Raw genomic sequence first — 72,089 nt, forward strand, 5'->3', positions numbered from 1 at the left:
TGCTTCTGAAATCCACCTCCGTCTACAATAACTGTCGGTAATCCTTTAAATGGTTATTAAATAACAGGATTAACCAACACTTTGCCTAGAAGGTAACCAAACAGTAGGCTCTGAGACAAACTTTGCCTACAGGGTAACCAAACAGTAGGCTTTGAGACACATATTGCCTAAAAGGTAACCAAACAGTAGGCTCTGATACACAGATTGCCTGAAGAGTAACCAAAACAGTAGGCTCTGAGACATACTTTGCACAAAAAGTAACCAAACAGTAGGCTCTGAGACACACTTTGCCTAAAAGGTAACCAAACAGTAGACTCTGAGACACACTTTGCCTAAAAGGTAACCAAACAGTAGGCTCTGAGATATACTTTGCCTAAAAAGTAACCAGACAGTAGGATCTGAGACACACTTTGCCTAAAAGGTAAACACACAGTAGGCTCTGAGACACAGATTGCCTGAAAGGTAACCAAAACAGTAGGCTCTGAGACATACTTTGCACAAAAAGTAACCAAACAGTAGGCTCTGAGACACACTTTGCCTAAAAGGTAACCACACAGTAGGCTCTGAGACACACTTTGCCTAAAAATAACCAAAAGGTAGGCTCTGAGACACACTGTGCCTAAAAGGTAACCAAACAGTAGGCTCTGATACATAATTAAGAGCATGGTCAGGAACCTGATGACAACTGACGTCCTGGAAGACAAGTATTTTAGCCAATCAATGGAATCAACAATTTTGCAAAACTGATCAAACTTTGCGTGAGCCAAGCATACTGGAGATGATACGATACCCAAATCTAATAAATTCAAACTCCTCAAGATGCAGACTTTTGACAGAAACACCAGGAGTATTACAAGTATATTGGCTAATAGAATTCATCGCCTGGACCGGGAAGAACCCACTAGAATATCTGCTAGAATCCCCGCACTTACTAGACCACCACTTTGTGGGAGAGATATTGCACAGAACGCTAGCGATGATGTTAATACAAGACACTGATTATCACTCCTTAACGATGCAGCTCGTGGTAAATAATTTTCGGCATCAGCATGACATAGTTCTAATAGTTTCGTTTCTTCAAATGTGACCTTTCATCTGATCTCGCAGCAAATATGTTTGCTTTTGATATTCAAATTTTATAATCAAAACCGAAACATACTAGTTCGGTATAAGGTTCATTTTGTTTTATTTTCAGGGAAATAATAAGTAACAGTTTTAAACAAAAAGAGTAAAAATAAATGAACAAGCATGCTTAGTTGTAATGCAGTTTTAGCACGCTGCTGTACCTTATTCATCCAGCTCAGTTTGGTGGCAAATTCAATTCTTTTTATATGCAATTGACTCTGACCCCACACCCCAACATAAATGTCCTAATATCACAGATGGGGTGGGAAGGGTAAGAGGAGAATCGGATTACTAAACCGTAAGGGGTATCCATAGTGCATTATACCTTCTGTAGGGTTAAAACCACCTTGCTTGCGAATCCGACATGTTGGCACCTTTGAGGTTCACTGCAGAAAGAATTAAAATCAAAATGTAACGTTCAGGTATTGATTCGGGTAAAATACCTTAGCATTTCCCATTCATTGCTCATCAAACAAAATAAGTCTAATTTGCATACTTGGAGCTGTCATTGCTAAAACACTCCATTGACCATGGAAGACACTGCTTTGAGAAGAATCACATCGCCGCTGAGCGCGGATGACAGGTAACCGCTGATTGCATGACGTTTATATGGGAAATTGATTGGGGTAAATTACGATTACTGTTTTCACCAGCTGACATCTGAACTCAGGTGACCATTACGACATAATTGACTATATATATATATATATATATATATATATATATATATATATATATATATATGCATTTAATTAACAAAAAGTAATAAGTAGCAAAATACCAACAAACTTGTTGAAGCAAACTTGTTGTTCAAATCTTTTTCCATATATCGTTGCTAAAAGTTCCATTCGATCCCCAAATCACGTCCATGCTTCTTTATTTACATTTTGGTTTATATTTATATGCAGCATTTTGTGTGTATTTTACTAACCTTGTTTAACAGTTCCAGTTTCCTAAATGGGTCTACAGTACGTAGGTACAATTTTCCATATTTGACAACTTTATATCCATTCAATTACGTTCGTACTTATTTAAAATGAAGCCACCCATATCATCAAAAACTAAGAAAATTTATTAATTTGGGACAACTGAAATATTATTGTTAAAATCACTAAAATATTATTTACATATTAGAACGCTAGCTACATGAACTTTATCTGCAAGGGAAAACAATCTCGAAGTCCTTGATTAAATTGGTTACATGTTTACGAATTCATAATAAGCCAAAATTATTCGAACACTGTCCAGCCGATATTTACGATACATTGTTTATGCTCTCGTGTATCTATAACATGATATTTTGCAGAAAGTGCCACAGTAGAAGAAAAGATACCACTTTAGCACGATGTCCCACAGCTTTCCAATAAGTAAAGACAGAGAAGCTAAACTCTATGAAACCATTTTTGAATACATTAACAGATTGGGAAAAGTTCCAGAAGGAGAAGACGTAACAGAAAAAGATGAATCAAAGTTTCAAATGAAACTGGGTATACTTGCAAAGTGTCCATATTTTAAAGAAGGAAGCAAGAATCATGATTATGTGACAGTTTTGCATAAAGCGATCACCATGTTTAAATTAAGCAAAGGGGAGCAGAATGACAATAACAGGTGTGCTCAGGAACGTGGCCATGAGCTTGCCCATGATTGGGCTCAGGGGTGTGCTCAGGAGCGAGTTCTTCACTATATAATAACAACATACCCCAAGTTACAACAGGGATAATTCTCCAAAATTTTGTGGCCAAACACCACTTCACATGGCCATTGTTAAGGAAAACAACGTGCTAGTGGAAATGTTACTCAAGGCTGCAAGTAATGACAAGCCAGATGCAGGCGGTGTCAAAGAACTATTTTCGCAAAACGCCACGGGTTTGTGTTTCAAGAACAATGTTATGATGGGTCAATTACCTTTGTCGATTGCAGTATTGACTGACAACAAGGATATAGTGAAATTATTACTGGAACAGAAGGAAACTGACGTTTACCAACAAAACAGTGTTGGTGACAATCTTTGTCATTCTCTTCTGAATTATGTTCGCATCTTTCCTGATCACGAAGACAATGTAATAGACATGATGAAATTCATCAACGAAGAGAAGAAAGACTGCTGCAAAAGGTTGCTATTGATGGTGAACGAAAATAAAGAAACACCGCTTATACTTGCTGCAAAATATGGACAGGTTGAACTTTTCAAGTATATTATCGAAGAGGTAAAAATAAAAATCCCAAATAGTCCAAGTAATTTTCTTTGTCACGGAATGGTGTAAATGTTGTTCATTAAAGACATGTACTCGAGTTTCGTTTTCTTTTTTTTTCCGCTGTACAACGATACCCGAGGGTGATTATATATATGGTCTATTGTATTTCGAAATCGTGAGTACGATTTGTCCTATGCCACACGTGCAAGGTGCTTTCGATACAGCAAAATGAAAATTCTAAAGGTATAAATACGTTACTGCATGTAAAGGGTCTTTACAATACTAATGGTTTTGTCAGCAAGCGGCCTGCTTAAAGGATTCGCACAACTCCAGCTGTAGGGGTAGGTAATTTTTTGGTCTTAAGTAATAACTCTTGTGTTACCATATTTACCTTTGCATGTTTGTTATATAGTTTTCTTTATACAGCATAATGCGTGCATTTTTTATTCTTGTTGCGACGTAGTACAGGATTTATATTGGTAATGTAAAGCTACATTTTTTTATAAAAGAATTCTTTACTATTGTCTTATCGAGCAGGGTTAGGTTTACTATTGAACCTCTGTTTTTGTAATTGCCATAATAATATAATCTTTATAACTTACCATGTATAACGTCCTTACGTTATGTCTGTATCAAGTTTAGTACACTGTATCGGGTATATTTTCAGCTGTTTTTAAGGGTAGGAATATCCGGGGTGTCCGGTGTTGTCTGAGGGTAGGAATATCCGGGGTGTCCGGTGTTGTCCGAGTGTAGAAACGTCCGTTTGTCCGGAGCGTTTAAGGTGCCGGAGTGTCTAATGTCAAGAGTGACTAAGGTGACCCAGCTGTAGAGCCGTCAAAGGACCAGGGTGTCCGGAGGGTCTAATATTTCAAGTGTCCAGAGGGTCTAATGTTCCGAGTGATCATAGTATTCCGAGGGTCCGGAGTCTATAGCAGTTGCGAAATTGATTCGTAGGAGCTGTGGAGCGGATATGGTGCACGGGTAACGGAGTGTATCTCCATACGTGTTTTTTATTAGCTATAGGCTAATTTTGGGTTAGTAAGACCCAGTGTATCATTCAGGACTCGAAGGATAGATGGTATATCCGTTGTGTTTAGTGACATAATTTCGCTACCTGAGCGAATACATTTTTTTTACTATGTGTAAAGACTTACATAGTTTACTATTTGAGTGAACTATATTCATCTTTCCATTATTGAATCATTTGTGAATCATTTATCCTGTGTTTTAGGGTTACTGAACTAATTTATTTGTATATTTTTTCCATCTTTGAAACTCTGCGTTTTTTATGTTAAATAGATCCAATATTTGGATTATAAATACGCACACATCTTCATATACTACTGCTCATACAAATCACCACATTAAACTATATATATATATGTGTCGTCAAAACGTGTTCTGTTGTCAATCCGAAATATCCCACCCGGTTATCTTGTTACATTCTTGTCATCTAAGTAACTTGATTTAAACACAAACAAGAAACTACTGAACAACACATTAGCTACAGGATCTATATATATGTCATAATATACAGCCTTTTGTAATTTTTGTAATATATTGTTTCCTATATGTAAAGAGTACAGTCAAGTATTTGTTTTTCTCTGCACGTGTTACTTATGTAATCATTCAACAACAACAACCAAAAAACAAAACCACTACAATTGCTTACCTTTGTATTTCTGCTACTACCACTTAAGAATAGTACTTAGTCATCAGAATAGATGGGGATTGTTGAATCTTATGTTTAAAATAAATCGGTGAACTTTTTGTGACGCAATATAAATTTGACAAACTGACAGAAATATGCAAATTAATGTGAAAATAATTATTTTAAATGTCACACACACACATACACACAAACATATATAAATCCGCTCACTCGTGCTATAATGAGTGATTCGACAGATTCACTCATGCTTTTCTCATCCCGACATTTCTGTCAACTTTGCTCTATACAACATTTATCTTCTTTTTCTACAGGGCTATTGCACTTCTGATGACTCGTCAGGGCTATTTGACGTGAAGCTTTATGACATGATGGATATAGATCATCAGCTGAAAGAATAAGAGAGGCAATAAGATGAAGAAGAAACTAATGAGCAGTCGAAAGACAGCGCCATAAAAGCATCCCCTACACAAAAGAACATTAGTGCCCCATCGGTTTTTGATTTGATTTTTCATCATTCATATAAAACATCACTGAGATTCATGCAGATACGACCAACACAGTGGACGATCAAGAAGAAATGGAGACTCGATCGTAAATTCCTCTACACTGGTTTGCTGATCCACTTTGCATTACTAACTTTCCTAACTGCTGCAGCTGTGGAGAGGGTGAAGAGTCAGGGAACGGTAACCATCAATCAAGGCATGGGTGCATGGTTCCCTGCTATATATGCCATCATCATGATAATAATTTCGCCTCTGTACATATGGGTAGGGTGCTTTAGGATTGTGCAGATTTGCAGGAGACAATTTGAATTTACTCTCAAACCATTTTTAAACCCATATGCAAATGCAATCTTTCACGCTCTTTTCTTTCTATTTGCACTTTGCATTATATCTGACTTTGGCGCAACATGGTCTACTCATTCTAACAATATGCTTTTGATTACTGCAGTGGTTATTGGCTGGTATCTGTTGCTTTTCTTTCTTCGAGCCAACAGCTTTTTCTGCTTTTTCACCTCCTTGATTCAAAGAATATTGTTACAAGATATGACACGCTTTGCACCTATCATAGCTCTCCAAATATTAGCCTTCTCGACAGCAATGTTTATGCTCCTTCATAACCCTAACAGTCAGAGTACTGATAGTTATAGCAGCTGGGAGGGAATGCTTATGCTGACCTTTAAAAGTTTTCTAGGCGTTGCTGATATTCCAATTTCTGATTCCAGTCAGCCTGTGTGGCTCTCAATAGTCTTTGTAGCTTTCATAATTATGACTACCATTCTCATGCTTAATGCACTAATCGCTATTCTTTCCTCCACGTGTACAGACCTTCTTCAAAACTTTACTCCTGACATGCACCTCCATCTACAACAACTAGCGGTCATCCTTTTCTTTGAGGGGTTTTTACGGAACAAGCGTACCCACCGGTATGCCAAAAGGGTAACCAGGGAGTTGAAGTTAATACATACGACAGGTTAAGAAAAAAGTATAGAATCATGACGAGGCATCTGATGAGAATACATGTCTTCGAAGATGTTGTAATAGATGTCGAGTCCGAAGTAACCATTTTAGAAAAACTGGGCAAATTTGTGTCTGACAAGTACAGTGTAAACGATAAGTTACCCCAACCTTCTTTCAATGGTCATCCCAATGGTACAAAGACATTTCAGTGCAGTATGAGAAGTAGTAAAAGTACCATGGCAAAGACGGTTGAACATCTAGATGGGAAGAGGCATCTTGACATATACCATCATCCTCATGTCGGACAATAGCAAACTATTTAAGAAGCCACAGCACCAACGGCCATTTTGCGATAAACAACGCCCATATTTCTTTCTACGAATTAGCGCCAATTAATAAAGTAACTTAGGATACAGGATAGTTTTATTTATCAACTTGTCATAGTTGCAATCGAGTATTTCTTTCAAATATGAACATCTTTATTTCACAGTAACCTGCCTGCAAGGATAAAATTTGAAAATGTTGTTCACAAGTTAAACATATTCGCAAATATCTTTCAGTTTATGCCACTAAAACACTTGTGTTCATTAGTACCTTCAAGACTGGACTATTGTAACTCAGTTCAGTCTGGTTCGTCTCAATATCTACTCCAGAAACTTCAAAAAGTTCAAAACACAGCTGCTCGGATCATACTTAGATTACCACAATCAGAGCACACCTCCCCGCTGCTCTGTACCCTACACTGGTTATCCATTCGACCAAGAATCAAACACAAAATTTGTTCTGTGCCACGTTGCACTGTCGGACTCTAGTCCAACATACCTATTCGATCTCACCCATGTGTATACACCAGCAAGATACTTACGCTCCTGTTCTGACAATCATATGTTCATTATCCCCACTATGAAAACAAAGTCATATGAACAGCATTCTTTTGCATACCAGGGCCCAGCAACGTGGAATGAATTGCCCACTGAACTTTGACACAGACAGTGATCACATTCAAGTGGGCTCTCAAAACTCACTTATTTCGACTACAAGAACAAACTTAAAGACCTAATAATGTTTCCTACCTGAAATATTCTCAGCATGTTTTTTATTTTTTAATGTTTTTCTAATTTCATGTGTTTGTTTTTGTAATAATATTGTTTTTTATCTTATAGGTGTTGTATAATGTTGTAAAGCGCTTAGAGCTTCTAAAGATTAGGCGCTATACAAAGTCATCATTATTATTATTATTGTTATATGTAATTCTGTTATCCATATTAAGTCAGCATAATGAGATCTTCATGGACCTGACATTTTGTACAGTTATTTTTGATAAAACATACAAAGATTAAGTTGAAAAAGTTGAAACAAATACAAAAAATGTAAACTTGATGGGCAATGTTATTGCTATCCTGCAAAAGTGTTCATATCACCTAATATTTGTGCTCCTATTTTGTTAGTGTTTTGTTTGACTTGGAACCTGATACAGAGTACAAAAATTGTGAATACAACTAGTTTCAACTGATTGCCTCAACACTTTGTACATGCTATGGAGAATCACTTTTCTCACAATGTGTCAGATTACTGCCTTTTGCGGCTGAATGTAGGTTAGGACAGGATCGTGCAAATTCATTTTGCCTTGTAGCTTTTAACTGACTGCTCTAAAATCTTGTGCACGATTCTCATACTGTGAAATGTATTTGGCCGATTGAATTTTCTGATATTGCCCTTTTGACCTTGATGCAAAGAATTCTGTGAATGCAGCTGCTATTATTGTAGTTTTTAGAAGATTGCTGTGAAATGTAGAACATTTTATGTCTGTCGTCATCAGTTATGCCTGCTGGCCAGTCATTCTGCTCACACTATCTCCAGAACTATTTTACATTCTTTTGTTTGTTTGTGTTTAATTAAAATTACAGATTTATCTCTAACATTGAGAAAATTGGTCATAATTCTTCTAGTTTCAATTTACTCATCATTCCTCTGGTTTCCAAATGCTCACCATTTCTCTAGTTTCCTTTATTCACCATTCCTCTAGTTTAAATGCTCACAATTTCTCTAGTTCATATTGCCCACCATTTATCTAGTTTACTTTACTCACTATTCCACTAATCTCCAATTGCTCACCATTCCTTTAATTTCTGGTCACAACTTGTACATTTTTATCGTGCATGCAGATGTCTGTGCTTAGTTGACATGGCAACATGGAATCACTTCACAGCTATTCTAATCTGCAAGCAGAATTTTATTAAAAGCAAATAGAAAAATTTGAGATTTTTGCCAAATAAATTCATTGAAACTCCTCAAAACATATTTAAAATAAAAAATGAAATGCAAATAAAAATTCTTTTAATAAATTAACTAAGACCTGACAATGCAAAATCATGCGTTTGAGTAATGTTTACTTTGAAGCACCACATTAACCACTTTGGGCTAGTCTTGATGGTAAGGATTGAAACCCTATGTAATTTGGTTGAGAATCCATCATGCTGAGCACAGAGCCACCACATCTAGCTTCTCCATTAGCTACCACTTTTGCCACTCAGAAATATAGAGACTGTTTCTGCTGATATGTATAGTATAGTAACCTATCACAGTTGCCTGTAATTATTTTCTTTTTACTCTCATTAAACACATATAATTTATTAATAAAGCATCACCTTGTTTTTGTAGTCTTTTTTATTTTGTCACATTCTATATAATTACAATTACCTGATCCTGCAAATGATGAAATATTGGCAGCATCGACAGAACCTTTCATGATGCTAATGAGTTGACAGTACACGTGCAGAAGAAAATTTTAAAAACATTAGCAATCATCAATATCCATGATCATCTTTGTTCAAATACTATTTGTAAAATAATAGTTTTATGTGAGAAATATACTTTCATGCCTATTAATTATTTCAACGTTCATCATAATTATACCATTGATATCATCACTGGTTCTAACCAATTCAAACATATGGTTATCTGAATGTGGTTTACCGATTATTTGTTAAAATATATCCATCAACATCCACAATAAATTCCACACAGCATTATTTGTATATTTTAGTGTAATTCAAAGTAATTGTATAATAAAATGTATAAATAAAATGTCTTCCTCCACTTTTCATACCCTTATTTCAAACACTTTAAAAATTACAAAGTCGTATTAACGTAGATAAGGTTCAGGTAAGCTGAAAGTTTTCATCTATTGGAAACCATGATCTGAACTTTCTGTTAATTTTTTTATAAACATTTCCAAGAATAGAGTCAAGTTTAATAATAACAGTGGCTGTATACATTATTTCTGCACTGATATTAACACTACCATCTAAACTTTATTTGAAAGAGGAAAGAAAAAATCCATTTATGTTTACAAATAAATGCATATTCATTCATTACAAATGAATACGATAAAAACTGAATTAACTTTTCTTGTAATAGTTATCTCAATAACAGACCAGACTTTTTTTAAATTAGGCATATAACAGATTTAGATGAGTAAAACATATTTAAACTGTGTTCCTCTTCTTGGGTCATCCAACATATTTTAAGAAAAACTCTTGCTATGAAAATTTAGGGCAATTTTAATAACTAAATATCTCTGGGAATAACAGCATACACTTTCAAATATCACATAGCTTCATGCTGAAATTGATAAACTCTTTCTGTAAATGTCAAAACTTGTGCCACAACAAATGGCATATTATATGTGATCTCTATAATCGTCTTTCTGCAAACATATCTCTGTTAATATATTTTACCAAACATTAAAAACAAATCTTACTGGGCAGTGGATAACCTGGGTTGTTTTCATGGAATACTCTAACTTTGATAGCTAACTTCTAAATAAATACAACATTAATCATAAAAATATAACCAGTACAGAAACTTTTCAGAAAGCCATGTTATTATAATAATGCAGGATCTCTCTCTCTCTCTCTCTTTGATCCTTATATTTGTCTTGACCTACTGTTTAACATGGAAGTACGATGTTGCATCAAATGAATGATCATCAGAACTGCATCACTGTCAATCTCATTCGTGTCAAAATCACGAAATTCCTGTTAAGAAACTGAAAGGATAAGAGTTGTTTAATTTTTTATTAACATGTCCAAAAATGCACATCATACATTTCTTATAAATATTAACAAATTATTTGTATGATCAGCTCTGATGAGGTTTACTGCACGATTGTAACTATATTAATTTCAATATGGTTTAATGCATAATTGTAAATGTATTGATTATGATATGGTTCATCATGCTGAGCAGTCATGACACCAGCACCTTGTATACAACATCATAGAGCTATGTGTAGGCAATGTTTGGTTTTGAGGATTATCAAAACACCAAAGATTCCAACTTTTGTTCATTCATTCCTTGACCATGACAATTTATGCAGCTGTAACATTCATACTGACTTACCAGATGATGCAATGATTAATACGATTTTATAAATAGCCATATTCACACAACCCATATAATTTTATACCATCACATACAATTCGTCTTAAATGTTGGTTGTTATATGAGATAGAATAACGTGGACAAATCAGATTCTATAATATACACAAGGAAACAAACTAACAACCTGAAAGAGGTAACATACTTTTTTAAAGTACAACTCCACTAACACCTGGCACTTAAGACTTAAAATTTCTATTCAGAAGAGTGTTTCCAATGAAAGAAGAAACCAATGAAATAAAGGCATAAATAACGAGTTAAAAATAAAAGTGAGAGAAATCCTGATAGCAGATTAATATATTATAATATTCCACTATGTTCTAGTCTCAATGGCCTAGTTTAGTTATGCCCATTTACTAGAGAACAGATGCAAGCAACGCTAGACAATACAGGTGTGCTATTATTATTGCCTACTGACTCTAATGGAGTTTAACCTAGTCATAATACCCGGTAGCCTATTTTTTGTTCAAGCTGTTGGAATAAACAGATTTTCAGACACAGGCATTCATAGAGGGTCCAGAGAAAGCAATGCTGTCTTAATTCTTCTTTGAGCTGATGTCTTCACAACCTATTCCCCATTGGCAACAGAATACCTTCATAGTCCTAATACCATATCAACACTTGTGTATTTTTTTTGTTCATATATCAATGTAAACAGTCTAAAGGTAATGCGTGTATACTTATGATTATTTCTGTGGCATACAATTCTAAATGAAGCATGAAGGAAAGAGAAATTCCATGCATCTGTAGCCCAACCAGTAAAGATATACAACATATTCTGTATTTTAGGCTTATTGCCAGTCCAAATAAACTACTGTGTCCCTAAATTCTTATATTGATTTCTTATAAAAGCATCCAGACACATTTAACAATTAATACCTCAACATGTCACACATTTTCAATACTTACCTATTTTTGATGTTGCTTTCTCTTGCATAAACAAATTCATAAACCAATTCTGCTAATTAATTAAGCTTAAACAAATCATAACAGCTTCATAAAGCTTAATTATGTGTTCTTTTATTCATCTCAAAGATTAAGGAAAACATTTTAGATGACACGTTTGAGCACTATAAATCCTGACCATTCTATACTCACCACTCCCTGCATTCCCACCAACATCTTATTTATCAGGGATAAAAAAGAGGTCACTTTAGCCTAAAATACACGTCTAGGAAGGACCTGGTACACAGATTAATGCATCACCCAGTAGCTGATTAGCAAAAAGCTTTAACACAAAACTTTGATGCTGACAATATCGCAGCCACCAATGGATAAAAAAAGCCTATTTCACTATTTCCAACATACATGCAGCTGTGGTACAGCCTGGCGATGTGTGAACACCATATGGAACATACCCATTGCACACAAATGTGCTTAATGACAGTGCAAATGATGTTACGGTATGTCTGAAAACTTTCTTTCATAAATTTTGTTTTTGTAATCATCGTTGTAAATGTTTCATATTATATCTAATATTGTAGATTACTTAGAATTCCTAAAGATTTGGTACTGTACTAAGTCCTATTATTATTATTATTATTATTGTTTTTATTATTATTATTATAATTGTTATTACTATTATTATTTAATGAAAAAATTTATATCTGATCCCAATGATGATATTCAAAGTGATAAAAATAATTATGGGAGCTAGATGTCAGATTGGCACCATTTTCATTTCGGACCAAGCAGATATTAGGAATCTTTTGATGTGTCAGTAGCAACAGATAGATTTTCAAGACATATTTTGGTAACCATACTGAATAAAGATTGGCACCATTTTCATGAAGGCTAACTAGGCATCAAAAGACATCTATTGGCAAAAACCTCTTGTTCATATAGCTGACATGACCATCCATGTAGAAAAAGTAAAGATAATATTTTCAAGATGGCTAATATAATGGCCATACTGAGGGTCACTTTTACTGTGGACCAACCAGACAAAACAAGAACTCTTCTGACAAAATACCCATCTCAAAATGACTTTCCATTTAAGAGGAGTAACAATAACAACGTTGTCCAGGTGACCACCTTGGTGGCCATCCTGTAGGACAGATAAACACCATTTTAATTCAGGACCAACAAGACATTCTAAGACATGTTTTGATGAAACCCATGTTGATAGGACTCTCAGTTTTAGACATGTAACAACATTTTCAAGATGGCTGCCTTGGTGGCCATATTCAAAATCAGATGAACACATAATTTCCAAATAAGACCAAAAACCATCATTAGATGTTGTCTGGTGAAACCCTAAGGTTGATGGTAGCAGCCATCAAGGAGAAGTAGCAGTAATTAGATTCTCAAGATGGCAATTGTTGTTGCCAATTTATAGATCAGATTGGCCCTATTGTCATTTACAACCAACAAGAGATCAGATTGGTCCAATTTTCATTTACAACCAACTGGAGATCAGATTGGTCCAATTTTCATTTACAACCAACAAGAGATCAGATTGGTCCAATTTTCATTTACAACCAACTGGAGATCAGATTAGCCCTATTTTCATTTACAACCAACAATAGATCAGATTGGTCCAATTTTCATTTACAACCAACTGGAGATCAGATTGGTCCAATTTTCATTTACAACCAACTGGAGATCAGATTAGCCCTATTTTCATTTACAACCAACAATAGATCAGATTGGTCCAATTTTCATTTACAACCAACTGGAGATTAGATTGGTCCTATTTTCATTTACAACAAACAAGAGATCAGATTGGTTTAGTTTTCATTTACAACCAATTAGAGATCAGATTGGTCCTATTTTCATTTACAAAAAACAAGAGATCATATAGGTATCATTTTCATTTACAACCAACAAGAGATCAGATTGATATCATTTTCATTTATGACCAATTAGAGATCAGATTGGTCCTCTTTTCATTTACAAAAAACAAGAGATCATATTGGTATCATTTTCATTTACAACCAACTAGACACCAAAGAAGCACTTCAGTGAAAACTCCATGTTGATCAAATCAGCACCCTTTCATTCAGGACTAATAACATTGATAAAAAGTCTGTTTGTTGGAACCAACATTGACATGATCAGTAGCAATAACATTTTTTTAATATTCAGTGACAAACACCTTTAATGTGTAAGCAGTTCCATTTCATGTATGACCAACTATCACATATGAGTAAACTTTCTTGGCAATCCTCCAAACAGTTGAAAAGGAGAAACAATAAAAAACTTGTGCTAATGGATGAGAAGAAAATGGAAGAAAACTCATTCCATAAGCTCTTCTGGTCTATGACAAGTAGACATTAAAATAATGGAATAAAACAACCTAGCTCTTTACTATATGTTGTATAAAAAAGGTCAATCTAAAGATAACAAAAGTGTCAGGGTTTAGATGTAGGATAATCTAAAGATAACAAAAGTGTCAGGGTTTGGATGAGAATAATCTAAAGAAAACAAAAGTGTCAGGGGTTGGATGTAGGATAATCTAAAGAAAACAAAAGTGTTAGGGTCTGGATGTAGGATAATCTAAAGATAACAAAAGTGTCAGGGGATGTATAACTTGAGATCAACCATTGTTGTACAACGTGAACTTGACTCCAGGGCCAAAAGGTTTAGCCAGTACACTGCAGCTTGAATTGTCTTCAGAATTATGCATCCCTAGCATGAAGAAAATACAACACTGGGTTTAGAAACTGCAAGTAAATGAAAAATTGAGCCAAGACCTTAATATAAATTTTCTGTGAATTTGAATCCTAAGTCAAAAGGGTTAGCTAATGTCATACAATGAAAGTTGCAAATTATGATCAGAATCTATCAAAGGGGTTAGGATATACCCTGCAAAGGGAAGGTAATCTTAGGGCTAATAAAAAGCAAGAGTTACTGCCCTTTGTCTACATCGAGAGGTTTAGTACATATTAGCAAATGAAAAAGGATGCAATGTCGTACCTCCCACAAATGAAAGAAGTTCATGTGGATAAATTTTATTGAAAGCATATTAGATTCACGATTATATAAACAAATGTGATATGAACCAAGTAATAATGCGTAATCCAAACTATTTTGTATTAATTATTTTCAATGATATCGGGATATATGCTGTCATTTTTTTAAATAGCACCAGATGAAAAATAAGTAGACAACTACAGAAAAATGCACGTGTACCTGAAAGTGATTGTCTGAACTCCAGATATACAGCTTTTATATAAATTTGAAAGGGTACAAACAAATAAAATTCTTTTTCAGAATAATTGCTAACAGGTAGCAATAGATACATACAATGGAATATTTCAAACATATCCAACTGAGGAGTTAAACATCATATTTTAACTTGTACAACTTTTATTGTCAGAAGAAAAAAAATTCTTAATAATTCTAATTAAAAAGGAAATAGTTCTTACAGGACTCACGGTACAAATTCAGTTCCAATAGTAAACCTATGCAAACACCATGATATTAAAAATTCAATAACTTAAAATTTTTGAGTGCTCATGATCAAACCTATATTTATCAGTATGGATGAAACCTGGATGTCAGCTTCTGTGTAGAGGAAAGGATATGAGCCGTGGCATTTTCTGGACCCGCATGTGTTTGGAACATGTGCTTTCAATTCCGCATCAGAGTCATGTGCTAATTTTAGTAATGAGTGTTTCAAACTCAAGACTGTTAAGGGACTGATTTTCCATCAATAAAACAATGTCTCTATTTTTGTTCACTTACAACTAGGATAAACTCTCAAAAGATTTTTTTTCCTAAAACACAACTTATATTATTAACCAATCCTGATCAGCCAAACCCATATATACTCAATTTTAGGTTCACCCATTTCCAGACTGGTTCCCATTTTTCCATACCATTAGTACCGTGTGTCCTAAAGTGTATGTCAATATCAATTTGCAAAGGGGAGATAATCCTCTCAAAGCCCAGTGCTATTAAAACAACTAGAACTATAAATCAAATTTTCATTCTGCGTACAAAATAGGCAGATGATACAGTATCTGCAGACTTCAGATCTAAAAGAAAAAATTCCAGAATGAAAGCTTAAAATTGTATGAAGAAATTATTACATGTTCTTCTTTGAAATCATGTCGAAATTACATATCTGAATGAAATGAATTATAGACAATTCTTTATTAGGAAGTTTAAAAAATCACCTGCAGTTATGTGGGAATTTTTTTTAAACAACACATAGTTCATGCACTAGCTGGAGAGAAGTATCATGAGCAATGAATTTCAAAATCATGTACTATATACATGCAAAATAACATTAATGCCAGTATCCATGACTATGATGTAGCAAAATAAAATTGTATTTCTTAAGGAAAACCATTTCACTCTTAGAATTTATATCAGCAAGAATATACAATGGCATTTCAAATGCACAGGAAGAAGATACAGTCACATGGTATTTAAGTATATGTGTCAACCTAAGGGCTTCACTGATTCAGCTGGTTATTCATCAGACGCAAAATTCCAAGAACAACCTCACGAAGGCTCTGTAAAAAAGGAGATACATTCAATAATGGAGACATTCCTATGTGGTTTTATTCAGCTACTGATGTGGTGAAGTCAGAAACTAGAAAAAATTTAACTTGACATAAACGTTCATATTTATTTTTAATTTTTGCCCCACCCACCCCTGACTAATTCTCAGGGTTTGAAATGTTACTCTTCCTCAGCAATGTAGATGAATTCAATTTACAAGGAAAACAGCAATAACATTATGAAAAGTAATTACACATCACATCTGAAAAAGTATAAAAACACAAGAAAGCTGGCTGATAAAAGTTAGAATGGATCCAGATTAGAAATATGAAACACCCATGTGTAAAATTCTTATCCTATCTTTATTGAAATTAAAACTCTGGCTTGTTTAATATTGTTATTGCCCAGGACATTCTGATCTCTGCTGTTTTTGTTTCATACACTTAATTTCTGAACATAAGTACTCCATCTGCAATTAAAAGACATTTCTAACTTTATACTTAAGTAATTCTGAGAAAACCTTTTATATGCACTTTTGAACAACCCAAAAATATTTAACTTTTTCCTTCCAATGCTGTAAATGTAACAAAGGGATGCAGCATATGTAAGTTCAGAAACATCAAAAACAAAACAGGAATTGCAACAAAATAGTCAGAAATTGTGTGATGTTATGAGACAGGAAAATCTCACCCTCAGGCTGCAAATTTGTGGGAAGGAACTTAGCCAAAAAACAATTGTTTCTGCAAAATTATGACCCCTCCGTTGGAAAAGCTGTGTATGGGAAAATCATTTCTAAATCAGTAAATATTTAAGACTGTATTAGTCAACAGGGTGATGGTTAATACATCTACTCATATATACCATATGTAAGATCTTATTAGTCAACAAGGTGATGGTTAATACACCTACTCATATATACCATATCATGTACACAAATGTATAACACTCACAAAACTCAACTTGCCATTTCCTGCTAACGCCAATGAAGTTACCATCAAATTACACTGTACATCACAGCGACATCCACGGGTTAAAGGCACATTAAGACCACTGTTGCACTGTGCTGTGGAGTGTTAGGCCAATTTACTAAATGATGAGTTACCAAGCTCTTCTGGGAAAGTGTCAAATACACTGCATAACAAATATTATTCATACATATGTATTAAAAATCCAATTTAACACAGTGCAATAGTGAGCCCAAAACATCCAGCACGTTTGTATCCCTTAAACTTTGGTCACAATCTGGTATCACCTAGCACCATGGCACAGTTTCCCTATGTTAATTACCTGTGGCTTGCAGTATTCCTCCAGTCAAATAAATACACAACCCTATGTTAATTACCTGTGGCTTTCAGAATTCCTCCAGTCAACTGAATACACAACCCTATGTTAATAACCTGTGGCTTGCAGTATTCCTGCAGCCAAATGAATACACAAAACTATGTTAATTACCTGTGGCTTGCAGTATTCCTCCAGCCAACTGAAAACACAGGCGGACAGCTCAGCAAAGTTGGCAACAGAAATAGTAGCATTGAAGGACTGGAATAGTGTATCCATAATCTGCTGAAACTAGAGAAACAAAAAAGTACAACAGGATTAGATCGTCATTCTGACACTATAAACTCTAAACATACTTGTCTCAAACAAAGTTCCTGGCAAATCTGAAAATAAATCATATAACAATTCAGTCTGCTGTGAAATAGCCTGGTAGCCAAGCAACAATTCTTTAGCACAGAGAAGGAATTTTAATATTAGACTCATGGCAACACATTTCCATATTTACATTGTATGAGCAATTATAAATTATTATCCTTTGTGAACTACTTTAATATTTTGTGGTTCAAGAAATGTAAACACCGCAAACATCATGCTGTAGAACACCTAGCAATCATAATTCAGCATAAATTCATAGCTCATACATATCATTACTGAAGTCATTGTGCTCAAGGCAGATATGTTTGATAATATAAATATTGTTAGAACATAAAATGGTAACCCATATTCCACTCTAGTATAATTTGGGCATACCATTAATTGGACCCTAAATAAACTGTTACAAAGTTTGTTTCTTAACAGCCTCATCGCAGTTGCTATGACAATATGGATACATTTACAGGGTTTATATTGAACTCTGAATGATAAATTCAAAGACTTTTCCCAAACTTTCAAAGACCACAAACATAGATTTCCAAGATCTATTTTCACTAACATTTTGTATACTGGTAATATGAGAAAACAGTGAGTTCAAAATACTACAATATTGTTTAATGATGAAATTCAAACTATAATTAATTTCCTAAAACTGCTTTATAATGATTTGGAAGATAGGTAAGCATTCATTATTATTTCAGAAATATGTAACTTATGCATCAGATTTAATACAAAATAAATTGTTCTCTTTAACATACACCAGCACGGCTTTAAATGCATTATTATAGTTGCTGTTTTTTCTCTTCAATCATTTTGGAAAGAGAAGCCATTGCTGTCATCTTTTCCACTGCTCTTCTTCTAAGAGCATTTGACTCTGTTACAAGCACAATAAGTCCTTTTAACTCTGCTTCTTCTGCCTTCTGAACAGAGGAAGCATGTAGGCTGGCAACGTCAACTTCAAGACACAGCATTCTGACTTTAAGTTATTTCACTTCATCCATGGCTAACTCCCGTTTCTTTCCTTTTCTGATTTTCTCCTCATGCTCCTCTTTCTTCTTATCCAGATAGGCAAGGTACATATGTCTTGCAGAGGAGGCATGTGTCATCATTTCATTGCTAGTGATGATTGCCAAAGGTCCACCTGCTTTTCTCATTGTGTCAATGATTAGCCTTTGAGCTCTGAGGCTTCCTTTGCTGAGGTTCTCAACAGATACCTGTTTGTTGACAGAAAATCCTCTCTCCCCTGTTGACTGCCCATTTGACAACATTTTATGGTCAACATTCCATAGTTCAACACAATCCTTTCTTTTGGAACGGACGGTATAAAACACTTCATCAAGGCTGTCATCTGTTCTACTGAAGCATTTCAAGGGAGGATTGTCCGATTGGATAACTTCATCCACTAATTTTCCATACTGAGTCAACGTTACATCACACCGGGACTCTACTTCTATTCCTGCCTCACACATATTTCATAACAGTGTAGTTACTGTGTACTAATTTGCATCTTACCTTTGGCATGACTTGTAATGGCTCCTTCTCCCATCGAAGCTAAGTTGATCGTCTTTTTACACAATGTATAAAACACCAATCTTTTAAATGTTTTATCCTTTTTCAGCCATTCCTTGTATTTCTCTTGTTCAAGCCAGATATCATTGAAAGAGCAAAGACCTGGTATTTTTAAACATGAGGTGAAGCAAAAGTGAAGACGCAAATCGACTGAACAAATTTTGGTTCCTCGCACGTTATTTTTGCACACTTTCTACATAGATAGAAAGCACTTGTTCAATGTAACCAAAATTCAATTGGTTGAACAGTCTTGTTAAAAACAAAAGTCAAGAATTAGTGTAATGAACATTTTGATTGGCCAAAGCTGATGAACTCGTCCAATCAAATTGAACGATTCATCAAAAGAAACAAGCCAGGAAAACCGACTACATCCGAATATAACAACCTTAGACAATTTTATTTGTGATTATAATAATAATAATAATAATAATGAGGACTTTGTATAGCGCCTAATCTTTAGAAGCTCTAAGCGCTTTACAACATTAGATAACACCCAAAAACATATATAATGATGTGATTACGAAAAACAAACACCATGAAATTTGACAAAAAAAGTGCTGAAAATAAATATGGTGCTGACTTCCTCTGATGAAGGGTGTAGCCAGCATGCTTTGATGAAGAGTGGATGTTGATTGAACTCGCCGCCAAGACCAACTTTGGATGGCCAAACAATTGCTAGTTTGTTATTGCGGCGGCAATGAAACTAAACGGGTCATCGAAAGCAAGAAACCAGGAAAACTTGACTATAGTCTGACTATACATCCCCATTCGTTTGTACCCTGCTACCAACATCAATAATGAAAATGTTAAATGTGATAAAAAGTACACAGAACTAAGTCAATTGAATCATTGATTTAATTTATAACCCGACTGTGACCAGAATGGCACTAATACTGGCATCCCCTGCACTTTTCATGCTTAACAGACTTTCCAAACTAACATGGCGCCATATTGCATACACTATAGGCTATTTTATTTCCATCAGACAACATAAAGAAGTAGTTCATCCTATTCAGTAACTGCCAGATAATTCTGTAAATTGCCATAATGTTGAGAGTTTGGAATTATTACCCTTTGCACACATGAACAAGAGAAATTAAACCGCTTGTTAAATCAGTGTGAAAGGCAAATTTGTTGTCATTCTTTTCCTTTGCTTGATTCAACATTGTAAATATCAGAAGCAGACGACATATGTATGTACATTTGTAGTTATGCACACACACCCTTTGCTGAAAATGGACTTGTCCAGGAACTGGATCTCAAGCATGTCCGTCTATTATATTGAAAACTTCCGTTAAGCATGAAACTCGCAGATTATGACGGTGTTAGGGCCACTCTACTCACAGTCAGGTTAGAAACTATAAATCAATGAATGAATTGACTAAGTTCCTTGCACTTTTTTATTGCATTAAAGGTTTCCATTATTGAAATCGGTAGGGGGGTTACAAACAAACAAGCTTGTATAGTCAGATTATACATCCGAATCTAACAACCTTGGACAACTTTGTTTGTGATGATGGAAAGAAATTAAAAATTTTGGGTTTATTTCAATTTTCAAAGCTTTTAAAGACCTCAGGGCAATGTGCTCGATTTTCCCAAACTTTCATGGCCTTGAAAATACTATCTCATTTTTCCCAAACTCTCAATGACCTTCAAAGACCATATGAACCATGGTTTATAATAATTTTATGATATCATTGAAATAATAGCATCTTTATGGTTTGTCTAATTATCTACAACAGAATCTTCAAAAGATTAAAAACACAGCTACTCAGATTATCCTCAGAGTACGAAGAAGTGAGCAACCCCCTCCCCCCACTGTAACATACACTAGCTACTCATTCAATTCAGAATCAAATAAAGAAAATCTGTTCAATATGCTACATTTTCTTGACTAGCTCCAGCTCAATATACCGACCTGACATCACTAATTTGTACACCCCATCTAGAAACTTATACTCCACTTTCCACACTCATAATCTCCTTCCTCCCCCTGTTTTGTAATTTCATGGTGTTGGTTTTTATAATCTTGTCATTGTATATGCAATACTGTAAAGTGCACAGAGCTTCTAAAGATTAGATGCAGTTCTAAGTCTACATTATTATTATTACTATATTTGTATGACATTATTATGATAACATCATGTTTATAATTTTTCAAGTTCATAAAAATAGCAATGAGTTATTCCCTTAAAAGAGCACTGAACATGTTGCTGGCCAAATTCCCATGAGATTACAGCTCCCAAAATGACCAATTCTTATTTTACTATGACAGATACTTTTAGACTGTTACTTATGTATGACAAACATAAATTAATTGAAATGCGCTGATGAGTTTAAGCACTGCTCATTAGCTGCTGTACTTTCTCCACAACGCTAGTGCTTTAAATTGCAGTTCTTTTTCTTTTCCTTTTCTACAGAATTCATTGGACTGAGAAATCAGTGTGATTGTCTTTTTCTCCCTTACTTCATCTGCCAGCTTGTCTACTGCCTGAAAAAGGCTGCTGACACACATAATATTTCAACCTTCAGTGAGTGCATCACTGCTTTGCATGAAACCTGTCACCAAAACAGCACTCTTACCGTCAGTAGCTGAATTTGTAGAATCCACTGACAATGATGAAACTGGTCTTTATTATACTGAAGAATCTGTTCTGAAAGAATCATACTTGCTTACCAAAAAACACATGGTAAAGTGAAAGAGTGTGCATGTATTAATTGTATCATGTAAAAGGAACACTATGCATAACGTTTGATTACTTCCCTTTGATTAGGCAAATGACCAGAAAAATCGAACTGTATTTCCAATATTATACAATTTTATACAAATGACCTGAAAGCACAAATTTTCCATCATATTATCTTTTTAAGCAAAATCTCTCAAAGTCAAAGATTTTTCAATGACCTTGGCAAAATATCAATGACTTGCAATGACCTTGAAATGAGGTATTCATTTCTCAGTGACTTTCAATGAGCTTTAATGACAATACGAGCCCTCTAATAACATCACTAAAAGTTATAGTAGTACACACAAGCCAAATCTGTTTGTCATCTTATTTCACTCTTGAATTCAACACTGCAATGTAATTCACATTTATCCTAAAATCCATACAAATCTATTCACCCAGAAAGGTAAATAGTAAAAATGGGTTCTCAACCAGAAGAAACTCTTACTCATTCAACAATTACTAAATTATACATAAACTGAATAGCACCTGAATGAGCTTAATAAAAAACAACCAATCAGCAATTACTAAACTATACACACCTGAATGAGCTTAATAAAAAACAACCAATCAGCAATTACTAAACTATACATACCTGAATAGCACCTGAATGAGCTTAAAAAAAAACAACCAATCAGCAATTACTAAACTATACACACCTGAATAGCACCTGAATGAGCTTAACAAAACCCACCAGAAATCAATCTTCCAGAAGAAAGTAAGCAATGTCAATACAATATTCTTCATAAAAGATCCTTTTGATTTTAAAAAAAACACTGATTAGCCCTTACTGTATGTTTGTCTGACTGGGTAAGTAACTTGAAATTCAGTCAACCGCTAAACTTTTTCCCTCACCATTTCATGTTAGGCAAGAAAATTCTGAACCTTAATGTTCTTTTCTTCTGAAGAAAAAGTGCTTCAAAGTCTGCTGACTTTATTTTGTAGAGAGCATTGTGAAAAATTGTGTTCGAAGAAAGTCCCAAAGTTTACCACTTGAAACTTGGCCTGGTCCGAGACTTGATTCTGTCCAGCAACTGGGGTGTTCTGGTGAGTCTTCACAATGTGCTCGTAATTACTGTAATCAAAACAAGACAATTAATTAGTCAATCTATTACAGCATATTTTTATTTGCAATCAGCATTATTAAAACAAAATTTACATTTTTGATGGCTTTATTTGTTTGTGTGGTGCACAACCTCATGCACAGGAAATGCGAGTAAGGTGCCCTGCCCAGATCATGGGATTGAAATAACTCTGAAAAACTCCTTTCTCCTGATATAATGGCAAATAAGTCATGAAGAGAAAGTCGATAGATGAATGGGTTCAATAAATGAAATTTAAGTCCCTTCTAAATCAACTTGGATTGCCGATATGTTCTTGGAAAACAGATTAATCCAAGGAATTAGAAAATGTTGGAGTCTGGCACTAAAGGATGGCTTGCTGTGGGTGGTTGAGGTCAGTGTTGCATGTTAGAAAGCTTGGTGATATAAAAACCTTGTTTCCTTTTCCCTTTGCCAAACTGCCACCAGAAAAGACCTTTCTGTTGACATCTGAAACTAGATTGAGGCCTAAATTGTCTTTGAGTATTATTCATCTTTTTATCCTTTCACAAGCACTCATCTCTCTGCACTGCTGAAATTAGCTCTGGCTGAAAGTGACAAGGGGTGTTTTAGTGGCATTTCTGGTGATGCCTATGTCCATGCTTCTTCAATTTTTCAGCCAAACTGCAATGACTTGCTAAACAGTGCCGAACGGCATCAATAAACGATAAAGCTTTAGTGTGGATGGTCACAGGCAGGCTTCCCATCTCACAATATCCAGGTTTGCTGATGCTGTCTGTGCGTTAGACATCATGAGATGCATATCATTATTAATCACCTTACAAGTGCAGGTAGTGGAGAATTATATCCAGACACACCACCACTGACACAGAAGGAAGTCGAATGGAGAGGATTGATGATGCAATCCATAATTTAGGAGGAGACACAGGGCTGATATTTAGACTGATGGAAGGACAAAAACTTTGTTGCAGTAAGCAAACTGATGAAACTGTCATGACATTGGGTGAAAAGGGACATGAAAGTTGGCATCTGTGAGATTAAGATTGATGGCTTACTCATCCCTACAGATGGAGAAGGGGCCCCGAGTGGCTGAGTGGTCTAAAGCACTCTCTGTTACGGATCACTACCATCTCACCTCTGTCTGCGTGGGTTCTAGTCTCAGATTCGGCTAATGTGGGTATGTGAGAAAGCTTGCCAGTAGCTTCTCGTGGGTCGGTAGTTCTTTCCGGGGTTTTCCTGGGTTCTTCCTCCACCATTAATACTGGCCGCCATGTATAGCCTATCGTGTGCTGAAAAATGGCGTTAAACCCTACAACAACAACAACAGATGGAGAGTCATACAGATCTCCCCATCCCTATCTTAAACCTCAGCAGAAGAATAAATTCATTGAGGTGACTTATGTATCTTATCAGCCACAACCTGCCATGGCCTTTCTGATAAGTAACAGTCATTACTAGAATCCTGGATAGTTTAGATCCTGCTGAAGAATGTCACACTTCTGCTGTAATGGCACATCTGCTGGAGAACAAAGATGACAGGGATGGATAAATGAAATCTGAAGCCCCTCGATAATGACTTGGATCATCCATTCAATCTGTGGCCAATCCAACATAATCAGAATTGCAAGAGTCCGACACCCACTGGTACACTGTCTGTGGTTGGTCGGGGTGTTAAGTTAGTGGTGAGAGACAGTAGACATGTGGGTGCAGAAACTAAGTTTCTTCCTCCTAGCCTAGTTCGACTTTTGTCTGCTAGCATGAGGTTTAGATCTGAATGGCATTTGGAAGATAAAAGATCTCCCTTGCTTGGCTCACCTAATGTTCCTCCATTGCTTCAGGGAGGACAGGTTTCTAAATGATATGGGGAAAGCGGCAAGTTGAAGGAGCAGTTCTTAAGCTGCCTGCCTCTGAACTTCAATTTTCCCCTCAAACAGGAATGGAAAGCCAAATGGAGTCATCCTTAAAGCACAAGCATGATTTAGAGTGGTAATGGTGATCTCCAACAGTGAAGAAGTGGGGACAATGTTCCAAACTAAATGTGATCTCATGAGAAATACACTTTAATTGACTTTATTATCATGTGTGGCAGATATGTTAATCGCCACTAAATTTGTATCGAACTCTTGAGTTCAATATGGTAGGCAGTTTATTGAGTTATGAACCAGCACGATGATAATGTCACTCACAGAAATGAAAGACTTAGGATTCCGCAGGTTAAAGATACATCAAGACTGCCTGTCATTAATCTCTTTGCGTTTTGTTGATTGGAAAAGCAGCCAGAATGATGAAGACTCATTCTCAACATCAATGTCAACTGATGTTTTGACTTTATAACCTTGTGTTGTGGTAGGGAACAGAGGGTATTCCAAAAGCTGCAACACCAAGTATATATTCTTGACTGCAGCTTGAAAATTAAACTCAATCTTCTCCATGGTTGGATAAGAGTAGAGCTGTTGTCTTCACACATACTGTGTCAAGTCTCCTGTGCATGGTCTGCTTCCATTTTGGGTTAAACCATTCCCTGTGGTAATAATGACTTGATGCCATCATCTCCGTAATCCATGGACAATACCCTGCAGGTCAGATAAGTGTAGAGCTGTTATATACAACTGTCATCGCACTCAATGTGTCAAGTCTTCTGTGCGTGGTCTGCTTACATTTCAGGACATACCATTCCCTGTGGTCATAATTACTTTACACCATCATCTCTGTAATCCATGGACAATAAGGTAAGCATCGGACATAGGAAAAGCCCACTCTGCTAGGAGAGCTGGGATGGATGGGAGATTAGCTGGGAGAATGGTCAGCATGGTGGTTGGCCATTTTGAAGTCAGTCTCCAGTACCAGTCTTGATATGAGCATTACTGGACAGATATACATTTTAATAAGTTTCTGTCATAATATACATGCAAAGCCATCAGCCTGGCTATATGGACAGATCTGTCACTAAGATTATCAATACTATATGTAGAAGCTGTATGCATGGCTTGATGAATGGATCTGTCACCAAGATCCCTATAACTGAGGTTGGGTTGGCTCGTTGGCAGGTACAGCTCTGGATGACAATACTGTACTGCATGCTGGATCCAAGGGATCTGAATAAATACCACAAGTGCCTGGGCTTAGAGGCCTGAATACCATGCTCAAACTTGCGGGATGACTTATGCCTGACATGCTGCAAAATAGTGGGGTGACATAACCCAAATGTACCTAAAATAATGGAAAACAAAAGATGGATAAAAAGAATCAAAAGTTGCTGAATGAAGGAACTGAGTAACTGTCTAGCAATAGTTGATGCATGTATTGCTGAAAGGTCAGTGTATCTAACTGTTAGAGGAAATTTGAAACTCCAACAAGTGTCTCCCTCAAAGCTTTGCAATGGGTTCTGTCTTTGCCTTTTGTTAAATTTTGATTACTACAGACCAGGTGTGACCAAAAATGACAAGTGCTGCAAAGGGAAGAAGCACATTTGGTATAACTTGTGCCTATCTTCCCTTGCCTTTAATTTCTTGCATTTGTTGCATTTGGTAGGCACGTTTCACTGAAATGATTAATAACAGAAACAATAAATTATAACTTCAGTGTGTTAATAATCTGCTAAAAAAACACCTATTATTAGCATAGCAAGTGTGGAAACCAAATCAAAGGCAGTGTGTGCAAAAAACTGAATGTCAACATGCATCAACTATAGCGTGTTGAACAATTCAGTCTAAAATGACCAAACCCAAGAAAGTAATAATTTTCACAAAATATTCACATAATTAAAAAAGATTAATATTTACCATCAATTAAGGAATGAATATTAATTTTAAAAAATTCAACATACTATATGAATGGTTCAAATTTAACACAAAATTGACTTGGACTGGTAGGATGTGTCTCATACTATGTTGTGGTATGGAAGCAAAGCTTAAAATCTGTCAACACCTAATGGTGGCATGGGGAGGTAATGAGCAAGAGTTACTGCCCTTGGTCTAAAGGATACGAAAAACAGATAAGAAATTTTTGTCATTAATAGGCTGGATTTGGGAGGGAGCAGGCTTATATTCCTAAGTTAATGTGATCAAGGAATGTATTCAAAGGGGAAGTAAAGCATCAAATATGATCAATGCAACAAAGAAGAATTACTACCAATCACAAAATACAATCTTTAAAACTTTCACTATCTTAAATAAAGGAAAAATAAAACACTATCTGGCACTATGTGTCACTATCTTAAACAATTGCAACACAAAATACTATCTTACACCAAAGTCTCACTACCTGCTGATGATGACAATACAAAATAATGTCTTAAACCTATATCACATTAGCTCCTGACCAAGACAACACAAAATGATATCTTAAAGATTTGTCTCACAATCTGCTGATTAAGGACACATAAAATGAAGTGGATGTAATTTGAAGGTATGTTCCTAGCGTATTGTTCATCACATAATCATGTATGATGTCAAAAAAACTGTGGCAATGTCAATGTGACATAAGCAACTATATAAAGTCAACCCCACCCATGCAACTGTACAAAGCCAACCCATAATTAATGTAATGTATAGCAAAAGTCAAATGTAGACATCATTTCCTCTCAGTGTGGCAATGTCAACATGACCTAAGCAATTGTACAGTAAAGCCATAATTAATGTAACTGAAGACAAAAGCCAAATGTAGCCATCTTTTCCTCTTACTGTGGCATTGTCAATATGACACATCCAACTGTACAGTAATCCCATAATTAATGTATGACAAAAGCCAAATGTAGACATTTTTTCCTCTCACTGTGGCAATGCCAATATGACACATGCAACTGTACAAAACCAACCTGTGAAATATGTAATGGATGGCAAAAACAAAATGTAGATGTCTTTTCCTCTCACCCTGGCAATGTCAATATGACCCAAGCAACCATACAAAGCTATCTCATAATTAATGTAATGGAAGGCAAAAACTAAATGCAGACATCTTTTCCTCTCACTGTGCAAGTGACATTGTACAGTAATTTAGCCCAAACTCAACTGTTATCAACAATTAAAAGTGTAGCAGAGTCAATAAAAAAACAGGACAATTATCTGAATACAGCTCAGTAATTAAAATTTTGGGAAAGTAAGTCTTGTTATCATCAAAATCCACATGTCACTGATTGAAAAAAAAACGATTTTTTAGACCCAAAGACAAGGGTTTCCAAAAAATAAAAGCTGAAATGGGTGCTATATGTGGATTTGGGTGGCATGACCATCATCTCAATCTCTTTCATCCTGGAAAGATCACAGTCATAACATTACTTAAAATTCAGATTTGGGAAGGAATGCCGCTTAAAATTTATTCTGGCACTGACTGAGAAATTAGAAAGTACGTTTACAAGACAAGCAAATGAGCCTTCAACGCTTGGAAACATAACAGGAGATAATTTAATTTTATATACAAGTATAAAATTCTCTAGTGAAAGAAGTTATTTCAACTTACGCTTTCATGATTTTCAGTGCCATGACTTCTTTCCTTAGGGAGTCAAGATCTTCTTCCTGTTTCTTTTTCTGCTGATTTAGATACTGGATGTAGTCAATTGCTGAAATAATCAGAAATGTATTTCATAATTAAATGTTAGCCTATAATTCCTCCTGTTTTAAGTCGGGATGGGCAATGAAATCACAATACGTATATTCACATATCTCCCGTTTTAAGACGGGATGGGCAATGAAATCACAATACCTACATTCACATATCTCCCGTTTTAAGTCGGAATGGGCAATGAAATCACAATACCTACATTCACACATCTCCCGTTTTTAAGTCGGGATGGGCAATGAAATCACAATACCTACATTCACATATCTCCCGTTTTAAGTCGGGATGGGCAAAGAAATCACAATACCTACAATTCTCATCTCCGAGAGTAGTTTACAGTTACTGTGGCTCCAATCAGATTTACTGTAGCAAATGCACCAATTATCTTTTGCGTTAACATTCCATAGGATTCCTATTGGTTGAATTTAGAATGTGAAACATAATTTCACACTGGGCTGCATAAATACAAAAAAAGAACTTGCCAAATTATATATGCTAAGCTATACAATCAATCAATATTTACCAAGATGTACAGACTGCTAGAAATGTTTAAAATTTCTCATAGAAACACAGTATTGCCAAGTGTTTCCATGTGAAAGGCTCAGGAGGTGATTTTCTCTTACGATTAGCAGAGCTTAAAAAAAGACATGCATAGTCCTTATATTACAATCAAATAGCTAATCTACTCACATTTCTGTAGGACCGTGGCCTTGCTGAGTTTGCTGGCCCCAAGCTGGTCAGGATTCAGGCATGTGGGAACAATGTTCTGAAGCTCATCATAACCTTTCTGGAACAAAATATATCATCAATGAGCTGTGTTATACTGTGATGTGTAGTATATAGCAAATTCAATGAGCTGTGTTATACTGTGATCTGTAGTATATAGCAAATTCAATGAGCTGTGTTATACTGTAATGTGTAGTATATAGCAAATTCAATGAGCTGTGTTATACTATGATGTGTAGTATATAGCAAATTCAATGAGCTGTGTTATACTATGATGTGTAGTATATAGCAAATTCAATGAGCTGTGTTATACTATGATGTGTAGTATATAGCAAATTCAATGAGCTGTGTTATACTATGATGTGTAGTATATAGCAAATTCAATGAGCTGTGTTATACTATGATGTGTAGTATATAGCAAATTCAATGAGCTGTGTTATACTGTGATCTGTAGTATATAGCAAATTCAATGAGCTGTGTTATACTGTAATGTGTAGTATATAGCAAATTCAATGAGCTGTGTTATACTATGATGTGTAGTATATAGCAAATTCAATGAGCTGTGTTATACTGTGATGTGTAGTATATAGCAAATTCAATGAGCTGTGTTATACTATGATGTGTAGTATATAGCAAATTCAATGAGCTGTGTTATACTGTGAAAATATCAGTCTATGATCTGTAGTACATAGCAAGTTCAATGAGCTGTGTTATACTATGATGTGTAGTATATAGCAAATTCAATGAGCTGTGTTATACTGTGAAAATATCAGTCTATGATGTGTAGTATATAGCAAATTCAATGAGCTGTGTTATACTGTGATGTGTAGTATATAGCAAATTCAATGAGCTGTGTTATACTGTGAAAATATCAGTCTATGATCTGTAGTACATAGCAAGTTTAATGAGCTGTGTTATACTATGATGTGTAGTATATAGCAAATTCAATGAGCTGTGTTATACTGTGATGTGTAGTATATAGCAAATTCAATGAGCTGTGTTATACTGTGAAAATATCAGTCTATGATCTGTAGTACATAGCAAGTTCAATGAGCTGTGTTATACTATGATGTGTAGTATATAGCAAATTCAATGAGCTGTGTTATACTATGATGTGTAGTATATAGCAAATTCAATGAGCTGTGTTATACTGTGAAAATATCAGTCTATGATCTTTAGTACATAGCAAATTCAATGAGCTGTGTTATACTGTGATGTGTAGTATATAGCAAATTCAATGAGCTGTGTTATACTGTGAAAATATCAGTCTATGATCTGTAGTACATAGCAAGTTTAATGAGCTGTGTTATACTATGATGTGTAGTATATAGCAAATTCAATGAGCTGTGTTATACTGTGATGTGTAGTATATAGCAAATTCAATGAGCTGTGTTATACTGTGAAAATATCAGTCTATGATCTGTAGTACATAGCAAGTTCAATGAGCTGTGTTATACTGTGATGTGTAGTATATAGCAAATTCAATGAGCTGTGTTATACTGTGAAAATATCAGTCTATGATCTGTAGTACATAGCAAGTTCAATGAGCTGTGTTATACTGTGATGTGTAGTATATAGCAAATTCAATGAGCTGTGTTATACTGTGATGTGTAGTATATAGCAAATTCAATGAGCTGTGTTATACTATGATGTGTAGTATATAGCAAATTCAATGAGCTGTGTTATACTATGATGTGTAGTATATAGCAAATTCAATGAGCTGTGTTATACTGTGAAAATATCAGTCTATGATCTTTAGTACATAGCAAATTCATTAACTTTTGTGAGCATAAATTTTCATTGTTCTGCAACAACAACATAAAACCTTAATGTTTAGTTGAGGATAAAATTCCATAGCTTAATTTTTGTAGCAACTGCTCAAAGAAAATGATAAATAAATGTGAATTACATTATCTCATGTTGTCTGTGTCCAGGTGAAATGTAGTTGATGCACAGTGCAAGTCTTACCATGAATGCCATCTTAAAATAGGTTGCTGCTGTCATAATTATCATTTTATTTGAGCCTTGGCTACAAACTTTCAGATTTTCATCAATTTATAATTTGTACTTTTAAATGGAACAATAAAGCCATTTTTGTGCTGAAATGCTATTCAATGCTAATACATACATACATCCCTCCCTCAATAACTCTCGCACATCAGGGGTCCAAAAACATCGACCACACTATAAAGGGATCGCCGTAAAGGCAAAAGAGGGTGGGTGGGTTGGCAGGTTATGGTGGCTCTCTACAGTTTCGTATTTTGCATAGGGTTAGAATTTTAAAGAAAAAGAATTTCCCCACTTTCCTCACTGGTTATGCTGGCTATTGAAAAAAGACCTTGTATATCTTAGGTATAATTCAAACAACCTTTAATTCCCTTTATTTTGATGTATGATTGATGGGTGTAATATGGTTATATCTATATAAGGGAGTAATGTAGCATTACTCCAAGCACTGGCCTAAGGAGAATTACTCTAAAGACTATATACTTATAAATATATATATTTTATTATGAGGATGTATATTAAGATCCCTATGGTTGACGAATGTAAGGACATTAATTACCACTAATAGTACTAGGAATATTCCAACCTTACCGCTAAACAAGCATATCAATAATTCGCTCCATATTGGGTTTCTGCTTGGTATCGAACCTAGGACCTCTGAATGTGAGATAAGACAACTATCGCCTGCCTGCACGCTCCAGCACCCATACTACCACGGCCACCTCCACATCACCAAAAATGATGTTTCGGTTGCCATTCATATACGGTACTAGAACGTGCAGACACTCTCGAAACTTTAGATATATATATCGTATGTTCTAAGATACCTTGGCACTAGCAAAGTTAGGTTATATCTATATAAGGGAGTAATGTAGCATTACTCCAAGCACTGGCCTAAGGAGAATTACTCTAACATTCTCTCCATTGTGCATGTTTTAAATGCGAACAATTTCACGTTACATATGTCACTCTCTCAAAAGTACATAATAACTGGTGAGCACCCCCATAAAGAAAACATAGGTATTATTATTGTATGATTTAATTTTGATTGCATGGCTGAAACATTAAAGTCGCAAACATCTAAACAGTCCTTCTGAATAATTCTCCTTCGTTTCCCCCCATAGAACAGTATTTATGTGTCAGAGTCTCTAACAAGTCCAGCCCCCCCTTATGATTCATTGCAAATAAATGAAAAGAAACATTTTTACTATATATTTATTTTACTTATTGCAACAGCTTTAAATTAAAGTTGACTCTATTCCTATATTCTAAGACTTCTAATTTCCCCAAAATTAAGGTCACAACTCACACAAAAATGCCTCATGACAAATTATGTAAGCAAGAGCAAAATGAGCGTAATTAGCTTATTTTCATGCTTAACATCAATATGAATGGACCATTTTGTTTAGAACTTCATACACAATTATATGAAAATAAAAGAAATAAATGCATACATTTTTATATTTGCTTTAAGGTGGCACTCTACAGTTTCGTATTTTGCATAGGGTTAGAATTTTAAAGAAAAAGAGTTTCCCCGGCATTCCTCACTGGTTATTCTGGTTTTTTAAAAAAGACCATGTATATCTTAGGTATAATTCAAAGAACCTTTAATTCTCTTTATTTTGATGTATGATTGATGGGTGTAATATGGGTTATAGAGTATACAGCTTGGCCTTACTCCAGATGTGCACCTTTCAAAAAAGTGCTAGCTCTACTTGGTCATTTTCACTTACTGAACTTCAGAGGTAAATTGTATAAAAGAGAGCCGATAACTTTTTTTTTACATTTTATATATTTGGCAATTCATTCATTGCACTTTCAGATGCTGGCATTGTCTAGTCTGGCAAAATTCATTTTTCCTATTTTAATAGCTGCTATGGATGGTGTACTTTAGACTAATTCAGGCTGATTTTTTAGCACAAGGGAGCAGTCATTTTAGTTAGCACTGAGCTTAAATCATGTACAATTTCCAAAAGTACAATATCCAAAGAAATATCATCCATATTACATTAATGTAGCATAGAGGTATGCCAACATTCTCTCCATTGTGCATGTTTTAAATGCGAACAACTTCACCGAACATATGTCACTCTCTCATAAGTACATAATAACTGGTGAGCGCCCCTATGGTGTTCAATACTCAATTTTTATAATCATGCTGAGATTAACTGTGAATAAATATCTCTTCATAACGGTGTACTCTGCTTATTTTTTCCTCATAGAGCAACTTTAATGTCAGGATAAATTACAGTATATTGAGGAGATCATCAAAAACATTATTCCACATGGATTCTGTTTGCTTAACACTCGCACCACTTCACACATTGTGTACTACGTCACTAATTTGTGTGTTGAATTGCAGACATTCTAGTTTTATTGTTTGATCCAAATTAGACATATTTTTTAATACAAAAGATCGACACTCTTTTCGAGAAACATTGTCGAACAAACGATTGAAAGATAGATTTGATTATGGTAGAAGTAAAATGAAAAAAATCACAATGTTTAATCATTACCAACATGAATTTAATGTTTATACAAATTTAAAACGTCATTTTAAACACGATAATACTTGCCATTTGTGATACGCCTGACAAATATACAATGCTGTTGAGCATTTCTGTGCACTTAAGGTTTCCGTCTCCAATACTGAAGCAAAATGCAAACCGAATTCAACCAACTGACGAAAATAAGATACAGCAATGCTTACCATTTGAAAAGAGGAAATTGTCACCAGAATATTCTCTTAAAAATATTATTAATTTTGGACACAGGGGATGCCCCCCTCCCATGTTTTCCTGACTCGCGATATGTCGGCCTATTCTGTGCACAGCATTTAAAAGATGTAATGTTTATCCAGTGGGCTACAGAAATGAAATATTACTTTGGACTGTTTCTGTCAGCAGTTCAGTCGAGTAATTAGGTCAGGTTTATAGCTAGTTTTACCAAATTCAAGGTAAAAATGACAATAAATGGCAAGAGATATTAAGTAAACTAAGCAGATCTTGTAAAAAAGTTAGTAAAGTTCAACGTTTTATAAAAAATAATCTATTATGTGGAAGAGAAACAACAATTAATAGGATGCAATGTGTTTACAACGTCTTATTAATGGTGAAAAAATAACTAAAGAATTTAAAAACAGACTATACGCCGGGGAATTTCTTGAGAATTTATGTTCAAGCGGCAACTTCACACGTTGGGTAGCAGACCATTTTGTATGTGTGGAACAACTTCTTGCCAAATTGGAAACTTGGATTAAAATGCAGTAGTGTTTAAGGTATACATTTCCATCTTTTATATAATGTATTTATTTGTATGATTCTAAAAGATACATTGTAAATCGGATTTTCTGGGTTACCGGTTCAAGAACGTCATGGAATGTGTCCTCATGTTGACATTTAGATATCACATTTTCATAAGCATTTCGAGTCGAAATGCAGGATAGTTTTGTACATTTTATGAATATCACTTTCTTTAATTAAAGTATGATCGTTCTTTCTTGATACAAAATGGATTATTGAAAATTAACATGCGATTCAATGTTTACAGAAATGACGTATCATTGCACAGAATTACCCGATGCGCAGAATTAGCCAACATGGTGGTAACTTCACATTTTGAAAAAAATCAGTTAATTTTTTTGTGTTACTCCCTGATTTCTCTGCCGCCGAGAAAAATCCTGCAGATTTCTCAACTGTATGATCTTTACATGGTCAACATTTTGTCTCCAGCCACCGTATAAAAATGTGAAACAATTTTCGACTAATCAAATAAAATGAATTTTGATAACAGTAGTGACCACAACTACTTATGCTCAGATTTGCAAGTCTTTGAATTTTTTCTTTGTACCTCCCTTGCTTGATATGATACAAAAGACATATTCAAAGTGATAAAACAACACAGGTCTCTTTTAATTGATTTTTTTAATGCAACAAACACTTCCCCAAATTGATGATCAAAACAAAGCCGGCATGTAATTAGATTCTCAGAGAAGAACTCATGGGTTTTGATGTGACGGTCGATTGACTCTTTTCATGTTTTCATAGAACAAAATATGTTGCAATTATAATGTTTACACTGAAACGGAATTAAAGGATTAGAATGTGACTTTCACATAGCAAGACATGTAATTGGTGTTCATTTCATTCTCTGTTGTCACCTGTCAGCATTTACCAGAAGTTTTCATTGATCACTATTTCAACAGACTGTTTATTTACAGTGTATTGACAACTATTTATCATAAAAAGACTTACATAATATATGATATCTTATTTAGAACTTGCAGATTTCACAATATGGATTCTATCTTTACGGGCATTAATCATCATTTTTGATGATAAAACGAGCGCTGTACCAGGGTTTAATTTACCAATTCTTATTGTAATTTTTTCATGTTCAGCATATTTTAAAGATACTTAAAATATATTTTCTTTGGAAAAAAAAAACGTGAGCCATGCCAGACACCGCGTTATAAGCGGAATCACGATTTATCCGGGTGTGAGTTATCGAGGGAGTGATGTACATACATACATATTTACATGTAAACAAACATACATGCATGCATGCATGAGATTTGCATGTAGTATAGCAGTACAGTAGATACTGTTTTATAATTTATGTGTGGTATAGCAGTACAGTAGATACTGTTTTGGTATATTACCCAATCAGGCCACAAAATTTTGTCTTTCAAGAGAGCTTGTCTCTATTTGGAGGTCATAATGCTATAACATATTTATCAGTCAGGTCAAAATAGGCACCCTGTTGTAGATGTCAGATGATCTACTTTTATGTCAATACATAGCTATTTGTGCTGGTTTAGGATAAAGACATGAAATATAAATATCAATTTAATGCTGTTACATGTGAAGGCCTTTCAGTTGTGTGCAAATCTTCTGCAATAGAAATATATGTATAATTTTGAATGCCTGACCTTAATGGCATCCCGCCGTTTCTGTTCTGCAGCAGTGTGAGCTTCACGCCTACGATCCTTGTAGCTCAGAGGAGTCCGGCTCCCCTCACTATCTTCATCATCTGTAAAAACAAATTCAGTTCATAAGTGGTGTCATTGCTCATGATGCAAATATGTTTAAGATCTCACTTAATGTTTAAACGTTATTTAATGATGACCATAAAAAAAATTTCAACTCATTGTTGAAACCACCTTTGATATGGATCAGAGATACAGTAAAAAGTACTGCACAGATCGATTATATTATATAAACACTGTCGTGAGCAACCACCTACTGAATGCAACAAGGGACCACAATGTCTTGACAAAATGTTTTTTGACAATGCTATGAACAACCACATTGCAAATATGGGGATAAACTCCATCTACCTTTATTTAAGCCAATGTTCACTCATACAAAGAAAAAAGAAGAGGCTGGCTACTGGTATCTGAACAATTGTAGGTATGGCTGTGGTGTTTTATATTTTATTATAAACCAGGCTAAAGTGCCTGTAGAATACACGTAGCCTGGTTCCCAGCCATATCATAGCTACAACTAGGACCCAGTATCCAGCTCTATGCACGACTGTATCACAACAACAAAGACAGACACCAATGACTTTAATGTTGTCATTTTAACAACGATCGCTTAAAAAGTGAAGATTGTTCTGATCAAAAACACGCATAAAAAGATCCAAAAAAACGGGGATTCTCGCTATGGGTTTAAATATAGTTACAGCTGGTCCATTCCTTAAACCAGGTTAATGTACATGTCATGAATTGCCATTGTAGTGCCAAAATTAAGGTAGTGGATGCATATACTGCTTGTCCATAGAGTTAACCCGTATTGCCCGGGAGTGAATAAGGTCCTTGTTATTAAACCAAAAAGTCAAAATCGTTTGCAGGATTTTATTGATAGTGTTTAAGGATTGTTATGTTTTTGTGTTTTTTTCCTCGATGTTATAGTGATTACATCCCAATCACCAAGCCATCATCTATTCGGGTTGGTGCGACTGGGTTACACACTGTTACAGAGTTAATCCCTCTATGTCTTCTTTGAATTTGTCTCTGAGTAAATGATTCTGTTTCTGGATGAGATAGCTGTTTTATTGTTAGATATGCAACGCACTTGTATAGATTTTTTGTATTTTCCCAAAGCATAGTCAAAACTGTCTTTACAGCTGATTTTACAACTGAGCATTAATGATGTTAACATCGTGTACCTTAATAACAATGGAAGAACCTCCAACTAAAATGAGACAAATTTTAACACTGGAGAAAATAATTATTGTAACTGAAAGAAGTGAAAAAGAGAAGACCACTCACAAAATAGCAGTTTAAACATCAGCAAAAAATCTAGGGTGTATATAAATGAGAATGAGCAAATCAAATAATTTCATATATACACGTAAATGTGATTTCATGTTTAAGGAGTATACATTTATCTTTATTGCTATATAAATGCGTACAATATTTTAGGAAGAACTTTTAATAAAGAATAGAATATGTACATTGATTGTGGTTATTTTTCTTTAAATTGTTCTGAAACTGGTCTTTTTGCACAAATCTGTTATGAGAGAACCACCTACTGTAATGGACATAATGGATGTCAGATTGGCACCAGTTTCATTTAGGATCACAAGGTATCATAAGCTGAAAACCCCCTCATTTCTGATATTATATTCCGTTTCTAGGAGAAAAGATAACATAATTTTTAAGATGTCTACCATGGTGACCATGTTGGAAACCAGACAAGCACCATTTCCATTTAGGACGAACTGGACATCATTAGAAGTAATTTGGCAAAAGCACAAAGTCGATATGACCATTCATCTACGAGAAGTGTCCAAAAAAACATTTTCAGGATGGTCACTGTGATGGCCATATTGGATCCCTAAGCAGTAGCATTTTCATATAGGACTGACCAGACATCATAGGACTGACCAGACATCATAGGACTGACCAGAAATCATAGAACTGACCAGACATCATAAGACTGACCAGACATCATAAGTCTTTTAAATTAGTGAAAACCACATGGTGATATGACCATCCATTCAAGATAAGCAACAATAACAAGATTTTGAAGCTGGCCATGGTGGTGGCCATACTGGATATCAGACTGTTCAGTTCTTGATAGATTTCAGAAATGAAGAGTCATCTCACCTTTAACCCCAAAATCAAAACTGAAATCTCATGAGTCATTTGTTTTTGAGTCATTAGCTTACAGTTGGGATTGTTCATCATTCACGGAGTACATAGTTTTTTAAGATCTCTTGTCTCAAGTCAAGTTGAATAGAGGGAAAAACGTGTAGAGTACTTTGTAAGAGACTTCCATTACTGAATTTTCTACAAGCGTTTCTTTCTAATTATGTATGATTGTGTGTATAATTTGGTGTAATAAACAGGGAACAGATTACATTATACTTATACTTTATTATGTTTTTAACTTTTCAACATATTTTAAATGCAAAAATATACCAATACAACTCTAAAAGTTTTACATGACTCAAATATCTAATTTCTATAATATAGTCAATTCAATATGATTATCATGCATCAAAGAATATTCCAGTCTTATCAAGGACAATCCTCACAGTTTGTGACTTTGTGAACTATGGAGTCATCTGTCAAGCACATCAATTTATTTCCTCTTAGTTCTACTTTTTACAAACTTTGCAATAAAAATCACTGCATCAAAGTTTCTGACCAATGGGCCTTCTTTGCATGAGATTTGATATCTTCCCATGATCAAATGTAGATATTGCTTTTGGCATAAAGGATTTAGTCTTTATTCTGGCAAAAGGTGCTGTCAGGATATGCTATGTTGTACCGCGTTGTACTGTGGTATTTGTGAACGTACTGCAATACTTACCACAATTATACTAGGGACCAACAATTTAATTCTCTGGGTCAGGGGCCTGGAATTTTTTATATTCTTTTTTTTTTTGGCTTTCAAATAAATGGAAAAATTATCTTGCTCTGATCTATTGCAAAATAACACCATATTATATCCACCTTATCATCTGAAACAAATGGATTATGCTGTAATAAATGAATGAAAAATATCATGGCTTGTAAGAAGAAAAAAAAACATAAAATAAGTTACATGGTTAGTACTCTAAAGTACCAAGATGAATTTGCTAAGTGTATGTTAACTGTTGTGTACGTTCAGTGCAGGCAAATATGCATAAAGCACAGGCAAATGAGAAAATATTTAGTAGACAGGAGTAAATATTTAAATTTTTAATACAAAACAATTACTGCTTTCCTGAAAATCTAAGGCTGAATCTGAGTCTTACAAAGAAATACATGCATTTATTACATTAACATACAATAGTAAATAACTAAAACATGATAACATTTTTATTCTTTTTTATGAGCTGACATTTTTCCAAACTTGGCCTGAATATCTATCAAATCACATTTGAGCGCCAAGCTGGTATATGTGACATGTATCAAAAAGGTTCATAAATAAAATTATATTTATAATCTTCTAAACTTTCAGAAAAATCTAATTATATTGCAAAAAAAGAAGTTAAGCAAAAAACACCAAGGAAATATTTTCTCATAAAAAAAATAAAATATGATTTTAATATCAGTAAATCCAGAATGTGATTGTTCGAGAAATTATGTACATTCCTAAATAACAAAGTACTAAAGAATTGGTACAATACAAATCTACCATGGTATATTAGTAATACTTTACACAATAATCATATAGCTTGGCCAGTATACAAATACCTGGAGACAGGTCAATGTATTGGTCAATTATTTCCACTCTGTCAATCTCAGTAACATCGTCTCCCCTTGATCCAAAAGATTTACGGATAATCTCAATGTCAAGCTATCCATGAGCTTCTTGGACCCATCGTGATTCAACAGTTTCCAAGCACATCAAACATCTCATAATGATTCCATGTTGTTATTTAATTCCAAAGCATAAAACAGATCACTCACCACAATGTCCCGTAAATTGTTACTGAATGATACATTAATTACAGTAACCTAAATATTTAATGTTTTGCCAACTGAAGCAAATTAATCAACTACAAAACATAATTAAAGAGCTGCCAGGTTTTCCTCAGTTTAGTCTAATTAATTTTAATTTAATATCTGAACAAATTCCCTCTTTTTATATCATAAAGGTCAAAGATAACCTCACAACAATCTAACCTTGATCAAATTACGCACACCTAAGTTTGATATTGTTGACCTGTTACCTTTGCCAAGTTCATAATGATTTTACATATATTTTCAGGATGGCTGCTGTGGTGGCCATATTGGGTATCAAACCAGCGATGTTTTCATTTAGGACAAAATACACACAATAAGAAGTCATTCAACAAAAACCCTAAAGTAACATGACCATCCATTCTCGAGAAGTAGCAATAACATAATTTCCAAGACAGCCACCATGGCAGCCTTATTGGATGCCTGAATAGCACCATTAGGGGCCAACCAGACCATGTGATGAATGTATCTGACTGTAGAGATTAATGGCAATCCTCAAAATAGAGCAAGAGAACTATTGATAAAGAGTGTGTGTTTACGGATTGACGGGCATCAACACCCAGGCTTATAAGCAGTAGATTAAAACCACTGAATGGGAGTCCGATGATGCATATAATTTTTGTATAGCATATTACATGTCAATTATTGTACAAGAATCACATATTTACATCTCCAAACAATAGTGAACAGCTTCCAGTTTAATTCGATACAAACAAATATGAGAAGTGCCTAAAAGGATTTCTGGCCTGTGTAACTGGACACCATTGTAAATAAGTTTATCACATATAATACACTGGCCTGAACATGAAAATTACCGACAAATTTTTCCATCAGGAAATTCAGTCTTGCATTGTGAAAATAGCATATGATAGACATGTTATGCTTCACAAGTGATCACAAAATGCCATGGTAAATCATTTCAGATGGTTGTTTATTTCAGTTTTAAACAACAAATTTTGCAATAGGAACATTTTGGACTGCTCCTCTTGTAGTTCAATAAGGCTGCAAAGCCACGACAAAAACACTATTGTATTATATTCTCAAAGCTGGACTGATGACCCAAGACTCAAGTCTCACAGAAAGAAAATTGTAGGAATAAATAACTTTGCTCCCCTTTTCTTGGAACACAAAATAATCAATATTGTGAATAATTTTATGGGACCAAATCTGGTGACCAACTGCAAAATTCTACAGCTAAAAAAACCATCCCCACACTAAGAAAACCCCTGGATAATAATGCTGAGGAGTAACAGCAACAATTCAACCAAATGGGATATTATCATTTGAAAATATTAAAATAGTTTATTGGCAGATCAAAATTAAGATAATCATTACCTATTCCTTTCTTACGCTCATTTTGAGATTAAATTTATGTCCATAGCAACATATAACTGTTGTTTTTTTAAAGGTCATTTTGTTTTTTTGCAGAATGATTATAATCCAAACTGATCATAATCTTTATCGAGACATATTAAGTGTGTTTAGCAGAAACAGCTGGTCAATTTTATTGTTTCTAACAAAAGTGGTTAAAGCGTCCGCCTCTGATGCAGGAGGTCGAGGGTTCAAACCCCAGCTGAGTCATAAAAAAAGACTCATAAAAATGGTACTAACAGCTGCCTCGCTAGGCACTCAGCATTAGGAGGTCAGTGTTAGGACTAGTCGGCCTGGTGACAGGATAATGTGACAGGCTGGGACATCATGCTACCTGTTTGTGGCATGATGACCCTGTGTTAGACATCACTTTAAACTGCCACACTGCAGACACTGTAGAGATGTGACTGAAAAATTGTTAAAGCAACATTAAAAATCCAAAATCACACACACATTTCTGATAGGAAACTTTTCACAGCTTGTGCTTTGCTCAGAAAGTAACTCTTTCGTAAATAATTAAGACAATAAGTGGCTATCCTGATATTAGTACTCAAGGGGGGAGGGGGGCAGACACTGCACTAAGGTGCTTGCCTTAACAGATCACTGACATCCCACCCCTGTTCATATGAGGTCTAGTCTTGGCTCAAACGTATGTGAAAAAGCTTGCCAGTAGCTTTAAGTGGATTGGTTCTACCTCCACCAAATATATTACATGGTATTTATAGCCTATCATGAGCTGAAAATGGCGTTAAACCCACAAAACCATATTAGAACTGGGACTCTAATATTTTTTCTTCCTAGGACTCTTTTTCCAGGTTGGGCATCCTGGACTCTAACTTTTGAAATCATGAGGGAATCATTAATTAATGTCATCTAATAATGCTGGCTAACGTTTTATATAAAATGGAGGGTCACATACATACACATGCACAAATGACTCATAAACTGATACATTTACATTATTGAGAAGAGTTACCTCCTCCTGCATTTCCATACCTGTGTTGTGCGCAGATGATGCAGAAGAGGCACAGCCCCCTGGGGTAGACCCTGTGCTATTAGCACGGGAGAAGGAGAACCGCTGATTATTCGTTGGGGACTCAATCTTCAAATCTGTATCCAGAACTGAAACAGACAGACTAAACTGCATGAATCTTGATGGTCAGGTTAAAATCAATAGCTCAAACATGGCACATGGCACTAGTATGAAAGTCTTAGTCACATATATATATATATATATATATATATATATATATATATATATATATATATATATATACACATATATACATACATATATACATACATACACATTATATACACACACACAAGAATTACAGGGATTTAAACATATTAACAAAGTCCGCATCCAAACTGACTGGAAAACTGAGCTTGCCCTTGGAAAATATTATGAACTTGCCCAAAACATAATATCCCAGAATGAGTAAATCAAGAAGATAATATATTTACAGAAACTGCATGATATTCATTTAAACTATTGTTTGCTTTTCATCTCTGTTGGTACCTTAACCATATGTCAGTGACTAAGGTTATCTAAATAAACAAATTAATACAATACACATAGATATATAGAATGCAGGTAAATGTTAGACAACCAAAATCAGAAAAAAAACATATATATATATATATTGGTAAAATAGCTCCCACTGAGATAGAGTCTTATGTATTTTAACCAAATCACTGACATTACATAAATTTCATGTATCTTGTACCCGTCTCTCAATTTACTGGACTTACCCGTGGGCAAGTGTCTTGCATACTAGAGTTTGACCAAACTGAACTTGAGATTATCCTATAAGCCAAGCAAGTGGATTTGTAAAATAAGTATCACATATTTTGTCTTTCTATGGATGTTACTGGATGTATAAAGTCTGCTTTTAAAAATGGCAGTGTGGTTTTTATTTTGCATATATGATACTTAATATACCAGGGATTATGCTGGGTTCTGCAATTGTTGCAAACTGTGATTTTATGTCCTTACTGACAACAAAATATACCATCTGGCAAAAAATCTGGCAATGTTTATGGCTGTTAAAACTTACATACACAATCTTGGATTTGGAGTGGAGAAATTCATCATGAAAGAAAATAGCAAGCTTTGTTGTCACATAAACAAACCCTTTGTTCATACTGACAAACCATCTTACCAATGCATTGTTATATCATAATCTGCTTGTGCTGATATCTAGCATAAGTACTGCAGGGATTGCACTGGGCTTTGCCAATGTCAAAAATTGCAATTTTTTTTCCTTATTGGTTACAAAATATACCATCTGATGACATTTTTGGCGGTTAAAAACTGTATATAGTCTTGGATTTTGAGTGGAGAAATTCAAAGGTACCATGACAGGAAGCTGCAGACTTGGATATAAAATTGCACTGGAAACTATTGTTAGATAAACAAATCCTTTCTTCATACTGATGAACCATCCTAACATGACATTTTTATATCATAATCTGCTTATGCTGATATCTGGCCTTAGTAATACTGTATGCTGTAAGATAACCATAATAGTCATGCTACCTGACTAGCTACGACAGACCACCTCTGAATGACCACGATCGATCAGACCACAGCAATAATTTTATCTTTCTGAAAAATGTACCAGAAACATAAGTTTTGCTAAAACTTAAAAGCAAACTGATTACATTTGGTGCACCGATTGTTCTGTATACATACGAAGCAAATGGGTAAAAAATTATGACTCTTCTGATATATTAAGCATCTAGTATTCACGTATTTTACATATTTACATCACTAACCAAAATTCTATCTCACAACACAGTAGAACTTTACAAGTATCATGTACAACAGTGCACTTCTAAACAGTAATTGTTTATGATCTTGTTATACTGTTGTTATAAAACATGTAGGTTATAACTATTTGAACTTGAAATACAAATATAAATATTTTCTACTGTAGTATAATTTATTCAACATGATTATTTTATATTTTAAGAAAAACAGAAATCATTTTTAAGAAACATATCACTGAAATTGAGACATATTTCTTTTCCAAATACTTCATGTTTGTCGGAGGTTAACAGGTTATCATGTCACATGATTCAGTATGCAGAGCAATCTATCGTCTCAAGTAAGGACAATTAGCAGCAAAAATAAAATTCAGAACTTCTGGGGTAGGACATTTAATTCCGGAATAAATGAAATCAACATAAGAATTACACATGACTCATCTTACATTGCAAACTACAATCATAGGATATTAGTATTAAAAGGTCATGAACTAATGACCTAAAAAATCTAGTATTATGAAATTATTAAACAAAATATAGATACATGTCACACGTGATGATCTTTCTTTAATATACATCAAAAATACTGACTCCTAAGGACTTGCTTGGCGATACTATTTTCCAACAGAAAACAAAATATAGAGGTTGTGGCAATTTACTCTGCAATCATGCTAAAATTTGAAGAAAAAAAATCTGATACTATCCAGCCACACCCAAAAATCAATTTACTCGGTGACATCCTTTTTTTAAAAGCCTTATATAGTTCTGGGCTATACTAGCAAATGTTATGAGACAGACAATTTAAGAGACAACATCACAGTATAATTTGTTGACAGGTGTACACAATGTACAATACTTAGTACTGTACATAAGTATGAAGAATGTGAAATGGGGAATGTGGCATAACCCAATGTTCAAAACATCTGACATCCCAATTCCCCAATAAAAACAGTTTGGGCCCCTCACTAATTTTAAGTGTTGCCCAACAGGTCTGTCCAAACAAAACAAAATGCAGCTTTAAAATTCTGAAATTCTTTAAAGACTCTTATATATTATTACTCAGCTTCCAGCCTGAAATCTATTTACATGTATAGGTCTCTCCAGATTCTAATGATCATCTCCCTGATTGTATCAAAAGCTATCAACCTTGTGAGTACAAAGCCAAGCATATATCTGTACTTCTCTGGTTACCTTTAATTAGGATTCACATGTACATGAATAATAATAATACTAATAATGAAAGTACAAAACAATAATAATACTAATAATAATGCAATAAGCTTTTCCTTGCTCACTTGGTAATGCAACACTAATTAAATATAGTACGCATTACCTATGTTAGTTTTGAATAATTAAGCTAAACACGAGGATTAGGAACTTATATATAAAGCTCTCAATACAGTGTTTCGCCCATAAGTAACTGAGATTGCTACATTTCATTTTAATCCATTTATTTCAAATATCAGAATGTTGGTGCTGCAGATTCTATTGATATGGAGAGCTTTCTGTTACTGTGACCCATCAACAGTGCAATTAAACTTACCTAATTACTGCAACTTACTGTAGCAAAATAAAAAGCCCAATGCCTCTCCAAATTCATTTCCATTTTCAACTCTGATCAAGAAACATGGATATTTTTATACCTTTCTGAAGATGAAACTACTCCAAGGCCCTCAAATACTCATCGTCAAAATTGCGAGGGAAAAAGAAATTTTGGATCCGAGGGCAAAGTTAATTTCATGCAGTTGAAGAGGTGTATGCCACAACTGACCAACAGAACATGCAGAAATTGTTACATTGTTGGAAATCTCATTAAACCCGATCTTAAATTTAATGTGAATGATAATTAACATCACAAGTATAAGTAACAGATCAATTAATATTTCTGAAAGGGGTGGGTGTCAAAACAAAAGTAAAAAATATGGTAAGCGAACTTAAATCAAAGCAAGTGATTGTTTTTTCATTTTGGGCTTTTGTCTGAAAAATAATTCATTGAGAACTGCTGTATAAAACAAAGGCAGGCTTAAAATGCTAACATACATCAATGGTGCTGATCGGATAAGGAGGACATTGGTAGAGCAATTGGACAATGGGTGATGTCAGAAAATGAAAGAATCGACTGCCTAATGTGAAATATTTTGAGAGGTGAATAAACACATGTTGATTGAATACCATTTTGTTGACATCTTTCAATATTTAAACTACATCAATTTCAGGCACATGGAATTCAAGTCATGACTTGTGGAATTTTGAGTAAAGATTTGTCTTCTCTTGATAGCATATTAGCTTAGGGCCGGTACTGGACAATATTATTTATTGACCACTCTAATCTATGAGGTAGCAAGTCTTCATTATAATGAGTTGGGGTGACCCCCACCTAAAAAAATGTTTGTCAGACAAACATGTAACCACAACAAAATGCCATGTGCCTTTACAAACAATCCACCAATATGGCTACAAGTAGTACAAATGGTTGGCACGGCTTTAGCCTTGAAATGGCTGAGGCTATGACATGCGCCAGGTACTATACCTTGGAATAGACCGATTAACGCTACTGTCAAAAGCAAAATGATAACATCAATAAAACATCAACTACCCAAGTAGACTAGCAATCTTACGCTTTCCTTAGTTTGATCAGCATGGCATATCACTAGAGATTATCATGGTACATGTACTTTGCGTTCCAAATTAGGGTTGCTATACCACATTTGGATATTCTACAAAATGTTAATCAAATAATTATGATATTTTTCCAAAGAAGTTCTTGATGTCCTTATACCGGTATGAATGAGTCTGAAAATAAACGTAATTCTTACATAAACTAATATGGCAGATGATATAACACAAAATTTCCTATCAAGAATATAAATGCTATTTTTTTTCCAAAGTAAAATTCGATAATACCCGTAATAAATAAAATGACAACATGATTTGAATAAGGATACGTATGCACCAATCTTACTGAAGTCTAATTTCCACTGTCCTATGTGAAGATCTGACAGTGACAGCTTATGGGCCATGTCCTTGTGACGTTTGAATTAGCTAATGGAAATGCAGCCTTCAGAAATCTGACACTGAATCAAATCAATCAGTACACAATTGATGCTCTGCAGCCATAGTGCTTAGTCACCCTAATGCAAATGTATAAGACTCCATCTAATTGGCTGATAGCAATAACAGAGGTCACCAGAATATGGCTTCTAAGTGGTCGCTGTCAGACCTTCATGTAAGACAGATTGTGCCTGCACTATCTTCAAACTTCAGACTGTGTGACATTTTGCAGAATCAGGTGTGATAAAAATGTTTTAGTATGCCATCCACGAAATTAATAACTGCACGGCACATTCTGTTTCACTGTGTACTGCAGCTGTTCCCAACATTCTGGTTGTGACCTGCACCAGGGATGAGATGACGGTCTGTGGAGGGTAGCCAGGATTTTTGGGGGCTCACGGAACTTATCAAAAAATGCAAATGGGGTCATGCTAAAATAAGATTGGGAGCCACTGGTCGACTGCCTGGTAGTTTTAAGTCTGAAGCCTGTGTCATGTTATCCAGGAATTCTGACCCAGACTATTGGTAGAGCAAGAAGACAAAAACTCCCAAAAGATAATTTTTCATGTCACGAACTACGCAGCATTTTGATATACGAGAATGTATGTATGTATGTATGTATGTATGCATGTATGTATGTATGTACTGATCTGATTCATTCCACAATAAAACACTTTTCTCCCACAAACCGATTAACATGGATTTTGATTTGACGCGGATAGGGTTAATTACACCCACATTTAGAGATTTTTCTCGATTGTATGGACCTCTCAACCCCCTCCTATATACATGTTCTGCGTTTTATCACGAGTGAAGAAATTTTATTTTGCCCCAGTTTTCAACACACACCAAAAACAAAACAAACAACAAAACAACTAAGAACACGTTAAATATTGTGAGGGTAAAAAATATGGATATCCTTATATACAGCCTTACCGATGTATAAAATGAAAAACAGTTAATTTCAGATCTTACCAAAACAGGGAAAGGATCAGAAATATTTCTTTCGTAAAGCCTTCTAGCTATCATATGCAGATTCGAGGTTAATCCCACGGACCATAACGCAGCAAGTTTTGTATAGACTGGTGCCCGGTCCGTATTGGAATATAATATAATATGCGAAACGAATGAGGATTGGAATCACAATTATTAATCCGGTTTAGACTCAGTCTATTTTAAGAGAATTATTTTTCCTCTCATTTTGGTGATGATCCAAACGTTTAATTTTTGTATTCTTAGTATTGATTTATCATACTGATTTAGTGGTATTCTACTCATGATGTTATGGTGTGGTTACCTGTGTGTATATTGGCGACAGTGCACAGTGAGTAACAAGGCATTGATGTTGATCCGGAAGTAAAATCTGTGATCCACTGTACGTTGCTTTGTTTACAGTTGTGTCTCTCAAAGTAATGCTAATAACCTATGATAAGAACATTGCCTGCAGTGTATCACTGAATGTACTTAACTGTTAATTAGATTAACATAAGACATATTAGGATTTGCATACAGTGGCTTGTTAAGTACTGAAAGACAAATGTAGAGACTACAGAGGATCATAATTGTAAACTTAGTAAGCGAGCATTTGTCGACCTTGACCTTTAAAAAATCCACATTTAAAATAATAAAAAAATTATTTCGCCCATTTCCGTCAAGTCGTAAAATGAATTAGGAATTTGACGTGCTTGGTGAGGTATAATAGCAACTCATTTCTGGCGATCAGCCTCGAACGATCAACCTTATCTAGATTTGTCTCGCGAGTTCTCGTATTGGCTGAGGGACCGATCATTCTAGCTTAGTAATCTGCATAGATGGACATAGAACACAATTAATTTTACTATATGTTCTCTACATTTGCTTCTCAGTACTGACCTTTCTACTGTGTGACAATCAATGCAAATCATATGTTAATCTAAAATACCTTCAAAGATGACTTCACGGTGACTTCACGATGAAGTTCTTGTCAAAGGTTGACCTGCATTTTTGTTTGAGGGCTGGACTGTCAACATAGCAGCATGTAAACAGAACACAGATTTTACTTCCGGATCATCACCAAGGCCTTATAACTCACTGTGCACTGTCGCTGAAATACACACAGAAAACAACACCCTGAGCTCATATTATCAAGAATAAACAGTTACCTTTAAATCCCTACCAAAAATGCATAAATAAAACTCTTCTATCACCACCAAAATGAGAGTGGAAAAAATGTTCTAAAAATAGACTAGAACTACATACATACTGAACTGGAAGTATTAATTGTGAGCTAATTCCAGATAAGAAGCTTCTTTTGAGGTAACTAATATGTATAATGCACTGCCGAACGTACTAAGGAAACGGAAGAAGAAGAAGAATGCATTTGTAACAATGAGTAAAAATTATTTACAACTATCCAAACATGATACAACAAGAAACATATAATGAATTACCACTTAACATTACTTTTTTCTTGTAACCTTACATCAGTATCAGTACGTATCATGATATTACTTTCTTTCTTTAAATTTAATTAGTAAACTAAAATAATTAAATGACATTAATAATTAAAGTACTGACATATATCAAGAATGCTGACTTAAAAAAGCTATATTCAAAATTCAAATTTAAAATTATTTGCAAAGAACTTGAAATTGAATATTTACATTCATTTAAACGTGCACAGTTTTAATGATTTTAAATTGTAGACTGAAAATAAAATAAGTTGACTTACTGGTTTGCGATTTATCTCACAAGATAACATTCAATGATAACAAAAGAGGAAGTATTAACACTGCATTACTCATTAATAAGTCCTAAAACAATATTTATTATTTTGTACATGATGAAATAACTGTAATTAAAAGGTTGCATGAAGAAACAACATGAGAGCTTCATAAGATGCAAACATGTAACATGTCTAATTAAGGTGAGTGAAGACATTTGTGTAATATTTATTATCATTTGTTTATAAATCAAATTATCATGCTTTAAACATGAAACAATTATTCCTCTTTTTAATCCACTTTAATTTAGTTTGTTTCCTTTTGATGTTAGGACAAGTAGGATCAATTAGGAAAGGAATAATTAAAATCACTTGTTATGATTAAATACCCTTAATGTATTTGTAGTATAAATTATATATTTTTTAATGAAATTATATTATTATTATTATTACTATTATTATCATTATTATTATTATTATTAATTAATTAATTAATTAATTAATTAATTAAAACATAATGAGATTAGTTAGGATTGGATTAATTAAATGTACTATTGAATATAATCACTTGGGATAATGGAAAAATCCAACCAGTCATTAAATATTCATTTATCCAAATATGCAAATGACTTGGTTGAAACGATGGTTTTCATTGGACATTGTGGTTTTCAAAAATGAGTGCCATAGAAGTAGCATCCATTTTTCAAGTTGATTACACTTTGTGCAACAATACATTAAATTTCCAACATTAAAACAAGTATATGCCATCATCAGATTATTTTTTTGTTGTTGGTCTTACTGCGATATATTAGTAACTCCCCTTTCATAACTAGGACTGTACATAACGTATGTTTACTGTTTGTTTCCCTCAGTCATCTGATTTATAGTGGAAAATAAATTTATTTTAATACAAACAACTAAAAGCAGACTTAAGTGATATATTGAAAGTCATTGTTTTATTAACTTATTTATGACCTGAAATATCATAGCACCCATATATAGTAGATAACAGAAAATCAAAACAAAAGGAAAGAAATAATTCAAATTTTGAATCAACTCATGATGTAATTGTTAACAAATCTGATTTGTGCATTAACATCCAAATTGGCATAGTACTATCACACGTTTTCTCTCCTCTTCCAAAAATGTATCGCAGGTAATGATAAACCTAGAATTGTCTTGTACTTGTAAGTCCACTTTTAACTGATTGAGATCTCTGGATGGGTAGGAATAATATTGAAAATCTCGTTGCTTCTATATACCAGTGCAAGAGCTCTCATGTTAAATGCTGGATCAGATACCCCTCTAAATTGGGCCGTGGTTTATAGAGTATTGATTTTCTTTTATACCGTTCAAATCCACGCCCCATGGCCAGATTTGTAATCTCGGAATCTGACAATAACTGGCCTCGTTAATATTTATGCATGTATTTACTGCAGGCGCCATTGATTCAGTCGATGACAATATAACTAGAGCCGTCTTCGATGATGGTTCCCGTGTGACTATTCGCCGTAATCGACCACGATGTGTTTGAACCTCCTGCCATCCCAATTATTTTAATCAATCAACGGCGGCACGTTTAACACTATCCACGACTCGTGTGGGCGCATGCTTGCCGACCGGTGCAGCACGCGTGGTCAGAGCTGTGAGTGGTTTCTGTGTGCTCACAAATAATACATAGTAAATATCACCGAGCACAGTTCCTTAAGGTCATGTTAACTGATTTTCACATGTAAACTATGCGATTGGGCTTCATACGTGCACTCACAACTGTTATTTTTGTTATCATATGTCAGGTAGGTGTATTTGTATCGTCAGTATTTCACTCCGCTGATTTATCACATGCCCGACTTAATCCACCAAGAAATAACTAATATGGGGCATCTGACTATCTTAGCATGAAAAATAAAGAGATGCTGCTGAGGGCGTAAACGAGACCCAAAATAATCTGTACCCGTGTATAATTAAGTGTGTCGTTTCGGACCTACTTTCGTAACAGCCACTGACGGCGTGACAGGGTAACTTAGCTTCAGTCAGTGAGGTAATTTTCAGAATGTCAGGCGCGACGTGATACCTCACACACAAGAATCGTCAGTGAACTGGCTCTGTTCTTTGTCACTGAATGCTTTCCACAAATTCAGCAGGGCGTGGCTGCAGCAAAATCACGAATGGCATCGCCCGTTAATATCATGCGTGCTGGTAAATCGAGCCATTTCGCGTGACTTCGATCGATCGGAGGAACTCCTCCACATTGTCGGAAGCATCCAGAGCACGATAAAGGATTGGCGGCTATGTTATGACATCACATATAACCGCATTATAAAAATACATGCATGGAATTTGTAGTGCGTCTTGCACTGTCTGATAGATAGCGGGTGCATTGATGTCTTTGTCACCGAAGCTTTCTTCAGCTATATTCGGGCATTCATAATCCGAGTAGAAGATATAGGGGATTTTCACTTTTTGCTGCACTTCAGTAAATATGGCAGTATTTTTTTAAGCTCGGGCAGGAATATGCACTGCAGATTTTCACTGATACTTCCGCAGTAAGAGTAGTTACTGGTGAGCAGTCATTTTAGTGTTAAATACATGCATGAAACGTCTACACGGATATTTTTTTACCCTTGTATTGGAAGTGCCGGATTAGCAGCAGACCAGGATTTCTTATCCCTACGTAAGGCAAGATTGTTTTTGTGTCTTTTATCTGACTCGGCCACAGATAATCAATTTGGGTTTGACAGTTCTGTCAATGGGCATATATTGCCAACGGATATAAACATTTGTCATAAGTGAAAACATTAACAGTGACACCTGCGTTAAATGTTTCAAATTTCTTCAGTGGGGCTAGGTCACTTGTGCAGGAAACTCGATATCACCATGGTTGATGTTACCCAAGTGTTACCATATTTTGTGGCCTATCTTAATTTATATTGACTCGATAGCCCATTCAAAGCAGCTATTATCAAATTTCTTCACACTGATCACTGACTTTGTCGGGACTAAGCTTGGTGTTGTTTTATAACTGGATCCACGAAACGGTTTACAGGGCAAGAAATGGAACTCACCTGGCCACATCTCTCGAGTGTCCATACTGCTCCTGCACTGGTGCATTTCTCTAGCTTTTCGAGAATCATTTCTATCCCTCTACCAACTTCGTCGCTGATTATGCCGTTGCATTAGTTGTTATGGATGACGGGGCTCTACGCTAAGAAAATTACCAGGAACTCCATGGCCTAAATACCCAGGAGAAAAACATCTTCCTACATATAATCATATTGGTCCAGAAACTCGACTTGATAATCGACTTGACGAGCGAGATCAACCAAGACCTGGAGAGTATCCAGTAAATGCGATTGATCAAGCATGTCAAGTTCATGATGTAGCATATAAACATATGGATTTACAATAACGACATTTTGCAGATGTGAAGTTGATGCACTCGTTAAATTCTATAAAATATAAATCTTTGAGAGAATCATTAGTTAATTCGTTGGTAAGATCTGCGACGAAATGTAAACTAGTATTAGGAGCAGGTAATTAATCAACCGATTATTAAAATAATGGAATCGATTTATTATAGCCCAAGATGATATTGTAGGGGTAGAGCAGCCTTTAGTAAACTTGCTGCTGCAGCAAATGTTACACGTTCTATGATAATCGAGAAATATTTCTTTATAAGTTTATCTTCGTCTTAACCCAAGACCTAGTATAATACTTGCCATAGATTAATGCTCAATAATTGTTTGATTAATATAGCCAAGGTCTGATACAATTGGATTTAAATGTTGTATTGTTTCAAAGATTTTCATTTTCAAATGATCATTTATTGTATTTGAAAAATAGAATTTTTAAATTTGTTTGTTAATTTGTTAATGATGCAGACATGTTTATATGTTCATTTCTAATTTATCACTCAGTGATTTGAACACTTCTTCTCGAACAGTACAAAATCATCCAGCTTATTTGGCCATACTAGTAAAATAGAGATATTGTAGATCAGTGTGTAATGGCTATTTTTTTTTTCTCTCGATATTTTGGACTTGCAATAATTTTTTTTGTCACTTGTGACGAATTCATTCAAGTTTGGTTCTGGTGGTTTTTATATTCTGGAGGAACTCCAGGCAAACATAAAACATAAAATGTACCCGACATGCCACACTACGTGTCGTAAGAGGCGACTAAGTAGAGGCAACCTGTTTGCATCCCGTGTCGGGGGAGGAAAGGATCCTGGTAGTTGAGCAGAAGTTTTCCGATGCAATACACTAATTTGGCCTCTACATCTTCTAGACATGTGGTTGGGATGGGCCCGATCTCGACAAATCGGCTGGTCACGCCGAGCCCTAGGAAGTCTTTATTTACGCGCTCACCTTCTTCATCTTTCTTCTTGTATGTCTCTTGATACCACCATTGCCACTACAGTCTATTTCTGTATCTTTCCCTTTCCTAAGTCTTAGAAGACTTCCTAGAATGCTGTGGCTTAACGGGTCAATCGAGAAGTAATTTTATCAACCCTAGAAGGCGGTGGGTTCACGGGTCAATCATAGGTAATTTTATCAACTCAGTATAGCATCTGTGTATTCCTGGCACTTGAAAAGTGTCCCCTTGTTGGGTTCCATGGTGGGCGGAGAGCACGGGTGCTGACTTTTAAATAAGCCAGCATGGATATCTCCACAAAACACAAAACAAACGCACCAAATCTCTGTCTGACTCGAATGAAGAACCATATAGTGTGGAGTCATTTCCACTCTTGATGGTTATACAATCGAACAATGCCACAAAACCACTTTCCGCACCCTCTCCCTTTGTTACTGAAAAGTCTATTATGGGAACGATCGGATCACAAAAAAAAAATGTGAAAAAATTGAAATCGGGTTGCCGTCTTATTGAGTTTGAGCGATGAGGTCAAACATAAAATATCAAGAAAATGAAAATTTTCTTCCATAACCAAGTGACCTCATTCGCTCACACCACACTCAATAAGTCCAAAGGCGTAATTCGCTGTCGTGACGTGGCTGGAATCAGCGACACAGATATCATTGAAGGGATGAGAAACGAAGGTGTCACTGCAGTGCGTAGACTACGTATTAAATGTAATAACAATCTGCAGGACACCAACACCATTGCACTCACTCATGGCAGAGACTTTTCGCTCGTGTTATACCACGATGTATCATCTGGACCTGGTAAATGTTACGTCGAACCGACTAAAGGGAGAGTAACAAAGAGAGGGAGAGAGAGAGAGAGAGACAGAGACAGAGAGAAGGAGCATTTAATGGTCGGTAGTTTTCGTAAGTTAAATCAGTAGTTAATTAAAGTTGACTTAAGTCAGCTTTAAATTCCCCTGTGGAAAGACCAATCCCAGAGAGAGGCATGTGAAAAGGTGGATGAAGATATAATCTGGAAAAATAAAAGAGTTCTATTGATAGGAAAGATCTCATCTGAATATTTGTGCTGATCAGTGATGATTAGAATTTAATAACATGTTATTATTAGAACTGAATATTTTATTAGGATGCGGAACATAACATATTGTAGACAATTTGTGTTGATTTGTATAGATAAAAGTTTAATTGATTGTGTATTATAATGTATACCTAGTTTATTAGGACAGACCTCATAGCGTATAGTTGAATCTATTAGAAAATCGAATTGTGATGTCTCTTTGGATTTATCAGAATGTATACTAAGAACTATGTGAAGAAGAAGAAGAAGTGGATCTGTACGCATCATTCTAATTTTCACAGGACACAGTCAACGTGAGCGACAACCTTAAAAGCGATAGATTTCTGTTTCAAAATGTAACATGTAGGCGGTGTGCGTGTGTTACGGAACTTCGTAAGCACTATGCTTTGAATATAAAGAAAGGCGTTTAGGAATGAATGACTTTAGTGTGTGAACAGTGCCTAGTAAAATGTTAGTCATATGTCTGATAAGAAGTATGTGAGAGAAATTCAGACAACTGATACGAGTATAGCTTGGACAAGATTTATGTCCCTTATATTTTCTTAAGAAAGTCCCCCTCTCAGTGTGAAAAAGACTCTCAAGAGATGAAAGGAGGAAGTGCAAGGAGTAGGACCGGAGGGTATGCAACGAGTAGAAATGGTACAACGAGTAGACAGGAGTGCAGGAGGGAAGGCGATGGGAGAATACAGGAAGAGAAAACGCACACACAGGTGGTTCCAAGGACAACTCACTGAAAGGAAGCTCTCACACATTAGGAGGATAACTCGCATATGATGAAAGAAATAATGCATTTGTTACCAGGAGAGTTAGTGCATTAACTTATGAATGAAGAATAATAAGAATTTTTTTATCCGGAAATTGCTTGAATAGTGTTATTCCTTGTTAATATTGACTAAATTGGTATATTTTTGCTTAGAGTCTTTCAAATATTTAAGCTCTCAGCATTGTTGACTGGGTCCTCGTGAGACTATATCAACTTCTCTAACATATTATGAATATATATAATACTCAGCATACGTTATAGTCGATATGTATGTTCTAAATATCATATTTTATAAATAATGGGCTCCACTCGTACTTACTGAGATATGATATTTTGGGGTTACAGTTGAATTCAACTCATATCAATAAGAATATAATATATTTCGTTATACGCATGCTTGTAGTTTGAAAGTTTGTATGATGCAGTATTAAAAATGAAAATGTGTTGATGATTTCTCATTCAACATATATATATATATATATATATATATATATATATATATATATATATATATATATATATATACTATATTATACATTTTAATATGAACAGTTGTGAGAAACCTAAATTGTGTTTAAGCCTTTTTATAAATATATCCTATTTTTCGTTGTGCAGTACAATTTATAATTATCTGTAAATTTTACATAAATGATTGTGAGTATTGAAAGATTTTATGTGATTTATCTCCTTTACATTAATTTGAAGAAAGAACTGGTGAGCAAAAATGTAAAATGAATAACATCTAGCTTATAATTTTGTAACTTTAACCCGCTTAAATTAATTTACTATGTAATCGGGGCTCAAGCGGCCGAGAGGTCTAAAAATAGTACCGTTATGGACCACTGCCTTCTCATATCTGCGTTGGTTCTAGTCTAGGGCTCTGCCAATGAAGGTATGGAAGACAGCTTGCCATGGGCTTCCAGTGGGACGATGGTTTTTCCCGGGATTTTTAAGTGGCTCTTCCACCCCCAGGTATCTTTGCTGCCATTTATACACTATCACGTGCTGAACAATGACGCAAACCCAGCAGCAACAACAACAACAAAAACAAATTTGAGGTTATCAGAATGAGCTAAACAGCGATAGAAAATTGGTATCCATTTCGGACCTGGAAAGATCAAAATAAAATGGGATTGTGGTGTAATATATTCAGTCGTTCTTGGCTTTTGCTATCTCCTAGTGGTGTTTGTTTGTTTCTCATTCTTATATGTTATTTGCCTTCTTTCTAATTTCTTAATATTCATAATAATTCACTGAACTGCAATCCTAATTCTTTTACAATGATGTATGATAATGCATCTTCAGAAGCCTCGGGGAGCTTGTACTATCGTTTGTTCACACTAAGTTTGGAAATATAATAAATTATTTTGGAGTGTTGTGGACTGTTGAGATATATAGTGATAATTGTTTGATACAAATACATTTTAACATGTAGTTAAACAGATGATAAAACGGATTAATGAAGCTCAAATAAAGCTGCATCACAAAGTATATATTTCTTTGTCAAGCATCCTGGTTCGCATATTGCTGATCCAAATATCATACGACTAATATCACTATAAAATTTGGTTTTGCTATGACCTGATTTGTAATTATACCTTTAAATAGCATCATAAACCTTATGATTTAAGTTGATTCGTTTCTTTTGATGCTACCATGGTGGAAAGATTTGTTGAGTATAATAAAGCGAATTCTATATGACATACTGTCCTGAAAGTATTCCACTTGCTAAATAGATGTTAAAGTTTTATCTCAATTAATATAAATAATACAATCATTTAAAATAACGAATACGATTTGCAATTATCTGATGTAGAATTAAGAAACAAAACGTGTTAACGTTATTAAACTAGTTTACAAAAATAACTTGACTTATACTACTTCAACTAACATTATTGAAGTTAATAAAAAATAATCCTTTTCTTTAAATCACATCTTATAGTGAAAGGTACAGTGGGGTGGGAGCGGGCCATACGTAGTAATGCTTCCATTTGTCGTGTGACCTATATCTTAATGTACATTTGGATTCATATGTGGATGAAGCATTTTCATTCGGTAAATAAGACATTTTTTCATTATATTAGACAATGTACTTCATTAATATCATCAACATTCGCTTTAAAGATACAACTCTGCGTTTGCTTTTGTCATTGTGCCATGTCTTTAGATAGTAATGAAATTTCGCATGGAGTACTGACAGCTTTATCATAGCAATTATGCTCTAGAGCAACATCTAGTCATATATAAATAAACATATTGACTTAAAATCTATAGGATTAGCCAAGCCATAAAACGAAGTAGACTGTATAGTGTGACTTTTGCTTCGCGAGTGAAATAAATCGCGCAAAAATGGCTTCCTTCTCTATCGACAGTATACCTAGTGTTTTATTTGTTTGTCACCGCTCTGACAAAAAATCGGAATGTGTGACCCGTGTTTAGCTTGTTTCACACACAATACTGCAGTAATAAGGCGGTCATTCTCTGCTACCTATTTCATACATTTCCTTCAAGAAAGTTCAGAGATCAAGTGATATGGTTCAGCCGTTTGTGTGTCCGTTATGTGCCAGTACAAAGCAGATCTATTAATACATAGCATTACAGGGAAAAATAACAGACAATAGTTGACCTGAAATTAGAGGCATGAATTTGGTACACTTCAAGTATTTATAACGGCTTTACTAATTTTCGGCATCTCCCGCCCAATCTAAGACAGAAGATATACAGAAAGGGAAAACTGGAAGCAGAAGAAATAGAAGAAAAAAATAGCAAGAACAAATGTAGGGACACAGTATGCAGAAGCATATTGTTATTTTAATCCTGGAATCAGTTTTACCATGTTGACATTATAGAAGAGATATAAGCTTTATTCCATACATTAGTACTTTCAAGAGAAAATAAAATGCCAGCAATGTCTACAATAATTTCTTCATCTAAATTTTGCATTCGTTCAAAGTCAGTTTCATAGCAGATGGCTTGACCTAAAGTATTAAAAAAAATAATAATGGCAAAGCTGTATTATATACAGAGAAGTAATATTACTCTGATTGTGATCAAACAAAAAGAATAAAACATGACATATTCATAAAAGCTCAATATGGTAAGTGAAGTCGGAATAATCAGACATTTATATAGAAGGTGGTAGCTCAAGACGAACATGTTGTAGAGGAGCAGGAGATCATGATACACATTTACAATCTCCAGGGGGACCAGGAAGACGAGGAGCACCAAAATATCCCCGAGGACCTGGCGGACCAGGTAAACCGGGACTTCCATTGCCTCCAGGAAGACCAGGAGCACCATTAGCTCCCACAGGACCTGGCGGACCACGTTGACCAGGACTACCATTGCTGCCAGGAAGACCTGGATCACCAACAGGTCCCTAAGGACCAGGAGGACCATCCTTTCCTGAAAGAGAGCAGACGTATCAAGTTGATGTTTATATATATACATATATATATATATATATATATATATATATATATATATATATATATATAATCACAGAGAGAGATATACTTTGGCATAAGGTGATGTAAAGTGTTGTGTACAAATCTTGGTAAAGCTAGCTATAATTGCTGACAGAAAACAAAATTATATACAAACATGGAATGTTGGCTCCGCACTCAATGTGGCATGCACTTGTTCGTAAAGGTGGTTTGAATTTCGGACAGAGAAATTGAAACATATACAAGCAGTCGGCGAGGCTAAAAAACCAGCATATTACAAAACTTACCAGGATCAGCTAGAATTAGATAAAACATGGACACAATGAGAAGCTGAATGAAGCTCTTTTGCATTTTTCTGAAACGAAAAAAAAATGTTTATGTTCCTTGTTAAATATTAAATCTTCTCCATTTTATATCCTTATTCAAAGAGTCGTCTTGAACTGATTAATGTTATGACAGTGAAAGGGAGATTTTAATTAAGAGGGAGACGTGTGAACGTTGAAATTATAGATTATTACAGATAAGAAATATTTATTTTTAGATTGGTTGTTTCTAATGCCTGAGACAAAACACAGTAAGCAGCGGGAATGTCATTAGCACAATGTGGGCAAGTAGTAAGTTGATGGTATTTTAATAAGAAGGTGCAAAAATGGGCAATGCGCGTACATTCATATTTTGAGTAAGCTTGAACACACTCGGGCAATATGCAAGATGTCCGTACAGAACCAGTATTATATGCGTGGAACCGTAGAGAATTGTACCATTATTTGCAATGGCCTTTAGGGGACAGAGTTTGGTGAAAATCTCCTTGAGTCAAACAGTGGTATTCTTGAATAAGACTGATCACACACCACCCCACTAACAAAAACTAAGGGGAAAATGTCAAAAATAAATAAATAAATAAATCAATAAGCAAAGCCAAACAATAATTACACGAAAATAGTCTCTTGTCATCAAGTTCTAATAAATTCTCTCAGTGCTGCCTTCAAAACTCAATTTTTCTCTTGCGAAGCTTCTCTATTGCAGAATGAACTAATATTGAATATGCTCTTGGTCGATTATGTTCTGGAAATTGAAATTCATGTTCGTAAGTTTGCAGTTATTTCTTACTTCCATGTGATTTGTTTACTGTTTCTTTCAAACGAATGAATTATGTACGATTAAACAGGTTTTAGGATGGACGCATGATCTACTGGTGACGAAGGTGCAGCATGCGGACATGCAGTATAGTTAGTTTTGTCAATCCTATATAAAATTCAGGGTTGCCAGTGTACAGATGCATGCACCACGGTGTGGTATTCATTCTGTACGCGTCTGTTACAAACATCGTTTAGAAAATCATCATAGCTGGTTATTTTTTCTGCTTGTTCAATCTATAGACCACAGCTGGTTCCCGAGTTGCTCCTGACTTTAATTTACATCAGTTCAGTACCAACATGTCATCATGTCATGATTTTATTGCAGTTTGAGACTTTCCATGAGAATAAAACAATACATGATTAAATACATGCAGTAGACCTTTCTATAGGATGTATTCCTTTAAACATGGAAACGCATATAGATTCATTAGTTATCCATATGGAGAACACTCAATATTTATGAACGTAATTACAACCTACACAACTAGCGTTCAAGATGAATGTGATAAACGGTGCGTATATCCGTGATAATGACATATCTTACAAACACACCATTACAGACAAAGATAAACAACAAGAGTTGACTGGAAACATAGGCCTATTATTTTGACACGTTGCAAAAATGCCCACAATGGTTTTACATTTAGTATACCTCTCTCATACAAACACTTACATGTACGCAAATAAACACACATTCACATAAACACATATATACCCCTACCAACACCCAAACACAAGAGTTCAGGATATATGCACTATGCAAAGTATGGATAATTAGGGAAGTAGAATATTTAAAAAAGAGAGAAGGAGGGAATCACTGTCTTGAGGCAGAAGTACAATTCTAATTCAGGCTTTGGAATAATGTGGGAATCCATGTTGACATTATGGGCGTGGATTGTGCTCGATTCCATATTTAATTTGCTTTGATGAAAGCATAACAAAGCAATTAAAACTTAACTTTTCCTCACTATGTGTTCTGTAAAGGTTCAAATTAATTTATTTTACATCTTTAAACAATAATAAACAAGACATACCACATAATATTCACGTAATACCAAGTAAGAGCATATCATATATTGCACAATAAATAATGTAATTAACAATAGGATGACGAAAGAAGAAGAAAACGTTATTTGTAAAAACAAAATATGGAGTAGGACATACAGAATAATTATCAGCAGGAGGACAAGGAAGATCGGGATATAACATGTTTTTATTTTAAAAACGTTTTTGTTGTTGGACATACATGATAATTTTCAGCAGGAGGATCAAAAGAACCATCATCGCTAGGAAGATTACCTAAGTAAAACATTTGTGGTTGACAATATTTGAAAAAGAATATAATGAAACTTCACCAAGGAACCTTGCAATTTCCATTTGTTAATAATGAACAACAAAACTCGAGCACATGGACTTGAGAGCTACTAGAAAGATATGATTTGGGTGTATGAGGGAGGAAGAGGTAAGGTATTAATTTCATTAGTTGAAAATAAACACGCTTGTGTATATATTTCCTTCAAACGTTCAAACAAGCAGGATTTCAACGTCCGCATTTCGTTGTATATACCAGATGGGGGGAAACTAAGCTTACCTATATCCTGATTTCTGATACAAATTAGTCTGTAATCTTTATTGTTACCACCTCGGTCCGTTTTGTAAATCCTTGTGAAAAGTTTTTAATTACACGGCAGTTATGGCTGCTCGAGCATCTAGTACAAATGTCACAAAAAGTTTACTAAGGCACTGAAAGGGCTCACTTGTACTAACGACTCAAACGGGCACTTGCCTTACACTCCATTTATCACTAATCTCATATACTATTTGCGTATTAATCAATGAATGTATGAATGACTAAATGAGAGTATGTATGCAATTATACTATTGTGAAATATAAACCTACACAATAAAGTATTTAAAAATGTTTATGAAAAACACCTACCAAAAACAGTCATATGCGATCCAAAGAGTTTTTGAATTGTACCATAGCTTATGGACAAACCTGCTGTGTCTGCTAAAATATATGTTCATAGTATTTTCAGACTGTAATGTATTTGCATTCATTTGATTATATTAAACAGAGAGGGAAGGGTAGAAGGGTCGAGAAGATGTTGTTGTTGTTGTTCTAGGGTTTAACGCCATTTTTCAGCACAAGATAGGCTATACATGGCGGCCTGTATAACTGGTGGAGGAAGAAACCAGGAAAACCCAGGGAAAAACCACCGACCCACGAGAAGCTACTGGCAGGCTTTCCCACGTACTCACGCTAGCCGAGCCTTGGACTCGAACACACACAGACAGAGGTGAGATGGCAGTGATCCGGAACGGTGAGCGCTTTAGACCACTCGACCATTCGGGGCCCTGTCAAGAGTATGTATAATGTAGTACATTGAAAGGTGTAAAGCATAAACCGTTCAACACGAAATGATTTGAACATATCCATTCAGTTTCAGCACTCATTGTTGCAGCAAATGATAACTACTCTGAATGCAAACGTACGTACGAGTAAATTATCCTGAAATACCCTGGTGAAAGTGTGTGTGTTTGTGTGCGAGAGAGAGAGAGAGAGAGAGAGAGAATATGTATTGATTTCATCATTTAAAAGTAAACTATTGCTTTTGTGTTTGCTTTCTTCAAATTGCCATTCGAGCCACTCAAACTTCTGATTCAAGTGTCATAGAGAGTTTACTACCACACACCACGTGACCAGTTGTTCTAACAACCGAGCATGAACGGGTACTTACATGACACTCTTTGTATTAATAGACTCATTTACCATTTAATGTATATGGGATAGAAAAAGAGATAAAACAGTCATAGATGATAGCTAGAATTGATCGTTTTTATCAAATTTTCAATTGTGCCATGTTTCATAGTTTATGGTCGAACCTGGTATGTGTGCTAGTATATATATATATATATATATATATATATATATATATATATATATATATATATATATATATATATATATATATATATCACTGGAATCTGAAAATAATATAATTTTTATTCATTTGAATATGTGACGCATATAGGGTAGATGCGTAGTAACAATTTACAATTGAACCAAATTCCATACATTTGAAACGGGCAATACCCGAAGCCTTCAATTTATACTCTTCTTAACATCTCCACCAATTTACACAAATCTTTGCTACACCACTCTTTGTTACAATGAACGGTAACTTCTCTGCGTACATACGTACGGTCGAATAACCTAACCTAAATTAACCAGAATTACCTTTTCTGATCATGAGTATGACTGTCACATTAGTGCTAAATCATATTTGCGCTATTCAAAACACTCATTATTTTTTACGACTGTAAAATTTTAGTAATTCTTGCAAGTCACAAAAATTTATTCGTATTCAGAACATTTGGATAAATTGGTGAACTCATAATTAGTAAATGTTGCTACTACAGAATTATTTTGCTTTGTAAAGTCTTACATAGTGAACTAGTGTTTTGTTAAAATATTGTTCATATAATTCGTAAGCCTTCCATAACCTTCCTGTGCTTTGTAGAGCATTGTATAGTGTTCCTGTGTTATGTAAGCTCCCCATGGTGTTCTCTGATTTGGAAATACTTGTTTAGTGTTTAAGTGTTTTGTAATCCTTCCATAGTGTTCCTGTGTTATATGCTTTGGGAAGCTTTGTTCAATGCTCTGTTTAGTTTTCTTATGCTTTGAAAAGCCTCTTACGGTGTTCTTTGTATTTTATAAGCCTTCCATAGTTTTCCTATGCTTTGCAAATTATTGGTCTGTGTTCATGTGCCTTGTAAAGCCTCATTTAATTTTCCTTTATAATGATACTATTCCCATTTGTAGATTAATAATAGAAGTGCACGTTGGCTTAACAGAACGCTTCATATAAACCTGTTCTGAGTCATATGGATGCTTAGATTGATTAACGTACATACTCTTCGGCCAAAAAATGTCAAAATGTGCGAAAGCTTTACATGATTCGAGATCTACTCTTGCGTTCTATAAAGTTGGAACATTCTTGAAAAGCTTGTTGTAGCAGTATCAACAAAGATTAAAACCTATCTAGACAGTGTTTTATTATATAGCTGCAGTCATGGACCGTGCTCGACAAGATGAATCCGGTAGGCGGCAGATTTATACTTAAAATGATTTTCAATTTCAGCAATCCAAACTTCTTTTCAATCTTATCAATCAATCTAAGTAGCACTACAACAATAATGAACTCAGTGTGATATTTCAATTATCCAAAAGGCAAGTCACCTTCACACCCCGATCCCAAAACAAACAAAACAAATATAAAACAAAAGGATAAGACAAGAAACAATCATATATAGTTTTCCAAATATACAATCAAAATTTGTTCAAATATAAGTACGTTACACATTCATTCCTCTATGCATTATTCTTTTTTAATATTCCGTGAACTTCATAATTGTTTCCTGTATGTTCATCTCTGGTTAAAATTAATTCACTCTTGATTATTGGATTTAATATCTAGCGAATACTCATTCATTTGTGATCTTTGATTACGCAGGTTCTAATTTACCCTGCCCATGTGGGGACACCAACCTAGGTCCTAGTTATATGATGGTATATCAGTGAAGCTTTTCAAAGATTATCCGTTAAGGGGGAATAAATAGACTACTCATTTAACGATGATAGTTGAAGACCGTTACATATTTTTATTACAATTGCTAATCGCTAAACTAATCATGGAATTTTCTCTCTTTATCGCGCATTTTCAGTTGCTATTCGTTCAACGTCTGTCATTGTTGCAATATTACTACATTTGCTTTTATTTTGAGGTTAATTAGGTATATCGTACTTCTGACATAATCTAAAGATACACCACACCTACAGTATGGAATATTATCTTGACTGTACCTAACTCGCATCGTTGTAGGACCCCTATAGTTTGTGTCGTAATTTTTCGAAATCGCCAACTATTTACCTAGACGATGTTCGGATAGTTAATATGAGGAAGAATTTGATATTGATATTGTGTACATCTTTTCTTGCTACTGCAAGAGGCTGAAAAAGGAAGATGTCAAATTACAAAGAAACATCATAAGCATGTAAGTCTGTAGGTGTCAATTTCAATTTTTTTTCCAGAGATGAATCATAATGGAGACAAAGATAAGGCAGAGTTAGGAAATGCATATATATAATGAGAACCTCCCGAAGCTCAGAACACGGTTGAATGATTATTCGCTAGATATTAAATAAAATAATCAAGAGTGAATTAATTATAGGACAAAAAATGAGCATAAAGGAAGCAACTATGACGTACACGGAATATTAAAAAAAGAAAAATGCATAAAGGAATGAATGAATAACGTACTAATAATTTAAAGAATATTATTTCATATTTCGAGAATTATGTATATTCTTTTGTTGTCTGTTTCATTTGCTTTATGTTTATTTTGTTTGTTTTGGTTTTGTGGTGGTGGAGGTGGCTTGTGTTTTGGATAATTTGAAATATCACACTGAGTTCATTATTTATAAAGTTTACGGTGAATTACGTTTATACTTAAATGAAAAGATAAGATTGTAAAGGGTGTTGCAAATAGGATGAAATTTCTTAAAAAAAGTAATATGCTATTCTGGAAGAATAGGAGTTTTATGAAGCAAATATAAGCTTAGACTAAAACAAGAAGTTTGTTGTATAATATGGTTTTTGGGTCATCACAAATTGTAAAGGAGTGACTATTTACATTCTAGAAACTTAAAAAACCCGGGTAGAACCACCGACTCATGGGAAACCCGTAGCAAACTTCCTTACGTTCCCTTGTTGACCAATGCCTTCACTAGAACCAACGCAGAGATGAGAAGGCAGTGGTCCGTAACGGTAATAGTTTTTTGACCTCTCTGCCGCTGGAGCCCCAGTTCTAGAGTAGATCACTTACTAATTGTGAAGTTTACAAAATTATAAGATAAATATTAGTCATTTTACATTTACGTTCCACACTAGTTTATTTTTTTTTTAATGTAATGTAAGGGAGATAAATCACAGAAAAACTTTAAATGCACACAATCATTTCTATAAACGTTATAGATAATTATAAATTGTACTGCACAATGAAAAATGGGATAGATTTATGAAAAAGCTAATACAATTTTTATTTCTCACAAGTGTTAACATCAAATTGAATAGCAAGTGTATCCTGAATGAGAGATTATCAACACATTTTTAATACTGAATCATACAAAGTTTCATCAAAAAATAGATTCACTATAAGGTAATGTTCTCTAATTGTATGTTCCATGTCCTAATAAAATAGATATACGTTATAATGCACAATCAAAAAAAGCATGTATATAATGAAATGAATGATATTTTCATATATATAAGATGAATTTAACTGCAACCTCATAATTCCATGTCCATGGAGAGATAGTAAGATAATGTAACAACCCCTCTACAGTATTATAAGACGAAAGAAATGCCGTGAAACTAAATATTTGAACAAATCAAAGTAAAAAATATTACAATCAATATTAAAATGAAATGCCATTATTCAAGCAATTTCTGGATATAATTGTTCTAAGAACACATCACTCATAAATTAATATACTAATTATCTTGTTCACAAATGCCTTATTTCTTTCATCATAAAAGAGTTATCGTCCTAATGTGTGAGAACCTCCTTTCAGTGAGTTGTCTTTTACCCAACGGTCTTAGTTTTCTCTCCATGTATTCTCCCATCGTCTTCCCTTCTGCACTCCTCGTGTCTGCTCCTTGTACTATTTCTCCTCTTCCCACACACATCCTGTGCTGCTATTTGTACTTCCTCTTTTCCTCTTGAGATTTTAGTGTAGTCTCTCACGATCACCCTGGGGGCGTCCTAAAGAAGATATAAAGGGTGTACATCATATGTTCCCTATACTCGTATCCGTGGTCTGACACTCTTTCACAAACATCTCATCAGACAAATGGCGAACACTTTCCTATGCCCTATTCACACACTAAAGTGTCTCATTCCTACACGCCGTTCTCTGCCTATAACCTTCCGTAACACACGCAGACCGCCTGAAGGTTATATTCGGCACAGCAATCTGCCGTTTTTTGGGAAGTCGCTCACATTCCCTGTATCCAGCGAATAATAGAATAATACGTATAAATACGTACATATATCATCTTCCCCGTTTTTTTGAGTCTTTCTCTCTCTCTCTCTCTCTCTCTCTCTCTCTCTCTCTCTCTCTCGGAGTGGTCCTTTCATCAAAATTACTTTGATAATTCCTTCTGCTCTTCCGTCAGGAGTCACTGCTTAATTTTGCACAAGTACGGCTATATATTTCATTGTCCTCTTTCCTGTCTGAGCCATTAATTCCTCCTACTGGTAGTTCGTAATTCTTCTAATTCCAATTGCCTGGTACGCCTCGTCCGATGGTAGCCACACTTATTTTTACATGTAACGGTGAACACTTAAATCGGGCCTAACTTGCGATAAAAAGAGCTAAAGAGCATAAATCCTTTTCAAGCGATTAGCCGAGTCAACCGTATATTATATGAATAAACACAAAGCCGGACATCGGCTTTGGGCCTCACCCTGTGCCTTAACTGTCAAAAAGCTTATATATATATATATATATATATATATATATATATATATATATATATATACATCCCATACAACTACACATATATGCTATTTGAATGTAAATAGGATTGACTCACGGCAGCTGTGTATTGAACAAGTGAATGAACTCGCATTCGCTATAAAATGTAGTTATGATCCTTCTTTGGACTATTCGCAATCACATTTCTCTCTCTCTCTCTCTCTCTCTCTCTCTCTCTCTCTCTCTCTCTCTCGTCGGTTTGACTAAACAATTATCATCATTCTTCTTAGGTCATGATGGTATGACATGATGGTATGTCAAAAGCTAAAATCATCCATGCTCGTCTTTTGGTGGATTTTCGCCGGTTTCTGTTTATATTGGTCAACAGAAAGAGAGTGTGAAAGAGGGGGTAGGGTGAAGATGAGGAGTCCTTTGGACTATTTCATATTTAATTAATAATAATAAATTTGGTGAACCTTATAATCGGTTTAAGAAGTAACAATAACAAAAGCGAAGCATTAAATATATTACATTATATGTGCTCGGTAACCAAGACAGGCTATTGTAGCCTTGTATAATTTATTATATCAACAGTGTAGATAGATCCCAAGGAAAGTGTACACATACCGCTGCGATGAACCAGATTCTTGTAATTTACTTGATGCAAGATCAGTTTCAAGGTTTTATCTCTCACTCAAGATTTATCCATATTGTGTCCCGTATGCATGAGAGGTGGGGGATTTAAACGAAAAAAGAAAGGATAGCGACGAAATTTTGTACGATGATAAATTCATTTAGAAACTAGGGATTACTATTACCTTTTATCGTTATTTTCAAATGTCGCTAATGATTAGTGGCAATTCATCATTGATCAATCGGAATAGAACCAACCACACAGAGTTCTATGATTGTTAATATATGTGTATTATTGTTTGATATATATTTGGGATATCTAATTTCTTTATACAAACACTTTGAAAGCCATGTCATTATATATATATATATATATATATATATATATATATATATATATATATATATATATATATATCTTCCATTGAAACTGCTAATCATTGTTTTTTTGCATGTAAAATAAATCTGTTTGAGACCTGTATATAAATGATATCGCCGTTGGTTCATTTTATCTGTATGTTGTATGTTTTGTTCATGAAGGTTAATTGCTTGAAGGGCATAATGAACATCACATTGCTGTGCCATGATTGCTAGTCGAGGTGCTTGATGTACATGAGGTTGGTGTATCAGGATTGGGTCAATTAAATATCCAAGGATGGAAGTGACTACAATACAAATGAATGTGATGATAGGAATAACTGCGGCATAAAATAAAAATATTAGAAGGAAGTTGAATAAAATAATTTTTTGCTTTTAAAGCAATGTTATTACAAGCCTCCATCTTAAATATAATTTAATTATTAATCTCAATACTTAGAGTTTTTAGTAGGTTTTATACGTACAGTTGTCTGTGACGGAGCAACGATTGCAAATACATCAGCATCATATTTAATGTTAACAATATCAACCTGAATATAGATACTCACTAAACGCGACCCGAATGCGATATTTATTATACAGAGATAAGATTTTCAACTCGCCGTAAACTCTACTGCAGATTCAAATGGTATATCAAATCATCCTCCTCGTACATATCCAATACATCAAGACACTCAACTCCTGTTTCTCCATGATGCCACAATATACATCAAATCATTTCTCAAAACAAGAAGATACTTTTAACTTTAAATTATTTTTCGACGAAAAAAACATATTCGGAAGAATTATGCATGGAAACTAGAAATTATATTTTGATTAAGGTTTCATCTTCCTACAATGTTCATTTCATATATATATATATATATATATATATATATATATATATATATATATATACACGTTATCAATAAATGTTCTCTTTCGCTGATTCATATAACATCTCAATCGAAACTAAATTGAAAATTGTAATCTTGCATTTGTACTGACGTTCGAAATCAATAATGTTGTATGTTTTTTTAGAAATATAAAGATGTTTTCCAACCTAATTTCAGCTTAATAAGAGTTAATCCAAGACTTATCCAACTCAGTCATAGTACAACAGTTATGATATAAAATTGTATTGTATAACACTCATTTTTAAAAATTCCTGAATAATTCTTATCGCGGGTAGAGGTGAGAATCGTTTTAGGTGTTCTTGTTATTGAGAAATGCCACTCTGTTGCATTATTAGGCACATATAATGCTAGCTCATATTCCTTTGACCAATACCAGTGTTGGAATAGTAATCATATATTGTATTACCTCATATTCCTTTAGACAAATACCAATCTCTGCTAGAATAGTAAGCATAGATTTTGTAATATCATACACCCTTAGAGACAGAGCGCTCTGTGTTGGAAACGTAAGCATTCAATTTAATATATCATATTCCATTAGAGACAAATACCACACTGTGTTGGAATAGTACCCATAGATTGTATAATATAATTTTCCTATTGAGACATGCCACTGTATGCTGTGCTAGCATTTATAAACTCTTTTTCTCTTAGAGTTTGTACTGCTTAGCGAGATGCATCAGGTGTATCCCACATCATCTTTTCTGTATGTCTTTCTTTGGTCTTTGTATCTCATTTTTCGAATGTATAACATGTTTCCACTCACGAGAAAGATCGATGACTGAATTGAGTGGTGGTACCTCATACTTCCAAACTGAATAATTAAAAAAGCTAGAAACTAACATCTTCATTATTCCAAATAACGGTTCATGTCAGAAAAATCTTTGAACAATTCATTTCCTATATTCCAAAAATTTGTTAGATTGGAAAGTTGGTGTTATTTAGGAAGAACGGCGGCAATGGGCATTTAAGGGTAATACTAAAAGGTTTCACACTGTGAGTGTGGTAAAGAAAATGATCACGTATTGTACTTAAAACCTGAAACGTTCTATACTAATAATTTAAAATGTCTTCAATTAATTGTACATGCGAACGAGGTTGGTCTGTTATATCAGATTGTTTCGATGCAGCTGTGAGGTGGGAAAGAGACGATTTTTATATTAAAGAAACATCAGCTTTCCCATTTGGCCATCATGTATATGCTTACTTTTGATCTTTTTGATCTTAAAGTATTTAAAATGGACTCTTCATGAAGACGGTGGATTACATGTACACAAGCCAATCTTTTTCAATAGGCATTGAATGAATAGTATTTATTTTTATGCAT

General features: G+C 34.7%; 2 protein-coding genes across 2 annotated transcripts; one reads left to right on the plus strand and one right to left on the minus strand.

The window, feature by feature from the left end:
* Positions 1–2,879: 2,879 nt before the first annotated feature.
* LOC149792006 (transient receptor potential cation channel subfamily V member 3-like) lies at positions 2,880–9,106 on the plus strand. The gene is made up of 3 exons (XM_089969516.1): positions 2,880–3,316; positions 4,900–4,910; positions 5,404–9,106. Exons 1-3 carry the CDS (start codon positions 2,880–2,882, stop codon positions 6,468–6,470), a joined length of 1,515 nt encoding a protein of 504 aa, XP_089825642.1. The 3' UTR covers positions 6,471–9,106.
* Positions 9,107–14,810: 5,704 nt separating this feature from the next.
* LOC149792007 (max-like protein X) lies at positions 14,811–49,249 on the minus strand. Its single transcript, XM_089970504.1, has 8 exons — positions 49,098–49,249; positions 42,974–43,099; positions 36,575–36,675; positions 29,602–29,698; positions 28,813–28,912; positions 23,285–23,369; positions 17,802–17,918; positions 14,811–16,360 (listed from the first exon to the last, which is right to left on the minus strand). Exons 1-8 carry the CDS (start codon positions 49,138–49,140, stop codon positions 16,301–16,303), a joined length of 729 nt encoding a protein of 242 aa, XP_089826630.1. The 5' UTR covers positions 49,141–49,249; the 3' UTR covers positions 14,811–16,300.
* Between the last annotated feature and the right edge of the window lie 22,840 nt (positions 49,250–72,089).

The sequence above is a fragment of the Sinohyriopsis cumingii genome, chromosome 9, assembly GCF_028554795.1.
Source record: "Sinohyriopsis cumingii isolate HCF-2022 chromosome 9, ASM2855479v2, whole genome shotgun sequence".
NCBI lineage: Eukaryota > Metazoa > Mollusca > Bivalvia > Unionida > Unionidae > Sinohyriopsis > Sinohyriopsis cumingii.

Coding starts and splice junctions, on each gene's coding strand:
- LOC149792007 (XM_089970504.1), bottom strand. CDS start 49,140: ATGCCTTGTTACTCACTGTGCACTGTCGCCAATATACACACAG. Junction 28,913..29,601: donor GGCCACGGTCCTACAGAAAT/GTGAGTAGATTA, acceptor TGATTATTTCAG/CAATTGACTACATCCAGTAT. Junction 16,361..17,801: donor AGGAATACTGCAAGCCACAG/GTAATTAACATA, acceptor CCTTTTTTACAG/AGCCTTCGTGAGGTTGTTCT.
- LOC149792006 (XM_089969516.1), top strand. CDS start 2,880: ATGGCCATTGTTAAGGAAAACAACGTGCTAGTGGAAATGTTACTCAAG.